We start from the raw sequence: 72,089 nt of genomic DNA on the forward strand, positions 1-72,089 counted from the left end.
TAATCTGACACCCTAACCCTAACCCGACACCCTAAGCCTAAGCCTAAACCATCACCCTAACGGTAACCCGACACCATACATAACACGACATGCTAATTCAACACCCTAACCCGACACCCTAACCCGACACGCTAAACCTAACACAACACCCTTACCCTAACCCTAACGTGACACCCTAAACCTAACCCTAACCCTAAAACGACAACCTAACCCTAACCCAAACCCTAACCTGACACCCTATCCCTAACCGTAACCCTAACCCTAAAACGACACCCTAACACTAAACCGAAACCAGACACCCTAACCATAACCCTAACCCTAAATCTAACTCTAACCCGGTATCCTAACCTTAACCCTAACCCTAACTCTAAGCCTAACCCAAACCCTATCCTTAACGCGATACCCTAACCCTAACACGACACCCTAACGCTAACCCAAGCCCTAACCCGACACCTTAACCCGACAGCCTAAACCTAACCCTGACCCTTACCTGACACCCTGACCTGACACCCAAACCCTAAGCTTAACCCTAACCCTAAAACGACACCCTAACACTAAACCGAAACCAGACACCCTAACCATAACCCTAACCCTAACTCTAAATCTAACCCGGTATCCTAACCTTAACCCTAACCCTAACTGTAAGCCTAACCCAAACCCTATCCCTAACGCGATACCCTAACCCTAACACGACACCCTAACGCTAACCCAAGCCCTAACCTGACACCTTAACCCGACAGCCTAAACCTAACCCTGACCCTTACCTGACACCCTGACCTGACACCCAAACCCTAAGCTTAACCATAACCCTAACCCCACCGTAACCCAAACCCTAGCCGTAACCGTAACTTGACACCCTAACACTCACGTGACACCCTACCCCTAACCCGACACCATAACCTCACACCCTAAAGCTAACCCTAACCCGACACCAGTCAACCTAACCCTAATCCTAACTCGACACACAAATCCTAACCCAGCCCTCACCCTAAGCCTTACCTGTCACCCTAACCTTAACACGACACGCTATCCCGACACCCTAACCCGAATCCCTAAGGCTGACACAAGCCCTATCCCACCACCCGAACCCTATCCCTAACTGTAACCCTAACCCTAGCCCTAAAACCAACCCTAAACCTATCCCTAACACTAACCCTTCCCTAACCCTAACCCTAACCCTAAACCTAACCCTAACATCACTGTAACCCTTACCCTAACCCTATCCCGAACCCTAACCCTAACCCTAACCCTAAACCTAACGCTAAACGTAACCCTAACGCTAACCCTAAAACTATCCCGAACCCTAACCCTAACCCTAACCCTAAACCTAACGCTAACCCTAACCCTAACGCTAACCCTAAACCTGTCCCTAAACGTAACCCTAACTCAAACCCTAACCCTAACGCTAACCCGACACTCTAACCCTAACCCTAACCCTAATCCTAACTTAACCATAACCCTAACCCTAACCCTATCCCTAACCCTAACCCTAACCCGACACTCTAACCCTAACCCTAACCCTAAAACTATCCCTACCCTAACCCTATCCCTAAACCTAACCCTAACCGTAATCCTAACGCTAACCCGACACTCAAATACTAAGCCTAAGCCTAAGCCTAAGCCTAAGCCTAACCCTAACCTAACCCTAACCCTAACCCTAACGGTAACACCCTAAACCTAACACTAACCCTAACCCTAACCCTAACGCTATCCCTTTTCGAAACACTAACACTAACCCTAACCCTAACCCTAACACGACACAATAACCCTAAACCTAACCCAACATGTTAAGCCTAACCGTAACCGTAACCCTAACCCAACACCCAAAACCTAACCCTAACACTTACCCGAAACCCTAACCCTAACCTGACAGCAGACGCCCTAACCCTAACCCTAACCCTAACCCTAACCCGAAACCAGACACCCTAACCCCTAACCCGACACCCAAACCCGACAAACTAACCCGACACCCTAACCCTAACCCAAGCCTTAAACCGACACCCTAACCGAAAGCCCAAAACTAACCGTAACCCTATCTCTATCCGTAACACTAACCCTAACCCTTACCCTAACCCTAAAGTGACACACTAACCCTAACCCTATCCAGACACCGTAACCCTAACCCTAACCCTATCCCAATTTGTAACACTAACCCTAAACTTAACCCTAACCCTAACACTAACCTTAACACTAACCGGACACCCTACCCCTAACCCTGGCCCTAATCCGACACCCTAATCTGACACCCTAACCCTAACCACAACACGCCATGAGACACCCTAACCCTAAAACAACACCTAAACACTAACCCTATACCTAACCTTAACCCTAACCCTAAACCTAACCCTATCCCTAACCCTAACCCTAACCCTAACCCTAAACCTATCCCTATCCCTGTCCCTAACCCTAACCCTATCCCGACACCAGACACCGTAACCCTAACCCTAACCCTAGCCCGATATCCTAACACTAACCCTAACACTAAACCTAACACGACACCCTAACCCTAACCCTAACGTGACACCCTAACACTATATCTAACTGTAACACGACACTCTAACCCTAACCCAAGCCCTAACCCGACACCCTAACACCACACCCTAACCCTAACCCTAACCCTTACATGACACCCTAAACTGACACACTATTCCTAAACTTAACCCTAACCCTAACACTAACCCTAACCAGACACCCAAACCCTAACCCTAAACCTAAACCTAACCCTAAACCTAACCGTAACCCTAACCCTAGCCCTAACCGTAACTTGACACCCTAACACTCAATAGACACCCTAACCCTAACCTGACACCAGACACCCTAACCCTAACCCTAACAAAACACTCAAACCCTAACCCTAACCCTAAACCTAACGCTAAACCTATCCCTAACCCTAACACTAACGTGACACTCTAACCCTAACCCTAAATCTAACCCTAAACCTATCCCTATTTTTAACCTAACCCTAACCTAAACCCTAACTCGACACCATAACCCTAAACCGACACCCTCAACGAAACCCTACCCCTAACGCAACACCATAACCCTAATCCTAACCTTCAACCTAAGCCTTACACGAAACCCTAACCCTAACCCGACACGCTAACCCGACACACTAACCCGACAAACTAACCCAACACCCTAACCCTAACCCTAACCCTAAATCTAACACGGCACCCTAACCCTAACCGTAAACCAAGCCCTAACCAGACACCCTAAACCTAACCCGACACTCTAACCCTAACCCTAACCCGACACACTAACCCTAACTCTACCCCGACACCAGACACACTAACAACAAATCTAACATGACACCCAAACCCTACACCGAACACTAACCCTAACCCTAAAACGACACCCAAGACTTAAATCTCACCCGACACCCTCAGCGTAACCCTAACCATAATCCGACACCCTAACCCTACCCCTAAGCCTAACCCAATATCCTAACAGTAACCCTAACGCTAACGCTAACACGACATCATAACACGACACCCTAACCATAACAATAACGCGACAACCTAACCCTAACCGAACACTAACCCTAATCCTAACCCTAATCAAAACCCTATCCCTAACCCTAACCCTATCCCTATTTGTAACCCTAACCCTAACCCTAACCCTAACCTGACACCAGACACCCTATCCCTAACCCTAACCTGACAACCAAACCCTAACCCTAACCCTAAGCCTAACTCGACACCTATCCCTAAACCGACACACTTATCCAAATCCTAATGCTAACGTGACACCCTAATCCTAACCCTAACCCTAACAAGACACCAGACACTCTATCGCTAAACTTAACCCGACAGGCATCCCTAACTCTAACCCTCACCCTAAGACTTACACGACACCCTAACACTAACCCTTACCCTAACCATATCCCTAACCTTAACCCTAACCGAACACCAGACACTCTATCCCTAACAATAACCTGACACCCAAACCCTAACCCTAACCCTAACGCGACACCAGACACCCTAACATTAACCCTAACCCGACAGAGAAACCCGAAACCCTAACCCTCACCCTGAGCCTTACACGACACACTAACGCTAATCTGACATGCTAACCTGACACCCCGAAAATAAACCGACACCTAAACCCTAACCCCAACCCTTACCTGACACCCTAACCCTAACCCGACACGCTAACCGGACATCCTAACCCTAACCCAAGCTGTAACCCTCACCATAACCATAACCATAACCATGACCCTAACTCTAACCAGATACCCTAACCCTAACACTGACCCCAACCCGACACCCTAATCTGACACCCTAACCCTAACCCGACACCCTAAGCCTAACCCTAACCCAACACCCTAACCGCAACCCGACACCATACATAACACGACATGCTAATTCAACACCCTAACCCGACACCCTAACCCGACACGCTAAACCTAACACGACACCCTTACCCTAACCCGAACGTGACACCCTAAACCTAACCCTAACCCAAACCCTAACCTGACACCCTATCCCTAGCCGTAACCCTAACCCTAAAACGACACCCTAACACTAAACCGAAACCAGACACCCTAACCATAACCCTAACCCTAACTCTAACTCTAACCCGGTATCCTAACCTTATCCCTAACCCTAAATGTAAGCCTAACCCAAACCCTATCCCTAACGCGATACCCTAACCCTAACACGACACCCTAACGCTAACCCAAGCCCTAACCCGACACCTTAACCCGACAGCCTAAACCTAACCCTGACCCTTACCTGACACCCGGACCTGACACCCAAACCCTAAGCTTAACCATAACCCTAACCCCACCGTAACCCAAACCCTAGCCGTAACCGTAACTTGACACCCTAACACTCACGCCACACCCTACCCCTAACCCGACACCATAACCTGACACCCTAAAGCTAACCCTAACCCGACACCAGTCAACCTAACCCTAATCCTAACTCGACACCCAAATCCTAACCCAGCCTTCACCCTAAGCCTTACCTGTCACCCTAACCTTAACACGACACGCTATCCCGACACCTTAACCCGAATTCCTAAGGCTGACACAAGCCCTATCCCACCACCCGAACCCTAACCCTAACTGTAACCCTAACCCTAGCCCTAAAACCAACCCTAAACCTATCCCTAACACTAACCCTTCCCTAACCCTAACCCTAAACCTAACCCTAACATCACTGTAACCCTTACCCTAACCCTATCCCGAACCCTAACCCTAACCCTAACCCTAAACCTAACGCTAAACCTAACCCTAACGCTAACCCTAAAACTATCCCGAACCCTAACCCTAACCCTAACCCTAAACCTAACGCTAACCCTAACCCTAACGCTAACCCTAAACCTGTCCCTAAACGTAACCCTAACTCAAACCCTAACCCTAACGCTAACCCGACACTCTAACCCTAACCCTAACCCTAATCCTAACTTAACCATAACCCTAACCCTAACCCTATCCCTAACCCTAACCCTAACCCGACACTCTAACCCTAAACCTAACCCTAAAACTATCCCTACCCTAACCCTATCCCTAAACCTAACCCTAACCGTAATCCTAACGCTAACCCGACACTCAAATACTAAGCCTAAGCCTAAGCCTAAGCCTAAGCCTAAGCCTAAGCCTAACCCTAACCTAACCCTAACCCTAACCCTAACGGTAACACCCTAAACCTAACACTAACCCTAACCCTAACCCTAACGCTATCCCTTTCCGAAACACTAACACTAACCCTAACCCTAACCCTAACACAACACAATAAACCTAAACCTAACCCAACATGTTAAGCCTAACCGTAACCCTAACCCTAACCCTAAACCTAACCCAACACCCAAAACCTAACCCTAACACTTACCCGAAACCCTAACCCTAACCTGACAGCAGACGCCCTAACCCTAAACCTAACCCTAACCCTAACCCTAACCCGAAACCAGACACCCTAACCCCTAACCCGACACCCAAACCCGACAAACTAACCCGACACCCTAACCCTAACCCAAGCCTTAAACCGACACCCTAACCGAAAGCCCAAAACTAACCGTAACCCTATCTCTATCCGTAACACTAACCCTAACCCTTACCCTAACCCTAACGTGACACACTAACCCTAACCCTATCCAGACACCAGACACCGTAACCCTAACCCTATCCCAATTTTTAACACTAACCCTAAACTTAACCCTAACCCTAACACTAACCTTAACACTAACCGGACACCCTACCCCTAACCCTGGCCCTAATCCGACACCCTAATCTGACACCCTAACCCTAACCCCAACACGCCATGAGACACCCTAACCCTAAAACAACACCTAAACACTAACCCTATACCTAACCTTAACCCTAACCCTAAACCTAACCCTATCCCTAACCGTAACCCTAACCCTAACCCTAAACCTATCCCTATCCCTATCCCTAACCCTAACCCTATCCCGACACCAGACACAGTAACCCTAACCCTAACCCTAGCCCGATATCCTAACACTAACCCTAACACTAAACCTAACACGGCACCCTAACCCTAACCCTAAAACAAGCCCTAACCAGACACCCTAAACTTAACCCGACACTCTAACCCTAACCCTAACCCGACACACTAACCCTAACTCTACCCCGACACCAGACACACCTACAACAAAACTAACATGACACCAAACCCTACACCGAACACTAACCCTAACCCTAAAACGACAACCAAAACTTAAACCTAACCCGACACCCTAAGCGTAACCCTAACCATAATCCGACACCCTAACCCTACCCCTAAGCCTAACCCAATATCCTAACAGTAACCCTAACGCTAACGATAACAGGACATCATAACACGACACCCTAACCATAACAATAACGCGACAACCTAACCCTAACCGAACACTAACCCTAATCCTAACCCTAATCAAAACCCTATCCCTAACCCTAGCCCTATCCCTATTTGTAACCCTAACCCTAACCCTAACCCAAACCCTAACCCAAAACCAGACACGCTAACCCCTAATCCGACACCCAAACCCAACAAACTAACCCGACACCCTAACCCTAACCCAAGCCCTAAACCGACACCCTAACCGAAACCCCAAAACTAACCGTAACCCTATCTCTATCCGTAACACTAACCCTAACCCTTACCCTAACCCTAACGTGACACACTAACCCTAACCCTATCCAGACACCGTAACCCTAACCCTAACCCTATCCCAATTTGTAACACTAACCCTAAACTTAACCCTAACCCTAACACTAACCTTAACACTAACCGGACACCCTACCCCTAACCCTGGCCCTAATCCGACACCCTAATCTGACACCCTAACCCTAACCACAACACGCCATGAGACACCCTAACCCTAAAACAACACCTAAACACTAACCCTATACCTAACCTTAACCCTAACCCTAAACCTAACCCTATCCCTAACCCTAACCCTAACCCTAACCCTAAACCTATCCCTATCCCTGTCCCTAACCCTAACCCTATCCCGACACCAGACACCGTAACCCTAACCCTAACCCTAGCCCGATATCCTAACACTAACCCTAACACTAAACCTAACACGACACCCTAACCCTAACCCTAACGTGACACCCTAACACTATATCTAACTGTAACACGACACTCTAACCCTAACCCAAGCCCTAACCCGACACCCTAACACCACACCCTAACCCTAACCCTAACCCTTACATGACACCCTAAACTGACACACTATTCCTAAACTTAACCCTAACCCTAACACTAACCCTAACCAGACACCCAAACCCTAACCCTAAACCTAAACCTAACCCTAAACCTAACCGTAACCCTAACCCTAGCCCTAACCGTAACTTGACACCCTAACACTCAATAGACACCCTAACCCTAACCTGACACCAGACACCCTATCCCTAACCCTAACAAAACACTCAAACCCTAACCCTAACCCTAAACCTAACGCTAAACCTATCCCTAACCCTAACACTAACGTGACACTCTAACCCTAACCCTAAATCTAACCCTAAACCTATCCCTATTTTTAACCTAACCCTAACCTAAACCCTAACTCGACACCATAACCCTAAACCGACACCCTCAACATAACCCTACCCCTAACGCAACACCATAACCCTAATCCTAACCTTCAACCTAAGCCTTACACGAAACCCTAACCCTAACCCGACACGCTAACCCGACACACTAACCCGACAAACTAACCCAACACCCTAACCCTAACCCTAACCCTAAATCTAACACGGCACCCTAACCCTAACCCTAAACCAAGCCCTAACCAGACACCCTAAACCTAACCCGACACTCTAACCCTAACCCTAACCCGACACACTAACCCTAACTCTACCCCGACACCAGACACACTAACAACAAATCTAACATGACACCCAAACCCTACACCGAACACTAACCCTAACCCTAAAACGACACCCAAGACTTAAATCTAACCCGACACCCTCAGCATAACCCTAACCATAATCCGACACCCTAACCCTACCCCTAAGCCTAACCCAATATCCTAACAGTAACCCTAACGCTAACGCTAACAGGACATCATAACACGACACCCTAACCATAACAATAACGCGACAACCTAACCCTAACCGAACACTAACCCTAATCCTAACCCTAATCAAAACCCTATCCCTAACCCTAACCCTATCCCTATTTGTAACCCTAACCCTAACCCTAACCCTAACCTGACACCAGACACCCTATCCCTAACCCTAACCTGACAACCAAACCCTAACCCTAACCCTAAGCCTAACTCGACACCTATCCCTAAACCGACACACTTATCCAAATCCTAATGCTAACGTGACACCCTAATCCTAACCCTAACCCTAACAAGACACCAGACACTCTATCGCTAAACTTAACCCGACAGGCATCCCTAACTCTAACCCTCACCCTAAGACTTACACGACACCCTAACCCTAACCCTTACCCTAACCATATCCCTAACCTTAACCCTAACCGAACACCAGACACTCTATCCCTAACAATAACCTGACACCCAAACCCTAACCCTAACCCTAACGCGACACCAGACACCCTAACATTAACCCTAACCCGACAGAGAAACCCGAAACCCTAACCCTCACCCTGAGCCTTACACGACACACTAACGCTAATCTGACATGCTAACCTGACACCCCGAAAATAAACCGACACCTAAACCCTAACCCCAACCCTTACCTGACACCCTAACCCTAACCCGACACGCTAACCGGACATCCTAACCCTAACCCAAGCTGTAACCCTCACCATAACCATAACCATAACCATGACCCTAACACTAACCAGATACCCTAACCCTAACACTGACCCCAACCCGACACCCTAATCTGACACCCTAACCCTAACCCGACACCCTAAGCCTAACCCTAACCCAACACCCTAACCGCAACCCGACACCATACATAACACGACATGCTAATTCAACACCCTAACCCGACACCCTAACCCGACACGCTAAACCTAACACGACACCCTTACCCTAACCCGAACGTGACACCCTAAACCTAACCCTAACCCAAACCCTAACCTGACACCCTATCCCTAGCCGTAACCCTAACCCTAAAACGACACCCTAACACTAAACCGAAACCAGACACCCTAACCATAACCCTAACCCTAACTCTAACTCTAACCCGGTATCCTAACCTTATCCCTAACCCTAAATGTAAGCCTAACCCAAACCCTATCCCTAACGCGATACCCTAACCCTAACACGACACCCTAACGCTAACCCAAGCCCTAACCCGACACCTTAACCCGACAGCCTAAACCTAACCCTGACCCTTACCTGACACCCGGACCTGACACCCAAACCCTAAGCTTAACCATAACCCTAACCCCACCGTAACCCAAACCCTAGCCGTAACCGTAACTTGACACCCTAACACTCACGCCACACCCTACCCCTAACCCGACACCATAACCTGACACCCTAAAGCTAACCCTAACCCGACACCAGTCAACCTAACCCTAATCCTAACTCGACACCCAAATCCTAACCCAGCCTTCACCCTAAGCCTTACCTGTCACCCTAACCTTAACACGACACGCTATCCCGACACCTTAACCCGAATTCCTAAGGCTGACACAAGCCCTATCCCACCACCCGAACCCTAACCCTAACTGTAACCCTAACCCTAGCCCTAAAACCAACCCTAAACCTATCCCTAACACTAACCCTTCCCTAACCCTAACCCTAAACCTAACCCTAACATCACTGTAACCCTTACCCTAACCCTATCCCGAACCCTAACCCTAACCCTAACCCTAAACCTAACGCTAAACCTAACCCTAACGCTAACCCTAAAACTATCCCGAACCCTAACCCTAACCCTAACCCTAAACCTAACGCTAACCCTAACCCTAACGCTAACCCTAAACCTGTCCCTAAACGTAACCCTAACTCAAACCCTAACCCTAACGCTAACCCGACACTCTAACCCTAACCCTAACCCTAATCCTAACTTAACCATAACCCTAACCCTAACCCTATCCCTAACCCTAACCCTAACCCGACACTCTAACCCTAACCCTAACCCTAAAACTATCCCTACCCTAACCCTATCCCTAAACCTAACCCTAACCGTAATCCTAACGCTAACCCGACACTCAAATACTAAGCCTAAGCCTAAGCCTAAGCCTAAGCCTAACCCTAACCTAACCCTAACCCTAACCCTAACGGTAACACCCTAAACCTAACACTAACCCTAACCCTAACCCTAACGCTATCCCTTTCCGAAACACTAACACTAACCCTAACCCTAACCCTAACACGACACAATAAACCTAAACCTAACCCAACATGTTAAGCCTAACCGTAACCCTAACCCTAACCCTAAACCTAACCCAACACCCAAAACCTAACCCTAACACTTACCCGAAACCCTAACCCTAACCTGACAGCAGACGCCCTAACCCTAAACCTAACCCTAACCCTAACCCTAACCCGAAACCAGACACCCTAACCCCTAACCCGACACCCAAACCCGACAAACTAACCCGACACCCTAACCCTAACCCAAGCCCTAAACCGACACCCTAACCGAAACCCCAAAACTAACCGTAACCCTATCTCTATCCGTAACACTAACCCTAACCCTTACCCTAACCCTAACGTGACACACTAACCCTAACCCTATCCAGACACCAGACACCGTAACCCTAACCCTATCCCAATTTGTAACACTAACCCTAAACTTAACCCTAACCCTAACACTAACCTTAACACTAACCGGACACCCTACCCCTAACCCTGGCCCTAATCCGACACCCTAATCTGACACCCTAACCCTAACCACAACACGCCATGAGACACCCTAACCCTAAAACAACACCTAAACACTAACCCTATACCTAACCTTAACCCTAACCCTAAACCTAACCCTATCCCTAACCCTAACCCTAACCCTAACCCTAAACCTATCCCTATCCCTATCCCTAACCCTAACCCTATCCCGACACCAGACACCGTAACCCTAACCCTAACCCTAGCCCGATATCCTAACACTAACCCTAACACTAAACCTAACACGACACCCTAACCCTAACCCTAACGTGACACCCTAACACTATATCTAACTGTAACACGACACTCTAACCCTAACCCAAGCCCTAACCCGACACCCTAACACCACACCCTAACCCTAACCCTAACCCTTACATGACACCCTAAACTGACACACTATTCCTAAACTTAACCCTAACCCTAACACTAACCCTAACCAGACACCCAAACCCTAACCCTAACCCTAAACCTATCCCTAAACCTAACCGTAACCCTAAACCTAGCCCTAACCGTAACTTGACACCCTAACACTCAATAGACACCCTAACCCTAACCTGACACCAGACACCCTATCCCTAACCCTAACAAAACACTCAAACCCTAACCCTAACCCTAAACCTAACGCTAAACCTATCCCTAACCCTAACACTAACGTGACACTCTAACCCTAACCCTAAATCTAACCCTAAACCTATCCCTATCTTTAACCTAACCCTAACCTAAACCCTAACTCGACACCATAACCCTAAACCGACACCCTCAACGTAACCCTACCCCTAACGCAACACCATAACCCTAATCCTAACCTTCAACCTAAGCCTTACACGAAACCCTAACCCTAACCCGACACGCTAACCCGACACACTAACCCGATAAACTAACCCAACACCCTAACCCTAACCCTAACCCTAAATCTAACACGGCACCCTAACCCTAACCCTAAAACAAGCCCTAACCAGACACCCTAAACCTAACCCGACACTCTAACCCTAACCCTAACCCGACACACTAACCCTAACTCTACCCCGGCACCAGACACACTAACAACAAATCTAACATGACACCCAAACCCTACACCGAACACTAACCCTAACCCTAAAACGACACCCAAGACTTAAATCTAACCCGACACCCTAAGCGTAACCCTAACCATAATCCGACACCCTAACCCTACCCCTAAGCCTAACCCAATATCCTAACAGTGACCCTAACGCTAACGATAACACGACATCATAACACGACACCCTAACCATAACAATAACGCGACAACCTAACCCTAACCGAACACTAACCCTAATCCTAACCCTAATCAAAACCCTATCCCTAACCCTAACCCTATCCCTATTTGTAACCCTAACCCTAACCCTAACCCTAACCTGACACCAGACACCCTATCCCTAACCCTAACCTGACAACCAAACCCTAACCCTAACCCTAACCCTAACGCGACACCAGACACCCTAACAGTAACCCTAACCCGACAGAGAAACCCGAAACCCTAACCCTCACCCTGAGCCTTACACGACACACTAACGCTAATCTGACATGCTAACCTGACACCCCGAAAACATAACCGACACCTAAACCCTAACCCCAACCCTTACCTGACACCCTAACCCTAACCCGACACGCTAACCGGACATCCTAACCCTAACCCAAGCTGTAACCCTCACCATAACCATAACCATAACCATGACCCTAACACTAACCAGACACCCTAACCCTAACACTGACCCCAACCCGAAACCCTAATCTGACACCCTAACCCTAACCCGACACCCTAAGCCTAAGCCTAAACCATCACCCTAACGGTAACCCGACACCATACATAACACGACATGCTAATTCAACACCCTAACCCGACACCCTAACCCGACACGCTAAACCTAACACAACACCCTTACCCTAACCCTAACGTGACACCCTAAACCTAACCCTAACCCTAAAACGACAACCTAACCCTAACCCAAACCCTAACCTGACACCCTATCCCTAACCGTAACCCTAACCCTAAAACGACACCCTAACACTAAACCGAAACCAGACACCCTAACCATAACCCTAACCCTAAATCTAACTCTAACCCGGTATCCTAACCTTAACCCTAACCCTAACTCTAAGCCTAACCCAAACCCTATCCTTAACGCGATACCCTAACCCTAACACGACACCCTAACGCTAACCCAAGCCCTAACCCGACACCTTAACCCGACAGCCTAAACCTAACCCTGACCCTTACCTGACACCCTGACCTGACACCCAAACCCTAAGCTTAACCCTAACCCTAAAACGACACCCTAACACTAAACCGAAACCAGACACCCTAACCATAACCCTAACCCTAACTCTAAATCTAACCCGGTATCCTAACCTTAACCCTAACCCTAACTGTAAGCCTAACCCAAACCCTATCCCTAACGCGATACCCTAACCCTAACACGACACCCTAACGCTAACCCAAGCCCTAACCTGACACCTTAACCCGACAGCCTAAACCTAACCCTGACCCTTACCTGACACCCTGACCTGACACCCAAACCCTAAGCTTAACCATAACCCTAACCCCACCGTAACCCAAACCCTAGCCGTAACCGTAACTTGACACCCTAACACTCACGTGACACCCTACCCCTAACCCGACACCATAACCTCACACCCTAAAGCTAACCCTAACCCGACACCAGTCAACCTAACCCTAATCCTAACTCGACACACAAATCCTAACCCAGCCCTCACCCTAAGCCTTACCTGTCACCCTAACCTTAACACGACACGCTATCCCGACACCCTAACCCGAATCCCTAAGGCTGACACAAGCCCTATCCCACCACCCGAACCCTATCCCTAACTGTAACCCTAACCCTAGCCCTAAAACCAACCCTAAACCTATCCCTAACACTAACCCTTCCCTAACCCTAACCCTAACCCTAAACCTAACCCTAACATCACTGTAACCCTTACCCTAACCCTATCCCGAACCCTAACCCTAACCCTAACCCTAAACCTAACGCTAAACGTAACCCTAACGCTAACCCTAAAACTATCCCGAACCCTAACCCTAACCCTAACCCTAAACCTAACGCTAACCCTAACCCTAACGCTAACCCTAAACCTGTCCCTAAACGTAACCCTAACTCAAACCCTAACCCTAACGCTAACCCGACACTCTAACCCTAACCCTAACCCTAATCCTAACTTAACCATAACCCTAACCCTAACCCTATCCCTAACCCTAACCCTAACCCGACACTCTAACCCTAACCCTAACCCTAAAACTATCCCTACCCTAACCCTATCCCTAAACCTAACCCTAACCGTAATCCTAACGCTAACCCGACACTCAAATACTAAGCCTAAGCCTAAGCCTAAGCCTAAGCCTAACCCTAACCTAACCCTAACCCTAACCCTAACGGTAACACCCTAAACCTAACACTAACCCTAACCCTAACCCTAACGCTATCCCTTTTCGAAACACTAACACTAACCCTAACCCTAACCCTAACACGACACAATAACCCTAAACCTAACCCAACATGTTAAGCCTAACCGTAACCGTAACCCTAACCCAACACCCAAAACCTAACCCTAACACTTACCCGAAACCCTAACCCTAACCTGACAGCAGACGCCCTAACCCTAACCCTAACCCTAACCCTAACGCGAAACCAGACACCCTAACCCCTAACCCGACACCCAAACCCGACAAACTAACCCTAACCCAAGCCTTAAACCGACACCCTATCCGAAAGCCCAAAACTAACCGTAACCCTATCTCTATCCGTAACACTAACCCTAACCCTTACCCTAACCCTAAAGTGACACACTAACCCTAACCCTATCCAGACACCGTAACCCTAACCCTAACCCTATCCCAATTTGTAACACTAACCCTAAACTTAACCCTAACCCTAACACTAACCTTAACACTAACCGGACACCCTACCCCTACCCCTGGCCCTAATCCGACACCCTAATCTGACACCCTAACCCTAACCACAACACGCCATGAGACACCCTAACCCTAAAACAACACCTAAACACTAACCCTATACCTAACCTTAACCCTAACCCTAAACCTAACCCTATCCCTAACCCTAACCCTAACCCTAACCCTAAACCTATCCCTATCCCTGTCCCTAACCCTAACCCTATCCCGACACCAGACACCGTAACCCTAACCCTAACCCTAGCCCGATATCCTAACACTAACCCTAACACTAAACCTAACATGACACCCTAACCCTAACCCTAACGTGACACCCTAACACTATATCTAACTGTAACACGACACTCTAACCCTAACCCAAGCCCTAACCCGACACCCTAACACCACACCCTAACCCTAACCCTAACCCTTACATGACACCCTAAACTGACACACTATTCCTAAACTTAACCCTAACCCTAACACTAACCCTAACCAGACACCCAAACCCTAACCCTAAACCTAAACCTAACCCTAAACCTAACCGTAACCCTAACCCTAGCCCTAACCGTAACTTGACACCCTAACACTCAATAGACACCCTAACCCTAACCTGACACCAGACACCCTAACCCTAACCCTAACAAAACACTCAAACCCTAACCCTAACCCTAAACCTAACGCTAAACCTATCCCTAACCCTAACACTAACGTGACACTCTAACCCTAACCCTAAATCTAACCCTAAACCTATCCCTATTTTTAACCTAACCCTAACCTAAACCCTAACTCGACACCATAACCCTAAACCGACACCCTCAACGAAACCCTACCCCTAACGCAACACCATAACCCTAATCCTAACCTTCAACCTAAGCCTTACACGAAACCCTAACCCTAACCCGACACGCTAACCCGACACACTAACCCGACAAACTAACCCAACACCCTAACCCTAACCCTAACCCTAAATCTAACACGGCACCCTAACCCTAACCGTAAACCAAGCCCTAACCAGACACCCTAAACCTAACCCGACACTCTAACCCTAACCCTAACCCGACACACTAACCCTAACTCTACCCCGACACCAGACACACTAACAACAAATCTAACATGACACCCAAACCCTACACCGAACACTAACCCTAACCCTAAAACGACACCCAAGACTTAAATCTCACCCGACACCCTCAGCGTAACCCTAACCATAATCCGACACCCTAACCCTACCCCTAAGCCTAACCCAATATCCTAACAGTAACCCTAACGCTAACGCTAACACGACATCATAACACGACACCCTAACCATAACAATAACGCGACAACCTAACCCTAACCGAACACTAACCCTAATCCTAACCCTAATCAAAACCCTATCCCTAACCCTAACCCTATCCCTATTTGTAACCCTAACCCTAACCCTAACCCTAACCTGACACCAGACACCCTATCCCTAACCCTAACCTGACAACCAAACCCTAACCCTAACCCTAAGCCTAACTCGACACCTATCCCTAAACCGACACACTTATCCAAATCCTAATGCTAACGTGACACCCTAATCCTAACCCTAACCCTAACAAGACACCAGACACACTATCGCTAACCTTAACCAGACAGGCATCCCTAACTCTAACCCTCACCCTAAGACTTACACGACACCCTAACACTAACCCTTACCCTAACCATATCCCTAACCTTAACCCTAACCGAACACCAGACACTCTATCCCTAACAATAACCTGACACCCAAACCCTAACCCTAACCCTAACGCGACACCAGACACCCTAACATTAACCCTAACCCGACAGAGAAACCCGAAAACCTAACCCTCACCCTGAGCCTTACACGACACACTAACGCTAATCTGACATGCTAACCTGACACCCCGAAAATAAACCGACACCTAAACCCTAACCCCAACCCTTACCTGACACCCTAACCCTAACCCGACACGCTAACCGGACATCCTAACCCTAACCCAAGCTGTAACCCTCACCATAACCATAACCATAACCATGACCCTAACACTAACCAGATACCCTAACCCTAACACTGACCCCAACCCGACACCCTAATCTGACACCCTAACCCTAACCCGACACCCTAAGCCTAACCCTAACCCAACACCCTAACCGCAACCCGACACCATACATAACACGACATGCTAATTCAACACCCTAACCCGACACCCTAACCCGACACGCTAAACCTAACACGACACCCTTACCCTAACCCTAACGTGACACCCTAAACCTAACCCTAACCCAAACCCTAACCTGACACCCTATCCCTAGCCGTAACCCTAACCCTAAAACGACACCCTAACACTAAACCGAAACCAGACACCCTAACCATAACCCTAACCCTAACTCTAACTCTAACCCGGTATCCTAACCTTATCCCTAACCCTAAATGTAAGCCTAACCCAAACCCTATCCCTAACGCGATACCCTAACCCTAACACGACACCCTAACGCTAACCCAAGCCCTAACCCGACACCTTAACCCGACAGCCTAAACCTAACCCTGACCCTTACCTGACACCCGGACCTGACACCCAAACCCTAAGCTTAACCATAACCCTAACCCCACCGTAACCCAAACCCTAGCCGTAACCGTAACTTGACACCCTAACACTCACGCCACACCCTACCCCTAACCCGACACCATAACCTGACACCCTAAAGCTAACCCTAACCCGACACCAGTCAACCTAACCCTAATCCTAACTCGACACCCAAATCCTAACCCAGCCTTCACCCTAAGCCTTACCTGTCACCCTAACCTTAACACGACACGCTATCCCGACACCTTAACCCGAATTCCTAAGGCTGACACAAGCCCTATCCCACCACCCGAACCCTAACCCTAACTGTAACCCTAACCCTAGCCCTAAAACCAACCCTAAACCTATCCCTAACACTAACCCTTCCCTAACCCTAACCCTAAACCTAACCCTAACATCACTGTAACCCTTACCCTAACCCTATCCTGAACCCTAACCCTAACCCTAACCCTAAACCTAACGCTAAACCTAACCCTAACTCTAACCCTAAAACTATCCCGAAACCTAACCCTAACCCTAACCCTAAACTTAACGCTAACCCTAACCCTAACGCTAACCCTAAACCTGTCCCTAAACGTAACCCTAACTCAAACCCTAACCCTAACGCTAACCCGACACTCTAACCCTAACCCTAACCCTAATCCTAACTTAACCATAACCCTAACCCTAACCCTATCCCTAACCCTAACCCTAACCCGACACTCTAACCCTAACCCTAACCCTAAAACTATCCCTACCCTAACCCTATCCCTAAACCTAACCCTAACCGTAATCCTAACGCTAACCCGACACTCAAATACTAAGCCTAAGCCTAAGCCTAAGCCTAAGCCTAAGCCTAAGCCTAACCCTAACCTAACCCTAACCTTAACCCTAACGGTAACACCCTAAACCTAACACTAACCCTAACCCTAACCCTAACGCTATCCCTTTCCGAAACACTAACACTAACCCTAACCCTAACCCTAACACGACACAATAAACCTAAACCTAACCCAACATGTTAAGCCTAACCGTAACCCTAACCCTAACCCTAAACCTAACCCAACACCCAAAACCTAACCCTAACACTTACCCGAAACCCTAACCCTAACCTGACAGCAGACGCCCTAACCCTAAACCTAACCCTAACCCTAACCCGAAACCAGACACCCTAACCCCTAACCCGACACCCAAACCCGACAAACTAACCCGACACCCTAACCCTAACCCAAGCCCTAAACCGACACCCTAACCGAAACCCCAAAACTAACCGTAACCCTATCTCTATCCGTAACACTAACCCTAACCCTTACCCTAACCCTAACGTGACACACTAACCCTAACCCAATCCAGACACCAGACACCGTCACCCTAACCCTATCCCAATTTGTAACACTAACCCTAAACTTAACCCTAACCCTAACACTAACCTTAACACTAACTGGACACCCTACCCCTAACCCTGGCCCTAATCCGACACCCTAATCTGACACCCTAACCCTAACCCCAACACGCCATGAGACACCCTAACCCTAAAACAACACCTAAACACTAACCCTATACCTAACCTTAACCCTAACCCTAAACCTAACCCTATCCCTAACCGTAACCCTAACCCTAACCCTAAACCTATCCCTATCCCTATCCCTAACCCTAACCCTATCCCGACACCAGACACCGTAACCCTAACCCTAACCCTAGCCCGATATCCTAACACTAACCCTAACACTAAACCTAACACGGCACCCTAACCCTAACCCTAAAACAAGCCCTAACCAGACACCCTAAACCTAACCCGACACTCTAACCCTAACCCTAACCCGACACACTAACCCTAACTCTACCCCGACACCAGACACACCTACAACAAAACTAACATGACACCCAAACCCTACACCGAACACTAACCCTAACCCTAAAACGACAACCAAAACTTAAACCTAACCCGACACCCTAAGCGTAACCCTAACCATAATCCGACACCCTAACCCTACCCCTAAGCCTAACCCAATATCCTAACAGTAACCCTAACGCTAACGATAACAGGACATCATAACACGACACCCTAACCATAACAATAACGCGACAACCTAACCCTAACCGAACACTAACCCTAATCCTAACCCTAATCAAAACCCTATCCCTAACCCTAGCCCTATCCCTATTTGTAACCCTAACCCTAACCCTAACCCAAACCCTAACCCAAAACCAGACACGCTAACCCCTAACCCGACACCCAAACCCGACAAACTAACCCGACACCCTAACCCTAACCCAAGCCCTAAACCGACACCCTAACCGAAACCCCAAAACTAACCGTAACCCTATCTCTATCCGTAACACTAACCCTAACCCTTACCCTAACCCTAACGTGACACACTAACCCTAACCCTATCCAGACACCAGACACCGTAACCCTAACCCTATCCCAATTTGTAACACTAACCCTAAACTTAACCCTAACCCTAACACTAACCTTAACACTAACCGGACACCCTACCCCTAACCCTGGCCCTAATCCGACACCCTAATCTGACACCCTAACCCTAACCACAACACGCCATGAGACACCCTAACCCTAAAACAACACCTAAACACTAACCCTATACCTAACCTTAACCCTAACCCTAAACCTAACCCTATCCCTAACCCTAACCCTAACCCTAACCCTAAACCTATCCCTAACCCTATCCCTAACCCTAACCCTATCCCGACACCAGACACCGTAACCCTAACCCTAACCCTAGCCCGATATCCTAACACTAACCCTAACACTAAACCTAACACGACACCCTAACCCTAACCCTAACGTGACACCCTAACACTATATCTAACTGTAACACGACACTCTAACCCTAACCCAAGCCCTAACCCGACACCCTAACACCACACCCTAACCCTAACCCTAACCCTTACATGACACCCTAAACTGACACACTATTCCTAAACTTAACCCTAACCCTAACACTAACCCTAACCAGACACCCAAACCCTAACCCTAACCCTAAACCTATCCCTAAACCTAACCGTAACCCTAACCCTAGCCCTAACCGTAACTTGACACCCTAACACTCAATAGACACCCTAACCCTAACCTGACACCAGACACCCTATCCCTAACCCTAACAAAACACTCAAACCCTAACCCTAACCCTAAACCTAACGCTAAACCTATCCCTAACCCTAACACTAACGTGACACTCTAACCCTAACCCTAAATCTAACCCTAAACCTATCCCTATCTTTAACCTAACCCTAACCTAAACCCTAACTCGACACCATAACCCTAAACCGACACCCTCAACGTAACCCTACCCCTAACGCAACACCATAACCCTAATCCTAACCTTCAACCTAAGCCTTACACGAAACCCTAACCCTAACCCGACACGCTAACCCGACACACTAACACGACAAACTAACCCAACACCCTAACCCTAACCCTAACCCTAAATCTAACACGGCACCCTAACCCTAACCCTAAAACAAGCCCTAACCAGACACCCTAAATCTAACCCGACACTCTAACCCTAACCCTAACCCGACACACTAACCCTAACTCTACCCCGACACCAGACACACTAACAACAAATCTAACATGACACCCAAACCCTACACCGAACACTAACCCTAACCCTAAAACGACACCCAAGACTTAAATCTAACCCGACACCCTAAGCGTAACCCTAACCATAATCCGACACCCTAACCCTATCCCTAAGCCTAACCCAATATCCTAACAGTGACCCTAACGCTAACGATAACACGACATCATAACACGACACCCTAACCATAACAATAACGCGACAACCTAACCCTAACCGAACACTAACCCTAATCCTAACCCTAATCAAAACCCTATCCCTAACCCTAACCTGACAACCAAACCCTAACCCTAACCCTAACCCTAACACGACACCAGACACCCTAACAGTAACCCTAACCCGACAGAGAAACCCGAAACCCTAACCCTCACCCTGAGCCTTACACGACACACTAACGCTAATCTGACATGCTAACCTGACACCCCGAAAACATAACCGACACCTAAACCCTAACCCCAACCCTTACCTGACACCCTAACCCTAACCCGACACGCTAACCGGACATCCTAACCCTAACCCAAGCTGTAACCCTCACCATAACCATAACCATAACCATGACCCTAACACTAACCAGACACCCTAACCCTAACACTGACCCCAACCCGACACCCTAATCTGACACCCTAACCCTAACCCGACACCCTAAGCCTAAGCCTAAACCAACACCCTAACGGTAACCCGACACCATACATAACACGACATGCTAATTCAACACCCTAACCCGACACCCTAACCCGACACGCTAAACCTAACACAACACCCTTACCCTAACCCTAACGTGACACCCTAAACCTAACCCTAACCCTAACACGACAACCTAACCCTAACCCAAACCCTAACCTGACACCCTATCCCTAACCGTAACCCTAACCCTAAAACGACACCCTAACACTAAACCGAAACCAGACACCCTAACCATAACCCTAACCCTAACTCTAACTCTAACCCGGTATCCTAACCTTAACCCTAACCCTAACTGTAAGCCTAACCCAAACCCTATCCTTAACTCAATACCCTAACCCTAACACGACACCCTAACGCTAACCCAAGCCCTAACCCGACACCTTAACCCGACAGCCTAAACCTAACCCTGACCCTTACCTGACACCCGGACCTGACACCCAAACCCTAAGCTTAACCATAACCCTAACCCCACCGTAACCCAAACCCTAGCCGTAACCGTAACTTGACACCCTAACACTCACGTGACACCCTACCCCTAACCCGACACCATAACCTGACACCCTAAAGCTAACCCTAACCCGACACCAGTCAACCTAACCCTAATCCTAACTCGACACACAAATCCGAACCCAGCCCTCACCCTAAGCCTTACCTGTCACCCTAACCTTAACACGACACGCTATCCCGACACCCTAACCCGAATCCCTAAGGCTGACACAAGCCCTATCCCACCACCCGAACCCTAACCCTAACTGTAACCCTAACCCTAGCCCTAAAACCAACCCTAACCCTATTCCTAACACTAACCCTTCCCTAACCCTAACCCTAACCCTAAACCTAACCCTAACCTAACCGTAACCCTTACCCTAACCCTATCCCGAACCCTAACCCTAACCCTAACCCTAAACCTAACGCTAAACCTAACCCTAACGCTAACCCTAAAACTATCCCGAACCCTAACCCTAACCCTACCCCTAAACCTAACGCTAACCCTAACCCTAACGCTAACCCTAAACCTGTCCCTAAACCTAACGCTAACTCAAACCCTAACCCTAATGCTAACGCGACACTCTAACCCTAACCCTAACCCTAATCCTAACTTAACCATAACCCTAACCCTAACCCTATCCCTAACCCTAACCCTAACCCGACATTCTAACCCTAACCCTAACCCTAAAACTATCCCTACCCTAACCCTATCCCTAAACCTAACCCTAACCGTAATCCTAACGCTAACCCGACACTCAAATACTAAGCCTAAGCCTAAGCCTAAGCCTAAGCCTAACCCTAACCTAACCCTAAGCCTAACCCTAACGGTAACACCCTAAACCTAACACTAACCCTAACCCTAACCCTAACGCTATCCCTTTTCGAAACACTAACACTAACCCTAACCCTAACCCTAACACGACACAATAACCCTAAACCTAACCCAACATGTTAAGCCTAACCGTAACCGTAACCCTAACCCTAACCCTAACCGTAACCCTATCTCTATCCGTAACACTAACCCTAACCCTTACCCTAACCCTAACGTGACACACTAACCCTAACCCTACCCAGACACCAGACACCGTAACCCTAACCCTATCCCAATTTGTAACACTAACCCTAAACTTAACCCTAACCCTAACACTAACCTTAACACTAACCGGACACCCTACCCCTAACCCTGGCCCTAATCCGACACCCTAATCTGACACCCTAACCCTAACCCAACACGCCATGAGACACCCTAACCCTAAAACAACACCTAAACACTAACCCTATACCTAACCTTAACCCTAACCCTAAACCTAACCCTATCCCTAACCGTAACCCTAACCCTAACCCTAAACCTATCCCTATCCCTATCCCTAACCCTAACCCTATCCCGACACCAGACACCGTAACCCTAACCCTAACCCTAGCCCGATATCCTAACACTAACCCTAACACTAAACCTAACACGGCACCCTAAACCTAACCCTAACCCTAAAACAAGCCCTAACCAGACACCCTAAACCTAACCCGACACTCTAACCCTAACCCTAACCCGACACACTAACCCTAACTCTACCCCGACACCAGACACACCTACAACAAAACTAACATGACAACCAAACCCTACACCGAACACTAACCCTAACCCTAAAACGACAACCAAGACTTAAACCTAACCCGACACCCTAAGCGTAACCCTAACCATAATCCGAAACCCTAACCCTACCCCTAAGCCTAACCCAATATCCTAACAGTAACCCTAACGCTAACGATAACACGACATCATAACACGACACCCTAACCATAACAATAACGCGACAACCTAACCCTAACCGAACACTAACCCTATTCCTAACCCTAATCAAAACCCTATCCCTAACCCTAACCCTATCCCTATTTTTAACCCTAACCCTAACCCTAACCCAAACCCTAACCCAAAACCAGACACGCTAACCCCTAACCCGACACCCAAACCCGACAAACTAACCCGACACACTAACCCTAACCCAAGCCCTAAACCGACACCCTAACTGAAACCCCAAAACTAACCGTAACCCTATCTCTATCCGTAACACTAACCCTAACCCTTACCCTAACCCTAAAGTGACACACTAACCCTAACCCTATCCAGACACCAGACACCGTAACCCTAAGCCTATCCCAATTTGTAACACTAACCGTAACTTAACCCTAACCCTAACACTAACCTTAACACTAACCGGACACCCTACCCCTAACCCTGGCCCTAATCCGACACCCTAATCTGACACCCAAACCCTAACCCCAACACGCCATGAGACACCCTAACCCTAAAACAACACCTAAACACTAACCCTTTACCTAACCTTAACCCTAACCCTAAACATATCCCTATCCCTAACCCTAACCCTATCCCGACACCAGACACCGTAACCCTAACCCTAACCCTAGCCCGATATCCTAACACTAAACCTAACACTAAACCTAACACGACACCCTAACCCTAACCCTAACGTGACACCCTAACACTATATCTAACTGTAACACGACACTCTAACCCTAACCCAAGCCCTAACCCGACACCCTAACTCCACACCCTAACCCTAACCCTTACATGACACCCTAAACTGACACACTATTCCTAAACTTAACCCTAACCCTAACACTAACCCTAACCAGACACCCAAACCCTAACCCTAACCCTAAACCTAACCCTAAACCTAACCGTAACCCTAACCCTAGCCCTAACCATAACTTGACACCCTAACACTCAATAGACACCCTAACCCTAACCTGACACCAGACACCCTATCCCTAACCCTAACAAAACACTCAAACCCTAACCCTAACCCTAAACCTAACGCTAAACCTATCCCTAACCCTAACACTAACGTGACACTCTAACCCTAACCCTAAATCTAACCCTAAACCTATCCCTATCTTTAACCTAACCCTAACCTAAACCCTAACTCGACACCATAACCCTAAACCGACACCCTCAACGTAACCCTACCCCTAACGCAACACCATAACCCTAATCCTAACCTTCAACCTAAGCCTTACACGAAACCCTGACCCTAACCCGACACGCTAACCCGACACACTAACCCGACAAACTAACCCAACACCCTAACCCTAACCCTAACCCTAAATCTAACACGGCACCCTAACCCTAACCCTAAAACAAGCCCTAACCAGACACCCTAAACCTAACCCGACACTCTAACCCTAACCCTAACCCGACACACTAACCCTAACTCTACCCCGACACCAGACACACTAACAACAAATCTAACATGACACCCAAACCCTACACCGAACACTAACCCTAACCCTAAAACGACACCCAAGACTTAAATCTAACCCGACACGCTAAGCATAACCCTAACCATAATCCGACACCCTAACCCTACCCCTAAGCCTAACCCAATATCCTAACAGTAACCCTAACGCTAACGCTAACACGACATCATAACACGACACCCTAACCATAACAATAACGCGACAACCTAACCCTAAACGAACACTAACCCTAATCCTAACCCTAATCAAAACCCTATCCCTAACCCTAACCCTATCCCTATTTGTAACCCTAACCCTAACCTGACACCAGACACCCTATCCCTAACCCTAACCTGACAACCAAACCCTAACCCTAACCCTAAGCCTAACTCGACACCTATCCCTAAACCGACACACTTATCCAAATCCTAATGCTAACGTGACACCCTAATCCTAACCCTAATCCTAACAAGACACCAGACACTCTATCGCTAAACTTAACCCGACAGGCATCCCTAACTCTAACCCTCACCCTAAGACTTACACGACACCCTAACCCTAACCCTTACCCTAACCATATCCCTAACCTTAACCCTAACCGAACACCAGACACTCTATCCCTAACAATAACCTGACACCCAAACCCTAACCCTAACCCTAACGCGACACCAGACACCCTAACATTAACCCTAACCCGACAGAGAAACCCGAAACCCTAACCCTCACCCTGAGCCTTACACGACACACTAACGCTAATCTGACATGCTAACCTGACACCCCGAAAATAAACCGACACCTAAACCCTAACCCCAACCCTTAACTGACACCCAAACCCTAAGCTTAACCCTAACCCTAAAACGACACCCTAACACTAAACTGAAACCAGACACCCTAACCATAACCCTAACCCTAACTCTAACTCTAACCCGGTATCCTAACCTTAACCCTAACCCTAACTGTAAGCCTAACCCAAACCCTATCCCTAACGCGATACCCTAACCCTAACACGACACCCTAACGCTAACCCAAGCCCTAACCCGACACCTTAACCCAACAGCCTAAACCTAACCCTGACCCTTACCTGACACCCTGACCTGACACCCAAACCCTAAGCTTAACCATAACCCTAACCCAACCGTAACCCAAACCCTAGCCGTAACCGTAACTTGACACCCTAACACTCACGGGACACCCTACCCCTAACCCGACACCATAACCTGACACCCTAAAGCTAACCCTAACCCGACACCAGTCAACCTAACCCTAATCCTAACTCGACACCCAAATCTTAACCCAGCCCTCACCCTAAGCCTTAGCTGTCACCCTAACCTTAACACGACACGCTATCCCGAACCCTAACCCAAATCCCTAAGGCTGACACAAGCCCTATCCCACCACCCGAACCCTAACCCTAACTGTAACCCTAACCCTAGCCCTAAAACCAACCCTAACCCTATCCCTAACAATAAACCTTCCCTAACCCTAACCCTAACCCTAAACCTAACCCTAACCTAACCGTAACCTTTACCCTAACCCTATCCCGAACCCTAATCCTAACCCTAACCCTAACCCTAAAACTAACGCTAAACCTAACCCTAACGCTAACCCTAAAACTATCCCGAACCCTAACCCTAACCCTAACCCTAAACCTAACGCTAACCCTAACCCTAACGCTAACCCTAAACCTGTCCCTAAACCTAACCCTAACTCAAACCCTAACCCTAATGCTAACCCGACACTCTAACCCTAACCCTAACCCTAATCCTAACTTAACCATAACCCTAACCCTAACCCTATCCCTAACCCTAACCCTAACCCGACACTCTAACCCTAACCCTAACACTAAAACAATCCCTACCCTAACCCTATCCCTAAACCTAACCCTAACCGTAATCCTAACGCTAACCCGACACTCAAATACTAAGCCTAAGCCTAAGCCTAAGCCTAAGCCTAACCCTACCTTAACCCTAACCCTAACCCTAACGGTAACACCCTAAACCTAACACTAACCCTAACCCTAACCCTAACGCTATCCCTTTCCGAAACACTAACACTAACCCTAACCCTAACCCTAACACGACACAATAACCCTAAACCTAACCCAACATGTTAAGCCTAACCGTAACCCTAACCCTAACCCTAGCCCGATATCCTAACACTAACCCTAACACTAAACCTAACACGACACCCTAACCCTAACCCTAACGTGACACCCTAACACTATATCTAACTGTAACACGACACTCTAACCCTAACCCAAGCCCTAACCCGACACCCTAACACCACACCCTAACCCTAACCCTAACCCTTACATGACACCCTAAACTGACACACTATTCCTAAACTTAACCCTAACCCTAACACTAACCCTAACCAGACACCCAAACCCTAACCCTAACCCTAAACCTAACCCTAAACCTAACCGTAACCCTAACCCTAGCCCTAACCGTAACTTGACACCCTAACACTCAATAGACACCCTAACCCTAACCTGACACCAGACACCCTATCCCTAACTTTAACAAAACACTCAAACCCTAACCCTAACCCTAAACCTAACGCTAAACCTATCCCTAACCCTAACACTAACGTGACACTCTAACCCTAACCCTAAATATAACCCTAAACCTATCCCTATCTTTAACCTAACCCTAACCTAAACCCTAACTCGACACCATAACCCTAAACCGACACCCTCAACGTAACCCTACCCCTAACGCAACACCATAACCCTAATCCTAACCTTCAACCTAAGCCTTACACGAAACCCTAACCCTAACCCGACACGCTAACCCGACACACTAACCCGACAAACTAACCCAACACCCTAACCCTAACCCTAACCCTAAATCTAACACGGCACCCTAACCCTAACCCTAAACCAAGCCCTAACCAGACACCCTAAACCTAACCCGACACTCTAACCCTAACCCTAACCCGACACACTAACCCTAACTCTACCCCGACACCAGACACACTAACAACAAATCTAACATGACACCCAAACCCTACACCGAACACTAATCCTAACCCTAAAACGACACCCAAGACTTAAATCTAACCCGACACCCTAAGCGTAACCCTAACCATAATCCGACACCCTAACCCTACCCCTAAGCCTAACCCAATATCCTAACAGTAACCCTAACGCTAACGATAACACGACATCATAACACGACACCCTAACCATAACAATAACGCGACAACCTAACCCTAACCGAACACTAACCCTAATCCTAACCCTAATCAAAACCCTATCCCTAACCCTAACCCTATCCCTATTTGTAACCCTAACCCTAACCCTAACTCTAACCTGACACCAGACACCCTATCCCTAACCCTAACCTGACAACCAAAACCTAACCCTAACCCTAACCCTAAGCCTAACTCGACACCTATCCCTAAACCGACACACTTATCCAAATCCTAATGCTAACGTGACACCCTAATCCTAACCCTAACCCTATCAAGACACCAGACACTCTATCGCTAAACTTAACCCGACAGGCATCCCTAACTCTAACCCTCACCCTAAGACTTACACGACACCCTAACCCTAACCCTTACCCTAACCATATCCCTAACCTTAACCCTAACCGAACACCAGACACTCTATCCCTAACAATAACCTGACACCCAAACCCTAACCCTAACCCTAACACGACACCAGACACCCTAACCATAACCCTAACCCTAACTCTAACTCTAACCCGGTATCCTAACCTTAACCCTAACCCTAAATGTAAGCCTAACCCAAACCCTATCCCTAACGCGATACCCTAACCCTAACACAACACCCTAACGCTAACCCAAGCCCTAACCCGACACCTTAACCCGATAGCCTAAACCTAACCCTGACCCTTACCTGACACCCTGACCTGACACCCAAACCCTAAGCTTAACCATAACCCTAACCCCACCGTAACCCAAACCCTAGCCGTAACCGTAACTTGACACCCTAACACTCACGTGACACCCTACCCCTAACCCGACACCATAACCTGACACCCTAAAGCTAACCCTAACCCGACACCAGTCAACCTAACCCTAATCCTAACTCGACACCCAAATCCTAACGCAGCCCTCACCCTAAGCCTTACCTGTCTCGCTAACCTTAACACGACACGCTATCCCGACACCCTAACTCGAATCCCTACGGCTGACACAAGCCCTATCCCACCACCCGAACCCTAACCCTAACTGTAACCCTAACCCTAGCCCTAAAACCAACCCTAACCCTATTCCTAACACTAACCCTTCCCTAACCCTAACCCTAACCCTAAACCTAACCCTAACCTAACCGTAACCCTTCCCCTAACCCTATCCCGAACCCTAACCCTAACCCTAACCCTAAACCTAACGCTAAACCTAACCCTAACGCTAACCCTAAAACTATCCCGAAGCCTAACCCTAACGCTAACCCTAAACCTGTCCCTAAACCTAACCCTAACTCAAACCCTAACCCTAATGCTAACCCGACACTCTAACCCTAACCCTAACCCTAATCCTAACTTAACCCTAACCCTAACCCTAACCCTATCCCTAACCTTAACCCTAACCCGACACTCTAACCCTAACCCTAACCCTAAAACTATCCCTACCCTAACCCTATCCCTAAACCTAACCCTAACCGTAATCCTAACGCTAACCCAACACTCAAATACTAAGCCTAAGCCTAAGCCTAAGCCTAAGCCTAACCCTAACCTAACCCTAACCCTAACCCTAACGGTAACACCCTAAACCTAACACTAACCCTAACCCTAACCCTAACGCTATCCCTTTTCGAAACACTAACACTAACCCTAACCCTAACCCTAACACGACACAATAACCCTAAACCTAACCCAACATGTTAAGCCTAACCGTAACCGTAACCCTAACCCTAACCCTAACCCAACACCCAAAACCTAACCCTATCACTTACCCGAAACCCTAACCCTAACCTGACAGCAGACGCCTAACCCTAACCCTAACCCTAACCCTAACCCGAAACCAGACACCCTAACCCCTAACCCGACACCCAAACCCAACAAACTAACCCGACACCCTAACCCTAACCCAAGCCTTAAACCGACACCCTAACCGAAAGCCCAAAACTAACCGTAACCCTATCTCTATCCGTAACACTAACCCTAACCCTTACCCTAACCCTAACGTGACACACTAACCCTAACCCTATCCAGACACCGTAACCCTAACCCTAACCCTATCCCAATTTGTAACACTAACCCTAAACTTAACCCTAACCCTAACACTAACCTTAACACTAACCGGACACCCTACCCCTAACCCTGGCCCTAATCCGACACCCTAATCTGACACCCTAACCCTAACCCCAACACGCCATGAGACACCCTAACCCTAAAACAACACCTAAACACTAACCCTATACCTAACCTTAACCCTAACCCTAAACCTAACCCTATCCCTAACCCTAACCCTAACCCTAAACCTATCCGTATCCCTATCCCTAACCCTAACCCTATCCCGACACCAGACACCGTAACCCTAATCCTAACCCTAGCCCGATATCCTAACACTAACCCTAACACTAAACCTAAGACGACACCCTAACCCTAATCCTAACGCGACACCCTAACACTATATCTAACTGTAACACGACACTCTAACCCTAACCCAAGCCCTAACCCGACACCCTAACACCACACCCTAACCCTAACCCTAACCCTTACATGACACCCTAAACTGACACACTATTCCTAAACTTAACCCTAACCCTAACACTAACCCTAACCAGACACCCAAACCCTAACCCTAACCCTAAACCTAACCCTAAACCTAACCGTAACCCTAACCATAGCCCTAACCGTAACTTGACACCCTGACACTCAATAGACACCCTAACCCTAACCTGACACCAGACACCTTATCCCTAACTTTAACAAAACACTCAAACCCTAACCCTAACCCTAAACCTAACGCTAAACCTATCCCTAACCCTAACACTAACGTGACACTCTAACCCTAACCCTAAATATAACCCTAAACCTATCCCTATCTTTAACCTAACCCTAACCTAAACCCTAACTCGACACCATAACCCTAAACCGACACCCTCAACGTAACCCTACCCCTAACGCAACACCATAACCCTAATCCTAACCTTCAACCTAAGCCTTACACGAAACCCTAACCCTAACCCGACACGCTAACCCGACACACTAACCCGACAAACTAACCCAACACCCTAACCCTAACCCTAACCCTAAATCTAACACGGCACCCTAACCCTAACCCTAAACCAAGCCCTAACCAGACACCCTAAACCTAACCCGACACTCTAACCCTAACCCTAACCCGACACACTAACCCTAACTCTACCCCGACACCAGACACACTAACAACAAATCTAACATGACACCCAAACCCTACACCGAACACTAACCCTAACCCTAAAACGACACCCAAGACTTAAATCTAACCCGACACCCTAAGCGTAACCCTAACCATAAACCGACACCCTAACCCTACCCCTAAGCCTAACCCAATATCCTAACAGTAACCCTAACGCTAACGATAACACGACATCATAACACGACACCCTAACCATAACAATAACGCGACAACCTAACCCTAACCGAACGCTAACCCTAATCCTAACCCTAATCAAAACCCTATCCCTAACCCTAACCCTATCCCTATTTGTAACCCTAACCCTAACCCTAACCCTAACCTGACACCAGACACCCTATCCCTAACCCTAACCTGACAACCAAACCCTAACCCTAACCCTAACCCTAAACCTAACTCGACACCTATCCCTAAACCGACACACTTATCCAAATCCTAATGCTAACGTGACACCCTAATCCTAACCCTAACCCTATCAAGACACCAGACACTCTATCGCTAAACTTAACCCGACAGGCATCCCTAACTCTAACCCTCACCCTAAGACTTACACGACACCCTAACCCTAACCCTTACCCTAACCATATCCCTAACCTTAACCCTAACCGAACACCAGACACTCTATCCCTAACAATAACCTGACACCCAAACCCTAACCCTAACCCTAACACGACACCAGACACCCTAACATTAACCCTAACCCGACAGAGAAACCCGAAACCCTAACCCTCACCCTGAGCCTTACACGACACACTAACGCTAATCTGACATGCTAACCTGACACCCCGAAAACATAACCGACACCTAAACCATAACCCCAACCCTTACCTGACACCCTAACCCTAACCCGACACGCTAACCGGACATCCTAACCCTAACCCAAGCTATAACCCTCACCATAACCATAACCATAACCATGACCCTAACACTAACCAGACACCCTAACCCTAACACTGACCCCAACCCGACACCCTAATCTGACACCCTAACCCTAACCCAACACCCTAAGCCTAAGCCTAACCCAACACCCTAACGGTAACCCGACACCATACATAACACGACATGCTAATTCAACACCCTAACCCGACACCCTAACCCGACACGCTAAACCTAACACGACACCCTTACCCTAACCCTAACGTGACACCCTAAACCTAACCCTAACCCTAACACGACAACCTAACCCTAACCCAAACCCTAACCTGACACCCTATCCCTAACCGTAACCCTAACCCTAAAACGACACCCTAACACTAAACCGAAACCAGACACCCTAACCCTAACCCTAACCCTAACCCTAACCCTAACCCTAACCCAACACTCTAACCCTAACCCTAACCCTAAAACTATCCCTACCCTAACCCTATCCCTAAACCTAACCCTAACCGTAATCCTAACGCTAACCCGACACTCAAATACTAAGCCTAAGCCTAAGCCTAAGCCTAAGCCTAAGCCTAACCCTAACCCTAAACTAACCCTAACCCTAACCCTAACGGTAACACCCTAAACCTAACACTAACCCTAACCCTAACCCTAACGCTATCCCTTTCTGAAACACTAACACTAACCCTAACCCTAACCCTAACACGACACAATAAACCTAAACCTAACCCAACATGTTAAGCCTAACCGTAACCTTAACCCTAACCCTAACCCTAACACAACACCCAAAACCTAACCCTAACACTTACCCGAAACCCTAACCCTAACCTGACAGCAGACGCCCTAACCCTAAACCTAACCCTAACCCTAACCCTAACCCGAAACCAGACACCCTAACCCCTAACCCGACACCCAAACCCGACAAACTAAACCGACACCCTAACCCTAACCCAAGCCCTAAACCGACACCCTAACCGAAACCCCAAAACTAACCGTAACCCTATCTCTATCTGTAACACTAACCCTAACCCTTACCCTAACCCTAACGTGACACACTAACCCTAACCCTATCCAGACACCAGACACCGTAACCCTAACCCTATCCCAATTTGTAACACTAACCCTAAACTTAACCCTAACCCTAACACTAACTTTAACACTAACCGGACACCCTACCCCTAACCCTGGCCCTAATCCGACACCCTAATCTGACACCCTAACCCTAACCCCAACACGCCATGAGACACCCTAACCCTAAAACAACACCTAAGCACTAACCCTATACCTAACCTTAACCCTAACCCTAAACCTAACCCTATCCCTAACCGTAACCCTAACCCTAACCCTAAACCTATCCCTATCCCTATCCCTAACCCTAACCCTATCCCGACACCAGACACCGTAACCCTAACCCTAACCCTAGCCCGATATCCTAACACTAACCCTAACACTAAACCTAACACGGCACCCTAACCCTAACCCTAAAACAAGCCCTAACCAGACACCCTAAACCTAACCCGACACTCTAACCCTAACCCTAACCCGACACACTAACCCTAACTCTACCCCGACACCAGACACACCTACAACAAAACTAACATGACACCCAAACGCTACACCGAACACTAACCCTAACCCTAAAACGACAACCAAGACTTAAACCTAACCCGACACCCTAAGCGTAACCCTAACCATAATCCGACACCCTAACCCTACCCCTAAGCCTAACCCAATATCCTAACAGTAACCCTAACGCTAACGATAACAGGACATCATAACACGACACCCTAACCATAACAATAACGCGACAACCTAACCCTAACCGAACACTAACCCTAATCCTAACCCTAATCAAAACCCTATCCCTAACCCTAGCCCTATCCCTATTTGTAACCCTAACCCTAACCCTAACCCAAACCCTAACCCAAAACCAGACACGCTAACCCCTAACCCGACACCCAATACCGACAAACTAACCCGACACCCTAACCCTAACGCAAGACCTAAACCGACACCCTAACCGAAACCCCAAAACTAACCGTAACCCTATCTCTATCCGTAACACTAACCCTAACCCTTACCCTAACCCTAACGTGACACACTAACCCTAACCCTATCCAGTCACCAGACACCGTAACCCTAACCCTATCCCAATTTGTAACACTAACCCTAAACTTAACCCTAACCCTAACACTAACCTTAACACTAACCGGACACCCTACCCCTAACCCTGGCCCTAATCCGACACCCTAATCTGACACCCTAACCCTAACCACAACACGCCATGAGACACCCTAACCCTAAAACAACACCTAAACACTAACCCTATACCTAACCTTAACCCTAACCCTAAACCTAACCCTAAACCTAACGCTAAACCTATCCCTAACCCTAACACTAACGTGACACTCTAACCCTAACCCTAAATATAACCCTAAACCTATCCCTATCTTTAACCTAACCCTAACCTAAACCCTAACTCGACACCATAACCCTAAACCGACACCCTCAACGTAACCCTACCCCTAACGCAACACCATAACCCTAATCCTAACCTTCAACCTAAGCCTTACACGAAACCCTAACCCTAACCCGACACCCTAACCCTAACCCTAACCCTAAATCTAACACGGCACCCTAACCCTAACCCTAAAACAAGCCCTAACCAGACACCCTAAACCTAACCCGACACTCTAACCCTAACCCTAACCCGACACACTAACCCTAACTCTACCCCGACACCAGACACACTAACAACAAATCTAACATGACACCCAAACCCTACACCGAACACTAACCCTAACCCTAAAACGACACCCAAGACTTAAATCTAACCCGACACCCTCAGCGTAACCCTAACCATAATCCGACACCCTAACCCTACCCCTAAGCCTAACCCAATATCCTAACAGTAACCCTAACGCTAACGCTAACACGACATCATAACACGACACCCTAACCATAACAATAACGCGACAACCTAACCCTAACCGAACACTAACCCTAATCCTAACCCTAATCAAAACCCTATCCCTAACCCTAACCCTATCCCTATTTGTAACCCTAACCCTAACCCTAACCCTATCCTGACACCAGACACCCTATCCCTAACCCTAACCTGACAACCAAACCCTAACCCTAACCCTAAGCCTAACTCGACACCTATCCCTAAACCGACACACTTATCCAAATCCTAATGCTAACGTGACACCCTAATCCTAACCCTAACCCTAACAAGACACCAGACACTCTATCGCTAAACTTAACCCGACAGGCATCCCTAACTCTAACCCTCACCCTAAGACTTACACGACACCCTAACCCTAACCCTTACCCTAACCATATCCCTAACCTTAACCCTAACCGAACACCAGACACTCTATCCCTAACAATAACCTGACACCCAAACCCTAACCCTAACCCTAACGCGACACCAGACACCCTAACATTAACCCTAACCCGACAGAGAAACCCGAAACCCTAACCCTCACCCTGAGCCTTACACGACACACTAACGCTAATCTGACATGCTAACCTGACACCCCGAAAATAAACCGACACCTAAACCCTAACCCCAACCCTTACCTGACACCCTAACCCTAACCCGACACGCTAACCGGACATCCTAACCCTAACCCAAGCTGTAACCCTCACCATAACCATAACCATAACCATGACCCTAACACTAACCAGACACCCTAACCCTAACACTGACCCCAACACGACACCCTAGTCTGACACCCTAACCCTAACCCGACACCCTAAGCCTAAGCCGAACCCAACACCCTAACCGCAAACCAACACAATACATAACACGACATGCTAATTCAACACCCTAACCCGACACCCTAACCCGACACGCTAAACCTAACACGACACCCTTACCCTAACCCTAACGTGACACCCTAAACCTAACCCTAACCCTAACACGACAACCTAACCCTAACCCAAACCCTAACCTGACACCCTATCCCTAACCGTAACCCTAACCCTAAAACGACACCCTAACACTACACCGAAACCAGACACCCTAACCATAACCCTAACCCTAACTCTAACTCTAACCCGGTATCCTAACCTTAACCCTAACCCTAACTGTAAGCCTAACCCAAACCCTATCCCTAACGCGATACCCTAACCCTAACACGACACCCTAACGCTAACCCAAGCCCTAACCCGACACCTTAACCCGACAGCCTAAACCTAACCCTGACCCTTACCTGACACCCTGACCTGACACCCAAACCCTAAGCTTAACCATAACCCTAACCCAACCGTAACCCAAACCCTAGCCGTAACCGTAACTTGACACCCTAACACTCACGGGACACCCTACCCCTAAACCGACACCATAACCTGACACCCTAAAGCTAACCCTAACCCGACACCAGTCAACCTAACCCTAATCCTAACTCGACACCCAAATCTTAACCCAGCCCTCACCCTAAGCCTTAGCTGTCACCCTAACCTTAACACGACACGCTATCCCGAACCGTAACCCAAATCCCTAAGGCTGACACAAGCCCTATCCCACCACCCGAACCCTAACCCTAACTGTAACCCTAACCCTAGCCCTAAAACCAACCCTAACCCTATCCCTAACATTAAACCTTCCCTAACCCTAACCCTAACCCTAAACCTAACCCTAACCTAACCGTAACCTTTACCCTAACCCTATCCCGAACCCTAACCTTAACCCTAACCCTAACCCTAAACCTAACGCTAAACCTAACCCTAACGCTAACCCTAAAACTATCCCGAACCCTAACCCTAACCCTAACCCTAAACCTAACGCTAACCCTAACCCTAACGCTAACCCTAAACCTGTCCCTAAACCTAACCCTAACTCAAACCCTAACCCTAATGCTAACCCGACACTCTAACCCTAACCCTAACCCTAATCCTAACTTAACCATAACCCTAACCCTAACCCTATCCCTAACCCTAACCCTATCCCGACACTCTAACCCTAACCCTAACACTAAAACTATCCCTACCCTAACCCTATCCCTAAACCTAACCCTAACCGTAATCCTAACGCTAACCCGACACTCAAATACTAAGCCTAAGCCTAAGCCTAAGCCTAAGCCTAACCCTACCTTAACCCTAACCCTAACCCTAACTGTAACACCCTAAACCTAACACTAACCCTAACCCTAACCCTAACGCTATCCCTTTCCGAAACACTAACACTAACCCTAACCCTAACCCTAACACGACACAATAACCCTAAACCTAACCCAACATGTTAAGCCTAACCGTAACCCTAACCCTCACCCAACACCCAAAACCTAACCCTAACACTTACCCGAAACCCTAACCCTAACCTGACAGCAGACGCCTAACCCTAACCCTAACCCTAACCCTAACCCGAAACCAGACACCCTAACCCCTAACCCGACACCCAAACCCAACAAACTAACCCGACACCCTAACCCTAACCCAAGCCTTAAACCGACACCCTAACCGAAACCCCAAAACTAACCGTAACCCTATCTCTATCCGTAACACTAACCCTAACCCTTACCCTAACCCTAACGTGACACACTAACCCTAACCCTATCCAGACACCGTAACCCTAACCCTAACCCTATCCCAATTTGTAACACTAACCCTAAACTTAACCCTAACCCTAACACTAACTTTAACACTAACCGGACACCCTACCCCTAACCCTGGCCCTAATCCGACACCCTAATCTGACACCCTAACCCTAACCCCAACACGCCATGAGACACCCTAACCCTAAAACAACACCTAAACACTAACCCTATACCTAACCTTAACCCTAACCCTAAACCTAACCCTATCCCTAACCCTAACCCTAACCCTAACCCTAAACCTATCCGTATCCCTATCCCTAACGCTAACCCTATCCCGACACCAGACACCGTAACCCTAATCCTAACCCTAGCCCGATATCCTAACACTAACCCTAACACTAAACCTAAGACGACACCCTAACCCTAATCCTAACGCGACACCCTAACACTATATCTAACTGTAACACGACACTCTAACCCTAACCCAAGCCCTAACCCGACACCCTAACACCACACCCTAACCCTAACCCTAACCCTTACATGACACCCTAAACTGACACACTATTCCTAAACTTAACCCTAACCCTAACACTAACCCTAACCAGACACCCAAACCCTAACCCTAACCCTAAACCTAACCCTAAACCTAACCGTAACCCTAACCCTAGCCCTAACCGTAACTTGACACCCTAACACTCAATAGACACCCTAACCCTAACCTGACACCAGACACCCTATCCCTAACTTTAACAAAACACTCAAACCCTAACCCTAACCCTAAACCTAACGCTAAACCTATCCCTAACCCTAACACTAACGTGACACTCTAACCCTAACCCTAAATATAACCCTAAACCTATCCCTATCTTTAACCTAACCCTAACCTAAACCCTAACTCGACACCATAACCCTAAACCGACACCCTCAACGTAACCCTACCCCTAACGCAACACCATAACCCTAATCCTAACCTTCAACCTAAGCCTTACATGAAACCCTAACCCTAACCCGACACCCTAACCCAACACACTAACCCGACAAACTAACCCAACACCCTAACCCTAACCCTAACCCTAAATCTAACACGGCACCCTAACCCTAACCCTAAAACAAGCCCTAACCAGACACCCTAAACCTAACCCGACACTCTAACCCTAACCCTAACCCGACACACTAACCCTAACTCTACCCCGACACCAGACACACTAACAACAAATCTAACATGACACCCAAACCCTACACCGAACACTAACCCTAACCCTAAAACGACACCCAAGACTTAAATCTAACCCGACACCCTAAGCGTAACCCTAACTATAATCCGAAACCCTAACCCTACCCCTAAGCCTAACCCAATATCCTAACAGTAACCCTAACGCTAACGATAACACGACATCATAACACGACACCCTAACCATAACAATAACGCGACAACCTAACCCTAACCGAACGCTAACCCTAATCCTAACCCTAATCAAAACCCTATCCCTAACCCTAACCCTATCCCTATTTGTAACCCTAACCCTAACCCTAACCCTAACCTGACACCAGACACCCTATCCCTAACCCTAACCTGACAACCAAACCCTAACCCTAACCCTAACCCTAAGCCTAACTCGACACCTATCCCTAAACCGACACACTTATCCAAATCCTAATGCTAACGTGACACCCTAATCCTAACCCTAACCCTATCAAGACACCAGACACTCTATCGCTAAACTTAACCCGACAGGCATCCCTAACTCTAACCCTCACCCTAAGACTTACACGACACCCTAACCCTAACCCTTACCCTAACCATATCCCTAACGTTAACGCTAACCGAACACCAGACACTCTATCCCTAACAATAACCTGACACCCAAACCCTAACCCTAACCCTAACACGACACCAGACACCCTAACATTAACCCTAACCCGACAGAGAAACCCGAAACCCTAACCCTCACCCTGAGCCTTACACGACACACTAACGCTAATCTGACATGCTAACCTGACACCCCGAAAACATAACCGACACCTAAACCCTAACCCCAACCCTTACCTGACACCCTAACCCTAATCCGACACGCTAACCGGACATCCTAACCCTAACCCAAGCTATAACCCTCACCATAACCATAACCATAACCATGACCCTAACACTAACCAGACACCCTAACCCTAACACTGACCCCAACCCGACACCCTAATCTGACACCCTAACCCTAACCCGACACCCTAAGCCTAAGCCTAACCCAACACCCTAACGGTAACCCGACACCATACATAACAAGACATGCTAATTCAACACCCTAACCCGACACCCTAACCCGACACGCTAAACCTAACACGACACCCTTACCCTAACCCTAACGTGACACCCTAAACCTAACCCTAACCCTAACACGACAACCTAACCCTAACCCAAACCCTAACCTGACACCCTATCCCTAACCGTAACCCTAACCCTAAAACGACACCCTAACACTAAACCGAAACCAGACACCCTAACCATAACCCTAACCCTAACTCTAACTCTAACCCGGTATCCTAACCTTAACCCTAACCCTAACTGTAAGCCTAACCCAAACCCTATCCCTAACGCGATACCCTAACCCTAACATGACACCCTAACGCTAACCCAAGCCCTAACCCGACACCTTAACCCGACAGCCTAAACCTAACCCTGACCCTTACCTGACACCCTGACCTGACACCCAAACCCTAAGCTTAACCATAACCCTAACCCCACCGTAACCCAAACCCTAGCCGTAACCGTAACTTGACACCCTAACACTCACGTGACACCCTACCCCTAACCCGACACCATAACCTGACACCCTAAAGCTAACCCTAACACGACACCAGTCAACCTAACCCTAATCCTAACTCGACACCCAAATCCTAACCCAGCCCTCACCCTAAGCCTTACCTGTCACCCTAACCTTAACACGACACGCTATCCCGACACCCTAACCCGAATCCCTAAGGCTGACACAAGCCCTATCCCACCACCCGAACCCTAACCCTAACTGTAACCCTAACCCTAGCCCTAAAACCAACCCTAACCCTATTCCTAACACTAACCCTTCCCTAACCCTAACCCTAACCCTAAACCTAACCCTAACCTAACCGTAACCCTTACCCTAACCCTATCCCGAACCCTAACCCTAACCCTAACCCTAAACCTAACGCTAAACCTAACCCTAACGCTAACCCTAAAACTATCCCGAACCCTAACCCTAACCCTAACCCTAAACCTAACGCTAACCCTAACCCTAACGCTAACCCTAAACCTGTCCCTAAACCTAACCCTAACTCAAACCCTAACCCTAACGCTAACCCGACACTCTAACCCTAACCCTAACCCTAATCCTAACTTAACCATAACCCTAACCCTAACCCTATCCCTAACCCTAACCCTAACCCGACACTCTAACCCTAACCCTAACCCTAAAACTATCCCTACCCTAACCCTATCCCTAAACCTAACCCTAACCGTAATCCTAACGCTAACCCGACACTCAAATACTAAGCCTAAGCCTAAGCCTAAGCCTAAGCCTAACCCTAACCTAACCCTAACCCTAACCCTAACGGTAACACCCTAAACCTAACACTAACCCTAACCCTAACCCTAACGCTATCCCTTTTCGAAACACTAACACTAACCCTAACCCTAACCCTAACACGACACAATAACCCTAAACCTAACCCAACATGTTAAGCCTAACCGTAACCGTAACCCTAACCCTAACCCTAACCCAACACCCAAAACCTAACCCTAACACTTACCCGAAACCCTAACCCTAACCTGACAGCAGACGCCCTAACCCTAACCCTAACCCTAACCCTAACCCGAAACCAGACACCCTAACCCCTAACCCGACACCCAAACCCGACAAACTAACCCGACACCCTAACCCTAACCCAAGCCTTAAACCGACACCCTAACCGAAACCCCAAAACTAACCGTAACCCTATCTCTATCCGTAACACTAACCCTAACCCTTACCCTAACCCTAACGTGACACACTAACCCTAACCCTATCCAGACACCGTAACCCTAACCCTAACCCTATCCCAATTTGTAACACTAACCCTAAACTTAACCCTAACCCTAACACTAACCTTAACACTAACCGGACACCCTACCCCTAACCCTGGCCCTAATCCGACACCCTAATCTGACACCCTAACCCTAACCACAACACACCATGAGACACCCTAACCCTAAAACAACACCTAAACACTAACCCTATACCTAACCTTAACCCTAACCCTAAACCTAACCCTATCCCTAACCCTAACCCTAACCCTAACCCTAAACCTATCCCTATCCCTGTCCCTAACCCTAACCCTATCCCGACACCAGACACCGTAACCCTAACCCTAACCCTAGCCCGATATCCTAACACTAACCCTAACACTAAACCTAACACGACACCCTAACCCTAACCCTAACGTGACACCCTAACACTATATCTAACTGTAACACGACACTCTAACCCTAACCCAAGCCCTAACCCGACACCCTAACACCACACCCTAACCCTAACCCTAACCCTTACATGACACCCTTAACTGACACACTATTCCTAAACTTAACCCTAACCCTAACACTAACCCTAACCAGACACCCAAACCCTAACCCTAAACCTAAACCTAACCCTAAACCTAACCGTAACCCTAACCCTAGCCCTAACCGTAACTTGACACCCTAACACTCAATAGACACCCTAACCCTAACCTGACACCAGACACCCTATCCCTAACCCTAACAAAACACTCAAACCCTAACCCTAACCCTAAACCTAACGCTAAACCTATCCCTAACCCTAACACTAACGTGACACTCTAACCCTAACCCTAAATCTAACCCTAAACCTATCCCTATTTTTAACCTAACCCTAACCTAAACCCTAACTCGACACCATAACCCTAAACCGACACCCTCAACGTAACCCTACCCCTAACGCAACACCATAACCCTAATCCTAACCTTCAACCTAAGCCTTACACGAAACCCTAACCCTAACCCGACACGCTAACCCGACACACTAACCCGACAAACTAACCCAACACCCTAACCCTAACCCTAACCCTAAATCTAACACGGCACCCTAACCCTAACCGTAAACCAAGCCCTAACCAGACACCCTAAACCTAACCCGACACTCTAACCCTAACCCTAACCCGACACACTAACCCTAACTCTACCCCGACACCAGACACACTAACAACAAATCTAACATGACACCCAAACCCTACACCGAACACTAACCCTAACCCTAAAACGACACCCAAGACTTAAATCTAACCCGACACCCTCAGCGTAACCCTAACCATAATCCGACACCCTAACCCTACCCCTAAGCCTAACCCAATATCCTAACAGTAACCCTAACGCTAACGCTAACACGACATCATAACACGACACCCTAACCATAACAATAACGCGACAACCTAACCCTAACCGAACACTAACCCTAATCCTAACCCTAATCAAAACCCTATCCCTAACCCTAACCCTATCCCTATTTGTAACCCTAACCCTAACCCTAACCCTAACCTGACACCAGACACCCTATCCCTAACCCTAACCTGACAACCAATCCCTAACCCTAACCCTAAACCTAACTCGACACCTATCCCTAAACCGACACACTTATCCAAATCCTAATGCTAACGTGACACCCTAATCCTAACCCTAACCCTAACAAGACACCAGACACTCTATCGCTAAACTTAACCCGACAGGCATCCCTAACTCTAACCCTCACCCTAAGACTTACACGACACCCTAACCCTAACCCTTACCCTAACCATATCCCTAACCTTAACCCTAACCGACACCAGACACTCTATCCCTAACAATAACCTGACACCCAAACCCTAACCCTAACCCTAACGCGACACCAGACACCCTAACATTAACCCTAACCCGACAGAGAAACCCGAAACCCTAACCCTCACCCTGAGCCTTACACGACACACTAACGCTAATCTGACATGCTAACCTGACACCCCGAAAATAAACCGACACCTAAACCCTAACCCCAACCCTTACCTGACACCCTAACCCTAACCCGACACGCTAACCGGACATCCTAACCCTAACCCAAGCTGTAACCCTCACCATAACCATAACCATAACCATGACCCTAACACTAACCAGATACCCTAACCCTAACACTGACCCCAACCCGACACCCTAATCTGACACCCTAACCCTAACCCGACACCCTAAGCCTAACCCTAACCCAACACCCTAACCGCAACCCGACACCATACATAACACGACATGCTAATTCAACACCCTAACCCGACACCCTAACCCGACACGCTAAACCTAACACGACACCCTTACCCTAACCCTAACGTGACACCCTAAACCTAACCCTAACCCAAACCCTAACCTGACACCCTATCCCTAGCCGTAACCCTAACCCTAACACGACACCCTAACACTAAACCGAAACCAGACACCCTAACCATAACCCTAACCCTAACTCTAACTCTAACCCGGTATCCTAACCTTAACCCTAACCCTAACTGTAAGCCTAACCCAAACCCTAACCCTAACACGACACCCTAACGCTAACCCAAGCCCTAACCCGACACCTTAACCCGACAGCCTAAACCTAACCCTGACCCTTACCTGACACCCGGACCTGACACCCAAACCCTAAGCTTAACCATAACCCTAACCCCACCGTAACCCAAACCCTAGCCGTAACCGTAACTTGACACCCTAACACTCACGTGACACCCTACCCCTAACCCGACACCATAACCTCACACCCTAAAGCTAACCCTAACCCGACACCAGTCAACCTAACCCTAATCCTAACTCGAAACCCAAATCCTAACCCAGCCCTCACCCTAAGCCTTACCTGTCACCCTAACCTTAACACGACACGCTATCCCGACACCCTAACCCGAATCCCTAAGGCTGACACAAGCCCTATCCCACCACCCGAACCCTAACCCTAACTGTAACCCTAACCCTAGCCCTAAAACCAACCCTAACCCTATCCCTAACACTAACCCTTCCCTAACCCTAAACCTAACCCTAACATCACTGTAACCCTTACCCTAACCCTATCCCGAACCCTAACCCTAACCCTAACCCTAAACCTAACGCTAAACGTAACCCTAACGCTAACCCTAAAACTATCCCGAACCCTAACCCTAACCCTAACCCTAAACCTAACGCTAACCCTAACCCTAACGCTAACCCTAAACCTGTCCCTAAACCTAACCCTAACTCAAACCCTAACCCTAACGCTAACCCGACACTCTAACCCTAACCCTAACCCTAATCCTAACTTAACCATAACCCTAACCCTAACCCTATCCCTAACCCTAACCCTAACCCGACACTCTAACCCTAACCCTAACCCTAAAACTATCCCTACCCTAACCCTATCCCTAAACCTAACCCTAACCGTAATCCTAACGCTAACCCGACACTCAAATACTAAGCCTAAGCCTAAGCCTAAGCCTAAGCCTAACCCTAACCTAACCCTAACCCTAACCCTAACGGTAACACCCTAAACCTAACACTAACCCTAACCCTAACCCTAACGCTATCCCTTTTCGAAACACTAACACTAACCCTAACCCTAACCCTAACACGACACAATAACCCTAAACCTAACCCAACATGTTAAGCCTAACCGTAACCGTAACCCTAACCCTAACCCTAACCCAACACCCAAAACCTAACCCTAACACTTACCCGAAACCCTAACCCTAACCTGACAGCAGACGCCCTAACCCTAACCCTAACCCTAACCCTAACCCGAAACCAGACACCCTAACCCCTAACCCGACACCCTAACCCGACACCCTAACCCTAACCCAAGCCTTAAACCGACACCCTAACCGAAACCCCAAAACTAACCGTAACCCTATCTCTATCCGTAACACTAACCCTAACCCTTACCCTAACCCTAACGTGACACACTAACCCTAACCCTATCCAGACACCGTAACCCTAACCCTAACCCTATCCCAATTTGTAACACTAACCCTAAACTTAACCCTAACCCTAACACTAACCTTAACACTAACCGGACACCCTACCCCTAACCCTGGCCCTAATCCGACACCCTAATCTGACACCCTAACCCTAACCACAACACGCCATGAGACACCCTAACCCTAAAACAACACCTAAACACTAACCCTATACCTAACCTTAACCCTAACCCTAAACCTAACCCTATCCCTAACCCTAACCCTAACCCTAACCCTAAACCTATCCCTATCCCTGTCCCTAACCCTAACCCTATCCCGACACCAGACACCGTAACCCTAACCCTAACCCTAGCCCGATATCCTAACACTAACCCTAACACTAAACCTAACACGACACCCTAACCCTAACCCTAACGTGACACCCTAACACTATATCTAACTGTAACACGACACTCTAACCCTAACCCAAGCCCTAACCCGGCACCCTAACACCACACCCTAACCCTAACCCTAACCCTTACATGACACCCTAAACTGACACACTATCCTAAACTTAACCCTAACCCTAACACTAACCCTAACCAGACACCCAAACCCTAACCCTAAACCTAAACCTAACCCTAAACCTAACCGTAACCCTAACCCTAGCCCTAACCGTAACTTGACACCCTAACACTCAATAGACACCCTAACCCTAACCTGACACCAGACACCCTATCCCTAACCCTAACAAAACACTCAAACCCTAACCCTAACCCTAAACCTAACGCTAAACCTATCCCTAACCCTAACACTAACGTGACACTCTAACCCTAACCCTAAATCTAACCCTAAACCTATCCCTATTTTTAACCTAACCCTAACCTAAACCCTAACTCGACACCATAACCCTAAACCGACACCCTCAACGTAACCCTACCCCTAACGCAACACCATAACCCTAATCCTAACCTTCAACCTAAGCCTTACACGAAACCCTAACCCTAACCCGACACGCTAACCCGACACACTAACCCGACAAACTAACCCAACACCCTAACCCTAACCCTAACCCTAAATCTAACACGGCACCCTAACCCTAACCGTAAACCAAGCCCTAACCAGACACCCTAAACCTAACCCGACACTCTAACCCTAACCCTAACCCGACACACTAACCCTAACTCTACCCCGACACCAGACACACTAACAACAAATCTAACATGACACCCAAACCCTACACCGAACACTAACCCTAACCCTAAAACGACACCCAAGACTTAAATCTAACCCGACACCCTCAGCATAACCCTAACCATAATCCGACACCCTAACCCTACCCCTAAGCCTAACCCAATATCCTAACAGTAACCCTAACGCTAACGCTAACACGACATCATAACACGACACCCTAACCATAACAATAACGCGACAACCTAACCCTAACCGAACACTAACCCTAATCCTAACCCTAATCAAAACCCTATCCCTAACCCTAACCCTATCCCTATTTGTAACCCTAACCCTAACCCTAACCCTAACCTGACACCAGACACCCTATCCCTAACCCTAACCTGACAACCAATCCCTAACCCTAACCCTAAACCTAACTCGACACCTATCCCTAAACCGACACACTTATCCAAATCCTAATGCTAACGTGACACCCTAATCCTAACCCTAACCCTAACAAGACACCAGACACTCTATCGCTAAACTTAACCCGACAGGCATCCCTAACTCTAACCCTCACCCTAAGACTTACACGACACCCTAACCCTAACCCTTACCCTAACCATATCCCTAACCTTAACCCTAACCGAACACCAGACACTCTATCCCTAACAATAACCTGACACCCAAACCCTAACCCTAACCCTAACGCGACACCAGACACCCTAACATTAACCCTAACCCGACAGAGAAACCCGAAACCCTAACCCTCACCCTGAGCCTTACACGACACACTAACGCTAATCTGACATGCTAACCTGACACCCCGAAAATAAACCGACACCTAAACCCTAACCCCAACCCTTACCTGACACCCTAACCCTAACCCGACACGCTAACCGGACATCCTAACCCTAACCCAAGCTGTAACCCTCACCATAACCATAACCATAACCATGACCCTAACACTAACCAGATACCCTAACCCTAACACTGACCCCAACCCGACACCCTAATCTGACACCCTAACCCTAACCCGACACCCTAAGCCTAACCCTAACCCAACACCCTAACCGCAACCCGACACCATACATAACACGACATGCTAATTCAACACCCTAACCCGACACCCTAACCCGACACGCTAAACCTAACACGACACCCTTACCCTAACCCTAACGTGACACCCTAAACCTAACCCTAACCCTAACACGACAACCTAACCCTAACCCAAACCCTAACCTGACACCCTATCCCTAGCCGTAACCCTAACCCTAAAACGACACCCTAACACTAAACCGAAACCAGACACCCTAACCATAACCCTAACCCTAACTCTAACTCTAACCCGGTATCCTAACCTTAACCCTAACCCTAAGTGTAAGCCTAACCCAAACCCTAACCCTAACACGACACCCTAACGCTAACCCAAGCCCTAACCCGACACCTTAACCCGACAGCCTAAACCTAACCCTGACCCTTACCTGACACCCGGACCTGACACCCAAACCCTAAGCTTAACCATAACCCTAACCCCACCGTAACCCAAACCCTAGCCGTAACCGTAACTTGACACCCTAACACTCACGTGACACCCTACCCCTAACCCGACACCATAACCTCACACCCTAAAGCTAACCCTAACCCGACACCAGTCAACCTAACCCTAATCCTAACTCGACACCCAAATCCTAACCCAGCCCTCACCCTAAGCCTTACCTGTCACCCTAACCTTAACACGACACGCTATCCCGACACCCTAACCCGAATCCCTAAGGCTGACACAAGCCCTATCCCACCACCCGAACCCTAACCCTAACTGTAACCCTAACCCTAGCCCTAAAACCAACCCTAACCCTATCCCTAACACTAACCCTTCCCTAACCCTAACCCTAACCCTAAACCTAACCCTAACATCACTGTAACCCTTACCCTAACCCTATCCCGAACCCTAACCCTAACCCTAACCCTAAACCTAACGCTAAACCTAACCCTAACGCTAACCCTAAAACTATCCCGAACCCTAACCCTAACCCTAACCCTAAACCTAACGCTAACCCTAACCCTAACGCTAACCCTAAACCTGTCCCTAAACCTAACCCTAACTCAAACCCTAACCCTAACGCTAACCCGACACTCTAACCCTAACCCTAACCCTAATCCTAACTTAACCATAACCCTAACCCTAACCCTATCCCTAACCCTAACCCTAACCCGACACTCTAACCCTAACCCTAACCCTAAAACTATCCCTACCCTAACCCTATCCCTAAACCTAACCCTAACCGTAATCCTAACGCTAACCCGACACTCAAATACTAAGCCTAAGCCTAAGCCTAAGCCTAAGCCTAACCCTAACCTAACCCTAACCCTAACCCTAACGGTAACACCCTAAACCTAACACTAACCCTAACCCTAACCCTAACGCTATCCCTTTTCGAAACACTAACACTAACCCTAACCCTAACCCTAACACGACACAATAACCCTAAACCTAACCCAACATGTTAAGCCTAACCGTAACCGTAACCCTAACCCTAACCCTAACCCAACACCCAAAACCTAACCCTAACACTTACCCGAAACCCTAACCCTAACCTGACAGCAGACGCCCTAACCCTAACCCTAACCCTAACCCTAACCCGAAACCAGACACCCTAACCCCTAACCCGACACCCAAACCCGACAAACTAACCCGACACCCTAACCCTAACCCAAGCCTTAAACCGACACCCTAACCGAAAGCCCAAAACTAACCGTAACCCTATCTCTATCCGTAACACTAACCCTAACCCTTACCCTAACCCTAACGTGACACACTAACCCTAACCCTATCCAGACACCGTAACCCTAACCCTAACCCTATCCCAATTTGTAACACTAACCCTAAACTTAACCCTAACCCTAACACTAACCTTAACACTAACCGGACACCCTACCCCTAACCCTGGCCCTAATCCGACACCCTAATCTGACACCCTAACCCTAACCACAACACGCCATGAGACACCCTAACCCTAAAACAACACCTAAACACTAACCCTATACCTAACCTTAACCCTAACCCTAAACCTAACCCTATCCCTAACCCTAACCCTAACCCTAACCCTAAACCTATCCCTATCCCTGTCCCTAACCCTAACCCTATCCCGACACCAGACACCGTAACCCTAACCCTAACCCTAGCCCGATATCCTAACACTAACCCTAACACTAAACCTAACACGACACCCTAACCCTAACCCTAACGTGACACCCTAACACTATATCTAACTGTAACACGACACTCTAACCCTAACCCAAGCCCTAACCCGGCACCCTAACACCACACCCTAACCCTAACCCTAACCCTTACATGACACCCTAAACTGACACACTATCCTAAACTTAACCCTAACCCTAACACTAACCCTAACCAGACACCCAAACCCTAACCCTAAACCTAAACCTAACCCTAAACCTAACCGTAACCCTAACCCTAGCCCTAACCGTAACTTGACACCCTAACACTCAATAGACACCCTAACCCTAACCTGACACCAGACACCCTATCCCTAACCCTAACAAAACACTCAAACCCTAACCCTAACCCTAAACCTAACGCTAAACCTATCCCTAACCCTAACACTAACGTGACACTCTAACCCTAACCCTAAATCTAACCCTAAACCTATCCCTATTTTTAACCTAACCCTAACCTAAACCCTAACTCGACACCATAACCCTAAACCGACACCCTCAACGTAACCCTACCCCTAACGCAACACCATAACCCTAATCCTAACCTTCAACCTAAGCCTTACACGAAACCCTAACCCTAACCCGACACGCTAACCCGACACACTAACCCGACAAACTAACCCAACACCCTAACCCTAACCCTAACCCTAAATCTAACACGGCACCCTAACCCTAACCGTAAACCAAGCCCTAACCAGACACCCTAAACCTAACCCGACACTCTAACCCTAACCCTAACCCGACACACTAACCCTAACTCTACCCCGACACCAGACACACTAACAACAAATCTAACATGACACCCAAACCCTACACCGAACACTAACCCTAACCCTAAAACGACACCCAAGACTTAAATCTAACCCGACACCCTCAGCATAACCCTAACCATAATCCGACACCCTAACCCTACCCCTAAGCCTAACCCAATATCCTAACAGTAACCCTAACGCTAACGCTAACACGACATCATAACACGACACCCTAACCATAACAATAACGCGACAACCTAACCCTAACCGAACACTAACCCTAATCCTAACCCTAATCAAAACCCTATCCCTAACCCTAACCCTATCCCTATTTGTAACCCTAACCCTAACCCTAACCCTAACCTGACACCAGACACCCTATCCCTAACCCTAACCTGACAACCAATCCCTAACCCTAACCCTAAACCTAACTCGACACCTATCCCTAAACCGACACACTTATCCAAATCCTAATGCTAACGTGACACCCTAATCCTAACCCTAACCCTAACAAGACACCAGACACTCTATCGCTAAACTTAACCCGACAGGCATCCCTAACTCTAACCCTCACCCTAAGACTTACACGACACCCTAACCCTAACCCTTACCCTAACCATATCCCTAACCTTAACCCTAACCGAACACCAGACACTCTATCCCTAACAATAACCTGACACCCAAACCCTAACCCTAACCCTAACGCGACACCAGACACCCTAACATTAACCCTAACCCGACAGAGAAACCCGAAACCCTAACCCTCACCCTGAGCCTTACACGACACACTAACGCTAATCTGACATGCTAACCTGACACCCCGAAAATAAACCGACACCTAAACCCTAACCCCAACCCTTACCTGACACCCTAACCCTAACCCGACACGCTAACCGGACATCCTAACCCTAACCCAAGCTGTAACCCTCACCATAACCATAACCATAACCATGACCCTAACACTAACCAGATACCCTAACCCTAACACTGACCCCAACCCGACACCCTAATCTGACACCCTAACCCTAACCCGACACCCTAAGCCTAACCCTAACCCAACACCCTAACCGCAACCCGACACCATACATAACACGACATGCTAATTCAACACCCTAACCCGACACCCTAACCCGACACGCTAAACCTAACACGACACCCTTACCCTAACCCTAACGTGACACCCTAAACCTAACCCTAACCCAAACCCTAACCTGACACCCTATCCCTAGCCGTAACCCTAACCCTAAAACGACACCCTAACACTAAACCGAAACCAGACACCCTAACCATAACCCTAACCCTAACTCTAACTCTAACCCGGTATCCTAACCTTAACCCTAACCCTAAGTGTAAGCCTAACCCAAACCCTAACCCTAACACGACACCCTAACGCTAACCCAAGCCCTAACCCGACACCTTAACCCGACAGCCTAAACCTAACCCTGACCCTTACCTGACACCCGGACCTGACACCCAAACCCTAAGCTTAACCATAACCCTAACCCCACCGTAACCCAAACCCTAGCCGTAACCGTAACTTGACACCCTAACACTCACGTGACACCCTACCCCTAACCCGACACCATAACCTCACACCCTAAAGCTAACCCTAACCCGACACCAGTCAACCTAACCCTAATCCTAACTCGACACCCAAATCCTAACCCAGCCCTCACCCTAAGCCTTACCTGTCACCCTAACCTTAACACGACACGCTATCCCGACACCCTAACCCGAATCCCTAAGGCTGACACAAGCCCTATCCCACCACCCGAACCCTAACCCTAACTGTAACCCTAACCCTAGCCCTAAAACCAACCCTAACCCTATCCCTAACACTAACCCTTCCCTAACCCTAACCCTAACCCTAAACCTAACCCTAACATCACTGTAACCCTTACCCTAACCCTATCCCGAACCCTAACCCTAACCCTAACCCTAAACCTAACGCTAAACCTAACCCTAACGCTAACCCTAAAACTATCCCGAACCCTAACCCTAACCCTAACCCTAAACCTAACGCTAACCCTAACCCTAACGCTAACCCTAAACCTGTCCCTAAACCTAACCCTAACTCAAACCCTAACCCTAACGCTAACCCGACACTCTAACCCTAACCCTAACCCTAATCCTAACTTAACCATAACCCTAACCCTAACCCTATCCCTAACCCTAACCCTAACCCGACACTCTAACCCTAACCCTAACCCTAAAACTATCCCTACCCTAACCCTATCCCTAAACCTAACCCTAACCGTAATCCTAACGCTAACCCGACACTCAAATACTAAGCCTAAGCCTAAGCCTAAGCCTAAGCCTAACCCTAACCTAACCCTAACCCTAACCCTAACGGTAACACCCTAAACCTAACACTAACCCTAACCCTAACCCTAACGCTATCCCTTTTCGAAACACTAACACTAACCCTAACCCTAACCCTAACACGACACAATAACCCTAAACCTAACCCAACATGTTAAGCCTAACCGTAACCGTAACCCTAACCCTAACCCTAACCCAACACCCAAAACCTAACCCTAACACTTACCCGAAACCCTAACCCTAACCTGACAGCAGACGCCCTAACCCTAACCCTAACCCTAACCCTAACCCGAAACCAGACACCCTAACCCCTAACCCGACACCCAAACCCGACAAACTAACCCGACACCCTAACCCTAACCCAAGCCTTAAACCGACACCCTAACCGAAAGCCCAAAACTAACCGTAACCCTATCTCTATCCGTAACACTAACCCTAACCCTTACCCTAACCCTAACGTGACACACTAACCCTAACCCTATCCAGACACCGTAACCCTAACCCTAACCCTATCCCAATTTGTAACACTAACCCTAAACTTAACCCTAACCCTAACACTAACCTTAACACTAACCGGACACCCTACCCCTAACCCTGGCCCTAATCCGACACCCTAATCTGACACCCTAACCCTAACCACAACACGCCATGAGACACCCTAACCCTAAAACAACACCTAAACACTAACCCTATACCTAACCTTAACCCTAACCCTAAACCTAACCCTATCCCTAACCCTAACCCTAACCCTAACCCTAAACCTATCCCTATCCCTGTCCCTAACCCTAACCCTATCCCGACACCAGACACCGTAACCCTAACCCTAACCCTAGCCCGATATCCTAACACTAACCCTAACACTAAACCTAACACGACACCCTAACCCTAACCCTAACGTGACACCCTAACACTATATCTAACTGTAACACGACACTCTAACCCTAACCCAAGCCCTAACCCGACACCCTAACACCACACCCTAACCCTAACCCTAACCCTTACATGACACCCTAAACTGACACACTATTCCTAAACTTAACCCTAACCCTAACACTAACCCTAACCAGACACCCAAACCCTAACCCTAAACCTAAACCTAACCCTAAACCTAACCGTAACCCTAACCCTAGCCCTAACCGTAACTTGACACCCTAACACTCAATAGACACCCTAACCCTAACCTGACACCAGACACCCTATCCCTAACCCTAACAAAACACTCAAACCCTAACCCTAACCCTAAACCTAACGCTAAACCTATCCCTAACCCTAACACTAACGTGACACTCTAACCCTAACCCTAAATCTAACCCTAAACCTATCCCTATTTTTAACCTAACCCTAACCTAAACCCTAACTCGACACCATAACCCTAAACCGACACCCTCAACGTAACCCTACCCCTAACGCAACACCATAACCCTAATCCTAACCTTCAACCTAAGCCTTACACGAAACCCTAACCCTAACCCGACACGCTAACCCGACACACTAACCCGACAAACTAACCCAACACCCTAACCCTAACCCTAACCCTAAATCTAACACGGCACCCTAACCCTAACCGTAAACCAAGCCCTAACCAGACACCCTAAACCTAACCCGACACTCTAACCCTAACCCTAACCCGACACACTAACCCTAACTCTACCCCGACACCAGACACACTAACAACAAATCTAACATGACACCCAAACCCTACACCGAACACTAACCCTAACCCTAAAACGACACCCAAGACTTAAATCTAACCCGACACCCTCAGCATAACCCTAACCATAATCCGACACCCTAACCCTACCCCTAAGCCTAACCCAATATCCTAACAGTAACCCTAACGCTAACGCTAACACGACATCATAACACGACACCCTAACCATAACAATAACGCGACAACCTAACCCTAACCGAACACTAACCCTAATCCTAACCCTAATCAAAACCCTATCCCTAACCCTAACCCTATCCCTATTTGTAACCCTAACCCTAACCCTAACCCTAACCTGACACCAGACACCCTATCCCTAACCCTAACCTGACAACCAATCCCTAACCCTAACCCTAAACCTAACTCGACACCTATCCCTAAACCGACACACTTATCCAAATCCTAATGCTAACGTGACACCCTAATCCTAACCCTAACCCTAACAAGACACCAGACACTCTATCGCTAAACTTAACCCGACAGGCATCCCTAACTCTAACCCTCACCCTAAGACTTACACGACACCCTAACCCTAACCCTTACCCTAACCATATCCCTAACCTTAACCCTAACCGAACACCAGACACTCTATCCCTAACAATAACCTGACACCCAAACCCTAACCCTAACCCTAACGCGACACCAGACACCCTAACATTAACCCTAACCCGACAGAGAAACCCGAAACCCTAACCCTCACCCTGAGCCTTACACGACACACTAACGCTAATCTGACATGCTAACCTGACACCCCGAAAATAAACCAACACCTAAACCCTAACCCCAACCCTTACCTGACACCCTAACCCTAACCCGACACGCTAACCGGACATCCTAACCCTAACCCAAGCTGTAACCCTCACCATAACCATAACCATAACCATGACCCTAACTCTAACCAGATTCCCTAACCCTAACACTGACCCCAACCCGACACCCTAATCTGACACCCTAACCCTAACCCGACACCCTAAGCCTAACCCTAACCCAACACCCTAACCGCAACCCGACACCATACATAACACGACATGCTAATTCAACACCCTAACCCGACACCCTAACCCGACACGCTAAACCTAACACGACACCCTTACCCTAACCCGAACGTGACACCCTAAACCTAACCCTAACCCAAACCCTAACCTGACACCCTATCCCTAGCCGTAACCCTAACCCTAAAACGACACCCTAACACTAAACCGAAACCAGACACCCTAACCATAACCCTAACCCTAACTCTAACTCTAACCCGGTATCCTAACCTTAACCCTAACCCTAACTGTAAGCCTAACCCAAACCCTATCCCTAACGCGATACCCTAACCCTAACACGACACCCTAACGCTAACCCAAGCCCTAACCCGACACCTTAACCCGACAGCCTAAACCTAACCCTGACCCTTACCTGACACCCGGACCTGACACCCAAACCCTAAGCTTAACCATAACCTTAACCCCACCGTAACCCAAACCCTAGCCGTAACCGTAACTTGACACCCTAACACTCACGTGACACCCTACCCCTAACCCGACACCATAACCTCACACCCTAAAGCTAACCCTAACCCGACACCAGTCAACCTAACCCTAATCCTAACTCGACACCCAAATCCTAACCCAGCCCTCACCCTAAGCCTTACCTGTCACCCTAACCTTAACACGACACGCTATCCCGACACCCTAACCCGAATCCCTAAGGCTGACACAAGCCCTATCCCACCACCCGAACCCTAACCCTAACTGTAACCCTAACCCTAGCCCTAAAACCAACCCTAACCCTATCCCTAACACTAACCCTTCCCTAACCCTAACCCTAACCCTAAACCTAACCCTAACATCACTGTAACCCTTACCCTAACCCTATCCCGAACCCTAACCCTAACCCTAACCCTAAACCTAACGCTAAACCTAACCCTAACGCTAACCCTAAAACTATCCCGAACCCTAACCCTAACCCTAACCCTAAACCTAACGCTAACCCTAACCCTAACGCTAACCCTAAACCTGTCCCTAAACCTAACCCTAACTCAAACCCTAACCCTAACGCTAACCCGACACTCTAACCCTAACCCTAACCCTAATCCTAACTTAACCATAACCCTAACCCTAACCCTATCCCTAACCCTAACCCTAACCCGACACTCTAACCCTAACCCTAACCCTAAAACTATCCCTACCCTAACCCTATCCCTAAACCTAACCCTAACCGTAATCCTAACGCTAACCCGACACTCAAATACTAAGCCTAAGCCTAAGCCTAAGCCTAAGCCTAACCCTAACCTAACCCTAACCCTAACCCTAACGGTAACACCCTAAACCTAACACTAACCCTAACCCTAACCCTAACGCTATCCCTTTTCGAAACACTAACACTAACCCTAACCCTAACCCTAACACGACACAATAACCCTAAACCTAACCCAACATGTTAAGCCTAACCGTAACCGTAACCCTAACCCTAACCCTAACCCAACACCCAAAACCTAACCCTAACACTTACCCGAAACCCTAACCCTAACCTGACAGCAGACGCCCTAACCCTAACCCTAACCCTAACCCTAACCCGAAACCAGACACCCTAACCCCTAACCCGACACCCAAACCCGACAAACTAACCCGACACCCTAACCCTAACCCAAGCCTTAAACCGACACCCTAACCGAAAGCCCAAAACTAACCGTAACCCTATCTCTATCCGTAACACTAACCCTAACCCTTACCCTAACCCTAACGTGACACACTAACCCTAACCCTATCCAGACACCGTAACCCTAACCCTAACCCTATCCCAATTTGTAACACTAACCCTAAACTTAACCCTAACCCTAACACTAACCTTAACACTAACCGGACACCCTACCCCTAACCCTGGCCCTAATCCGACACCCTAATCTGACACCCTAACCCTAACCACAACACGCCATGAGACACCCTAACCCTAAAACAACACCTAAACACTAACCCTATACCTAACCTTAACCCTAACCCTAAACCTAACCCTATCCCTAACCCTAACCCTAACCCTAACCCTAAACCTATCCCTATCCCTGTCCCTAACCCTAACCCTATCCCGACACCAGACACCGTAACCCTAACCCTAACCCTAGCCCGATATCCTAACACTAACCCTAACACTAAACCTAACACGACACCCTAACCCTAACCCTAACGTGACACCCTAACACTATATCTAACTGTAACACGACACTCTAACCCTAACCCAAGCCCTAACCCGGCACCCTAACACCACACCCTAACCCTAACCCTAACCCTTACATGACACCCTAAACTGACACACTATCCTAAACTTAACCCTAACCCTAACACTAACCCTAACCAGACACCCAAACCCTAACCCTAAACCTAAACCTAACCCTAAACCTAACCGTAACCCTAACCCTAGCCCTAACCGTAACTTGACACCCTAACACTCAATAGACACCCTAACCCTAACCTGACACCAGACACCCTATCCCTAACCCTAACAAAACACTCAAACCCTAACCCTAACCCTAAACCTAACGCTAAACCTATCCCTAACCCTAACACTAACGTGACACTCTAACCCTAACCCTAAATCTAACCCTAAACCTATCCCTATTTTTAACCTAACCCTAACCTAAACCCTAACTCGACACCATAACCCTAAACCGACACCCTCAACGTAACCCTACCCCTAACGCAACACCATAACCCTAATCCTAACCTTCAACCTAAGCCTTACACGAAACCCTAACCCTAACCCGACACGCTAACCCGACACACTAACCCGACAAACTAACCCAACACCCTAACCCTAACCCTAACCCTAAATCTAACACGGCACCCTAACCCTAACCGTAAACCAAGCCCTAACCAGACACCCTAAACCTAACCCGACACTCTAACCCTAACCCTAACCCGACACACTAACCCTAACTCTACCCCGACACCAGACACACTAACAACAAATCTAACATGACACCCAAACCCTACACCGAACACTAACCCTAACCCTAAAACGACACCCAAGACTTAAATCTAACCCGACACCCTCAGCATAACCCTAACCATAATCCGACACCCTAACCCTACCCCTAAGCCTAACCCAATATCCTAACAGTAACCCTAACGCTAACGCTAACACGACATCATAACACGACACCCTAACCATAACAATAACGCGACAACCTAACCCTAACCGAACACTAACCCTAATCCTAACCCTAATCAAAACCCTATCCCTAACCCTAACCCTATCCCTATTTGTAACCCTAACCCTAACCCTAACCCTAACCTGACACCAGACACCCTATCCCTAACCCTAACCTGACAACCAATCCCTAACCCTAACCCTAAACCTAACTCGACACCTATCCCTAAACCGACACACTTATCCAAATCCTAATGCTAACGTGACACCCTAATCCTAACCCTAACCCTAACAAGACACCAGACACTCTATCGCTAAACTTAACCCGACAGGCATCCCTAACTCTAACCCTCACCCTAAGACTTACACGACACCCTAACCCTAACCCTTACCCTAACCATATCCCTAACCTTAACCCTAACCGAACACCAGACACTCTATCCCTAACAATAACCTGACACCCAAACCCTAACCCTAACCCTAACGCGACACCAGACACCCTAACATTAACCCTAACCCGACAGAGAAACCCGAAACCCTAACCCTCACCCTGAGCCTTACACGACACACTAACGCTAATCTGACATGCTAACCTGACACCCCGAAAATAAACCGACACCTAAACCCTAACCCCAACCCTTACCTGACACCCTAACCCTAACCCGACACGCTAACCGGACATCCTAACCCTAACCCAAGCTGTAACCCTCACCATAACCATAACCATAACCATGACCCTAACTCTAACCAGATTCCCTAACCCTAACACTGACCCCAACCCGACACCATAATCTGACACCCTAACCCTAACCCGACACCCTAAGCCTAACCCTAACCCAACACCCTAACCGCAACCCGACACCATACATAACACGACATGCTAATTCAACACCCTAACCCGACACCCTAACCCGACACGCTAAACCTAACACGACACCCTTACCCTAACCCGAACGTGACACCCTAAACCTAACCCTAACCCAAACCCTAACCTGACACCCTATCCCTAGCCGTAACCCTAACCCTAAAACGACACCCTAACACTAAACCGAAACCAGACACCCTAACCATAACCCTAACCCTAACTCTAACTCTAACCCGGTATCCTAACCTTAACCCTAACCCTAACTGTAAGCCTAACCGAAACCCTATCCCTAACGCGATACCCTAACCCTAACACGACACCCTAACGCTAACCCAAGCCCTAACCCGACACCTTAACCCGACAGCCTAAACCTAACCCTGACCCTTACCTGACACCCGGACCTGACACCCAAACCCTAAGCTTAACCATAACCCTAACCCCACCGTAACCCAAACCCTAGCCGTAACCGTAACTTGACACCCTAACACTCACGTGACACCCTACCCCTAACCCGACACCATAACCTCACACCCTAAAGCTAACCCTAACCCGACACCAGTCAACCTAACCCTAATCCTAACTCGAAACCCAAATCCTAACCCAGCCCTCACCCTAAGCCTTACCTGTCACCCTAACCTTAACACGACACGCTATCCCGACACCCTAACCCGAATCCCTAAGGCTGACAAAAGCCCTATCCCACCACCCGAACCCTAACCCTAACTGTAACCCTAACCCTAGCCCTAAAACCAACCCTAACCCTATCCCTAACACTAACCCTTCCCTAACCCTAACCCTAACCCTAAACCTAACCCTAACATCACTGTAACCCTTACCCTAACCCTATCCCGAACCCTAACCCTAACCCTAACCCTAAACCTAACGCTAAACCTAACCCTAACGCTAACCCTAAAACTATCCCGAACCCTAACCCTAACCCTAACCCTAAACCTAACGCTAACCCTAACCCTAACGCTAACCCTAAACCTGTCCCTAAACCTAACCCTAACTCAAACCCTAACCCTAACGCTAACCCGACACTCTAACCCTAACCCTAACCCTAATCCTAACTTAACCATAACCCTAACCCTAACCCTATCCCTAACCCTAACCCTAACCCGACACTCTAACCCTAACCCTAACCCTAAAACTATCCCTACCCTAACCCTATCCCTAAACCTAACCCTAACCGTAATCCTAACGCTAACCCGACACTCAAATACTAAGCCTAAGCCTAAGCCTAAGCCTAAGCCTAACCCTAACCTAACCCTAACCCTAACCCTAACGGTAACACCCTAAACCTAACACTAACCCTAACCCTAACCCTAACGCTATCCCTTTTCGAAACACTAACACTAACCCTAACCCTAACCCTAACACGACACAATAACCCTAAACCTAACCCAACATGTTAAGCCTAACCGTAACCGTAACCCTAACCCTAACCCTAACCCAACACCCAAAACCTAACCCTAACACTTACCCGAAACCCTAACCCTAACCTGACAGCAGACGCCCTAACCCTAACCCTAACCCTAACCCTAACCCGAAACCAGACACCCTAACCCCTAACCCGACACCCAAACCCGACAAACTAACCCGACACCCTAACCCTAACCCAAGCCTTAAACCGACACCCTAACCGAAAGCCCAAAACTAACCGTAACCCTATCTCTATCCGTAACACTAACCCTAACCCTTACCCTAACCCTAACGTGACACACTAACCCTAACCCTATCCAGACACCGTAACCCTAACCCTAACCCTATCCCAATTTGTAACACTAACCCTAAACTTAACCCTAACCCTAACACTAACCTTAACACTAACCGGACACCCTACCCCTACCCCTGGCCCTAATCCGACACCCTAATCTGACACCCTAAACCTAACCACAACACGCCATGAGACACCCTAACCCTAAAACAACACCTAAACACTAACCCTATACCTAACCTTAACCCTAACCCTAAACCTAACCCTATCCCTAACCCTAACCCTAACCCTAACCCTAAACCTATCCCTATCCCTGTCCCTAACCCTAACCCTATCCCGACACCAGACACCGTAACCCTAACCCTAACCCTAGCCCGATATCCTAACACTAACCCTATCACTAAACCTAACACGACACCCTAACCCTAACCCTAACGTGACACCCTAACACTATATCTAACTGTAACACGACACTCTAACCCTAACCCAAGCCCTAACCCGACACCCTAACACCACACCCTAACCCTAACCCTAACCCTTACATGACACCCTAAACTGACACACTATTCCTAAACTTAACCCTAACCCTAACACTAACCCTAACCAGACACCCAAACCCTAACCCTAAACCTAAACCTAACCCTAAACCTAACCGTAACCCTAACCCTAGCCCTAACCGTAACTTGACACCCTAACACTCAATAGACACCCTAACCCTAACCTGACACCAGACACCCTATCCCTAACCCTAACAAAACACTCAAACCCTAACCCTAACCCTAAACCTAACGCTAAACCTATCCCTAACCCTAACACTAACGTGACACTCTAACCCTAACCCTAAATCTAACCCTAAACCTATCCCTATTTTTAACCTAACCCTAACCTAAACCCTAACTCGACACCATAACCCTAAACCGACACCCTCAACGTAACCCTACCCCTAACGCAACACCATAACCCTAATCCTAACCTTCAACCTAAGCCTTACACGAAACCCTAACCCTAACCCGACACGCTAACCCGACACACTAACCCGACAAACTAACCCAACACCCTAACCCTAACCCTAACCCTAAATCTAACACGGCACCCTAACCCTAACCGTAAACCAAGCCCTAACCAGACACCCTAAACCTAACCCGACACTCTAACCCTAACCCTAACCCGACACACTAACCCTAACTCTACCCCGACACCAGACACACTAACAACAAATCTAACATGACACCCAAACCCTACACCGAACACTAACCCTAACCCTAAAACGACACCCAAGACTTAAATCTAACCCGACACCCTCAGCATAACCCTAACCATAATCCGACACCCTAACCCTACCCCTAAGCCTAACCCAATATCCTAACAGTAACCCTAACGCTAACGCTAACACGACATCATAACACGACACCCTAACCATAACAATAACGCGACAACCTAACCCTAACCGAACACTAACCCTAATCCTAACCCTAATCAAAACCCTATCCCTAACCCTAACCCTATCCCTATTTGTAACCCTAACCCTAACCCTAACCCTAACCTGACACCAGACACCCTATCCCTAACCCTAACCTGACAACCAATCCCTAACCCTAACCCTAAACCTAACTCGACACCTATCCCTAAACTGACACACTTATCCAAATCCTAATGCTAACGTGACACCCTAATCCTAACCCTAACCCTAACAAGACACCAGACACTCTATCGCTAAACTTAACCCGACAGGCATCCCTAACTCTAACCCTCACCCTAAGACTTACACGACACCCTAACCCTAACCCTTACCCTAACCATATCCCTAACCTTAACCCTAACCGAACACCAGACACTCTATCCCTAACAATAACCTGACACCCAAACCCTAACCCTAACCCTAACGCGACACCAGACACCCTAACATTAACCCTAACCCGACAGAGAAACCCGAAACCCTAACCCTCACCCTGAGCCTTACACGACACACTAACGCTAATCTGACATGCTAACCTGACACCCCGAAAATAAACCGACACCTAAACCCTAACCCCAACCCTTACCTGACACCCTAACCCTAACCCGACACGCTAACCGGACATCCTAACCCTAACCCAAGCTGTAACCCTCACCATAACCATAACCATAACCATGACCCTAACACTAACCAGATACCCTAACCCTAACACTGACCCCAACCCGACACCCTAATCTGACACCCTAACCCTAACCCGACACCCTAAGCCTAACCCTAACCCAACACCCTAACCGCAACCCGACACCATACATAACACGACATGCTAATTCAACACCCTAACCCGACACCCTAACCCGACACGCTAAACCTAACACGACACCCTTACCCTAACCCTAACGTGACACCCTAAACCTAACCCTAACCCAAACCCTAACCTGACACCCTATCCCTAGCCGTAACCCTAACCCTAAAACGACACCCTAACACTAAACCGAAACCAGACACCCTAACCATAACCCTAACCCTAACTCTAACTCTAACCCGGTATCCTAACCTTAACCCTAACCCTAACTGTAAGCCTAACCCAAACCCTAACCCTAACACGACACCCTAACGCTAACCCAAGCCCTAACCCGACACCTTAACCCGACAGCCTAAACCTAACCCTGACCCTTACCTGACACCCGGACCTGACACCCAAACCCTAAGCTTAACCATAACCCTAACCCCACCGTAACCCAAACCCTAGCCGTAACCGTAACTTGACACCCTAACACTCACGTGACACCCTACCCCTAACCCGACACCATAACCTCACACCCTAAAGCTAACCCTAACCCGACACCAGTCAACCTAACCCTAATCCTAACTCGACACCCAAATCCTAACCCAGCCCTCACCCTAAGCCTTACCTGTCACCCTAACCTTAACACGACACGCTATCCCGACACCCTAACCCGAATCCCTAAGGCTGACACAAGCCCTATCCCACCACCCGAACCCTAACCCTAACTGTAACCCTAACCCTAGCCCTAAAACCAACCCTAACCCTATCCCTAACACTAACCCTTCCCTAACCCTAACCCTAACCCTAAACCTAACCCTAACATCACTGTAACCCTTACCCTAACCCTATCCCGAACCCTAACCCTAACCCTAACCCTAAACCTAACGCTAAACCTAACCCTAACGCTAACCCTAAAACTATCCCGAACCCTAACCCTAACCCTAACCCTAAACCTAACGCTAACCCTAACCCTAACGCTAACCCTAAACCTGTCCCTAAACCTAACCCTAACTCAAACCCTAACCCTAACGCTAACCCGACACTCTAACCCTAACCCTAACCCTAATCCTAACTTAACCATAACCCTAACCCTAACCCTATCCCTAACCCTAACCCTAACCCGACACTCTAACCCTAACCCTAACCCTAAAACTATCCCTACCCTAACCCTATCCCTAAACCTAACCCTAACCGTAATCCTAACGCTAACCCGACACTCAAATACTAAGCCTAAGCCTAAGCCTAAGCCTAAGCCTAACCCTAACCTAACCCTAACCCTAACCCTAACGGTAACACCCTAAACCTAACACTAACCCTAACCCTAACCCTAACGCTATCCCTTTTCGAAACACTAACACTAACCCTAACCCTAACCCTAACACGACACAATAACCCTAAACCTAACCCAACATGTTAAGCCTAACCGTAACCGTAACCCTAACCCTAACCCTAACCCAACACCCAAAACCTAACCCTAACACTTACCCGAAACCCTAACCCTAACCTGACAGCAGACGCCCTAACCCTAACCCTAACCCTAACCCTAACCCGAAACCAGACACCCTAACCCCTAACCCGACACCCAAACCCGACAAACTAACCCGACACCCTAACCCTAACCCAAGCCTTAAACCGACACCCTAACCGAAAGCCCAAAACTAACCGTAACCCTATCTCTATCCGTAACACTAACCCTAACCCTTACCCTAACCCTAACGTGACACACTAACCCTAACCCTATCCAGACACCGTAACCCTAACCCTAACCCTATCCCAATTTGTAACACTAACCCTAAACTTAACCCTAACCCTAACACTAACCTTAACACTAACCGGACACCCTACCCCTAACCCTGGCCCTAATCCGACACCCTAATCTGACACCCTAACCCTAACCACAACACGCCATGAGACACCCTAACCCTAAAACAACACCTAAACACTAACCCTATACCTAACCTTAACCCTAACCCTAAACCTAACCCTATCCCTAACCCTAACCCTAACCCTAACCCTAAACCTATCCCTATCCCTGTCCCTAACCCTAACCCTATCCCGACACCAGACACCGTAACCCTAACCCTAACCCTAGCCCGATATCCTAACACTAACCCTAACACTAAACCTAACACGACACCCTAACCCTAACCCTAACGTGACACCCTAACACTATATCTAACTGTAACACGACACTCTAACCCTAACCCAAGCCCTAACCCGACACCCTAACACCACACCCTAACCCTAACCCTAACCCTTACATGACACCCTAAACTGACACACTATTCCTAAACTTAACCCTAACCCTAACACTAACCCTAACCAGACACCCAAACCCTAACCCTAAACCTAAACCTAACCCTAAACCTAACCGTAACCCTAACCCTAGCCCTAACCGTAACTTGACACCCTAACACTCAATAGACACCCTAACCCTAACCTGACACCAGACACCCTATCCCTAACCCTAACAAAACACTCAAACCCTAACCCTAACCCTAAACCTAACGCTAAACCTATCCCTAACCCTAACACTAACGTGACACTCTAACCCTAACCCTAAATCTAACCCTAAACCTATCCCTATTTTTAACCTAACCCTAACCTAAACCCTAACTCGACACCATAACCCTAAACCGACACCCTCAACGTAACCCTACCCCTAACGCAACACCATAACCCTAATCCTAACCTTCAACCTAAGCCTTACACGAAACCCTAACCCTAACCCGACACGCTAACCCGACACACTAACCCGACAAACTAACCCAACACCCTAACCCTAACCCTAACCCTAAATCTAACACGGCACCCTAACCCTAACCGTAAACCAAGCCCTAACCAGACACCCTAAACCTAACCCGACACTCTAACCCTAACCCTAACCCGACACACTAACCCTAACTCTACCCCGACACCAGACACACTAACAACAAATCTAACATGACACCCAAACCCTACACCGAACACTAACCCTAACCCTAAAACGACACCCAAGACTTAAATCTAACCCGACACCCTCAGCATAACCCTAACCATAATCCGACACCCTAACCCTACCCCTAAGCCTAACCCAATATCCTAACAGTAACCCTAACGCTAACGCTAACACGACATCATAACACGACACCCTAACCATAACAATAACGCGACAACCTAACCCTAACCGAACACTAACCCTAATCCTAACCCTAATCAAAACCCTATCCCTAACCCTAACCCTATCCCTATTTGTAACCCTAACCCTAACCCTAACCCTAACCTGACACCAGACACCCTATCCCTAACCCTAACCTGACAACCAATCCCTAACCCTAACCCTAAACCTAACTCGACACCTATCCCTAAACCGACACACTTATCCAAATCCTAATGCTAACGTGACACCCTAATCCTAACCCTAACCCTAACAAGACACCAGACACTCTATCGCTAAACTTAACCCGACAGGCATCCCTAACTCTAACCCTCACCCTAAGACTTACACGACACCCTAACCCTAACCCTTACCCTAACCATATCCCTAACCTTAACCCTAACCGAACACCAGACACTCTATCCCTAACAATAACCTGACACCCAAACCCTAACCCTAACCCTAACGCGACACCAGACACCCTAACATTAACCCTAACCCGACAGAGAAACCCGAAACCCTAACCCTCACCCTGAGCCTTACACGACACACTAACGCTAATCTGACATGCTAACCTGACACCCCGAAAATAAACCGACACCTAAACCCTAACCCCAACCCTTACCTGACACCCTAACCCTAACCCGACACGCTAACCGGACATCCTAACCCTAACCCAAGCTGTAACCCTCACCATAACCATAACCATAACCATGACCCTAACACTAACCAGATACCCTAACCCTAACACTGACCCCAACCCGACACCCTAATCTGACACCCTAACCCTAACCCGACACCCTAAGCCTAACCCTAACCCAACACCCTAACCGCAACCCGACACCATACATAACACGACATGCTAATTCAACACCCTAACCCGACACCCTAACCCGACACGCTAAACCTAACACGACACCCTTACCCTAACCCTAACGTGACACCCTAAACCTAACCCTAACCCAAACCCTAACCTGACACCCTATCCCTAGCCGTAACCCTAACCCTAAAACGACACCCTAACACTAAACCGAAACCAGACACCCTAACCATAACCCTAACCCTAACTCTAACTCTAACCCGGTATCCTAACCTTAACCCTAACCCTAACTGTAAGCCTAACCCAAACCCTAACCCTAACACGACACCCTAACGCTAACCCAAGCCCTAACCCGACACCTTAACCCGACAGCCTAAACCTAACCCTGACCCTTACCTGACACCCGGACCTGACACCCAAACCCTAAGCTTAACCATAACCCTAACCCCACCGTAACCCAAACCCTAGCCGTAACCGTAACTTGACACCCTAACACTCACGTGACACCCTACCCCTAACCCGACACCATAACCTCACACCCTAAAGCTAACCCTAACCCGACACCAGTCAACCTAACCCGAATCCTAACTCGACACCCAAATCCTAACCCAGCCCTCACCCTAAGCCTTACCTGTCACCCTAACCTTAACACGACACGCTATCCCGACACCCTAACCCGAATCCCTAAGGCTGACACAAGCCCTATCCCACCACCCGAACCCTAACCCTAACTGTAACCCTAACCCTAGCCCTAAAACCAGCCCTAACCCTATCCCTAACACTAACCCTTCCCTAACCCTAACCCTAACCCTAAACCTAACCCTAACATCACTGTAACCCTTACCCTAACCCTATCCCGAACCCTAACCCTAACCCTAACCCTAAACCTAACGCTAAACCTAACCCTAACGCTAACCCTAAAACTATCCCGAACCCTAACCCTAACCCTAACCCTAAACCTAACGCTAACCCTAACCCTAACGCTAACCCTAAACCTGTCCCTAAACCTAACCCTAACTCAAACCCTAACCCTAACGCTAACCCGACACTCTAACCCTAACCCTAACCCTAATCCTAACTTAACCATAACCCTAACCCTAACCCTATCCCTAACCCTAACCCTAACCCGACACTCTAACCCTAACCCTAACCCTAAAACTATCCCTACCCTAACCCTATCCCTAAACCTAACCCTAACCGTAATCCTAACGCTAACCCGACACTCAAATACTAAGCCTAAGCCTAAGCCTAAGCCTAAGCCTAACCCTAACCTAACCCTAACCCTAACCCTAACGGTAACACCCTAAACCTAACACTAACCCTAACCCTAACCCTAACGCTATCCCTTTTCGAAACACTAACACTAACCCTAACCCTAACCCTAACACGACACAATAACCCTAAACCTAACCCAACATGTTAAGCCTAACCGTAACCGTAACCCTAACCCTAACCCTAACCCAACACCCAAAACCTAACCCTAACACTTACCCGAAACCCTAACCCTAACCTGACAGCAGACGCCCTAACCCTAACCCTAACCCTAACCCTAACCCGAAACCAGACACCCTAACCCCTAACCCGACACCCAAACCCGACAAACTAACCCGACACCCTAACCCTAACCCAAGCCTTAAACCGACACCCTAACCGAAAGCCCAAAACTAACCGTAACCCTATCTCTATCCGTAACACTAACCCTAACCCTTACCCTAACCCTAACGTGACACACTAACCCTAACCCTATCCAGACACCGTAACCCTAACCCTAACCCTATCCCAATTTGTAACACTAACCCTAAACTTAACCCTAACCCTAACACTAACCTTAACACTAACCGGACACCCTACCCCTACCCCTGGCCCTAATCCGACACCCTAATCTGACACCCTAACCCTAACCACAACACGCCATGAGACACCCTAACCCTAAAACAACACCTAAACACTAACCCTATACCTAACCTTAACCCTAACCCTAAACCTAACCCTATCCCTAACCCTAACCCTAACCCTAACCCTAAACCTATCCCTATCCCTGTCCCTAACCCTAACCCTATCCCGACACCAGACACCGTAACCCTAACCCTAACCCTAGCCCGATATCCTAACACTAACCCTAACACTAAACCTAACACGACACCCTAACCCTAACCCTAACGTGACACCCTAACACTATATCTAACTGTAACACGACACTCTAACCCTAACCCAAGCCCTAACCCGACACCCTAACACCACACCCTAACCCTAACCCTAACCCTTACATGACACCCTAAACTGACACACTATTCCTAAACTTAACCCTAACCCTAACACTAACCCTAACCAGACACCCAAACCCTAACCCTAAACCTAAACCTAACCCTAAACCTAACCGTAACCCTAACCCTAGCCCTAACCGTAACTTGACACCCTAACACTCAATAGACACCCTAACCCTAACCTGACACCAGACACCCTATCCCTAACCCTAACAAAACACTCAAACCCTAACCCTAACCCTAAACCTAACGCTAAACCTATCCCTAACCCTAACACTAACGTGACACTCTAACCCTAACCCTAAATCTAACCCTAAACCTATCCCTATTTTTAACCTAACCCTAACCTAAACCCTAACTCGACACCATAACCCTAAACCGACACCCTCAACGTAACCCTACCCCTAACGCAACACCATAACCCTAATCCTAACCTTCAACCTAAGCCTTACACGAAACCCTAACCCTAACCCGACACGCTAACCCGACACACTAACCCGACAAACTAACCCAACACCCTAACCCTAACCCTAACCCTAAATCTAACACGGCACCCTAACCCTAACCGTAAACCAAGCCCTAACCAGACACCCTAAACCTAACCCGACACTCTAACCCTAACCCTAACCCGACACACTAACCCTAACTCTACCCCGACACCAGACACACTAACAACAAATCTAACATGACACCCAAACCCTACACCGAACACTAACCCTAACCCTAAAACGACACCCAAGACTTAAATCTAACCCGACACCCTCAGCATAACCCTAACCATAATCCGACACCCTAACCCTACCCCTAAGCCTAACCCAATATCCTAACAGTAACCCTAACGCTAACGCTAACACGACATCATAACACGACACCCTAACCATAACAATAACGCGACAACCTAACCCTAACCGAACACTAACCCTAATCCTAACCCTAATCAAAACCCTATCCCTAACCCTAACCCTATCCCTATTTGTAACCCTAACCCTAACCCTAACCCTAACCTGACACCAGACACCCTATCCCTAACCCTAACCTGACAACCAAACCCTAACCCTAACCCTAAGCCTAACTCGACACCTATCCCTAAACCGACACACTTATCCAAATCCTAATTCTAACGTGACACCCTAATCGTAACCCTAACCCTAACAAGACACCAGACACTCTATCGCTAAACTTAACCCGACAGGCAT

This window comes from Giraffa tippelskirchi, chromosome 7 (genome assembly GCF_054371585.1).
Source record: "Giraffa tippelskirchi isolate mGirTip1 chromosome 7, T2T-mGirTip1v1.2.pri, whole genome shotgun sequence".
In the NCBI taxonomy this organism is placed as follows: Eukaryota; Metazoa; Chordata; class Mammalia; order Artiodactyla; family Giraffidae; genus Giraffa; species Giraffa tippelskirchi.